Genomic DNA, 72,089 nt, shown 5'->3' on the forward strand with positions numbered 1-72,089 from the left:
TAATTTTTATATTCCTTTAAAAAAATCAGAAATTTTTCAATAACGAAAGTATGGATTTCGACTAACCCGTTTTCCCCTTGTGACCCACCAGAAATACGATATTGATTGTAAACATGTTATTTTCATTTTTGATATATTTCTTTTGAACAATTTTCTTTTGAAACATACATGAAATCATTCTTATCTAATTTATTTAATTATAATATAGCTGACAGATAGATTAACGAACCCGTACGTTATTTCTATATTTAAAACGAAAATAAATATCTTAAAAATAGCGAATGACGTTTTTAAAGTCCTATTCCGATTGGTCAGATAAATATAACTAAATGTAAAAATATCAATATGCGTCATGGTGATTCCCAGTGGTTTGTATATAAACAAATGCGGGTAGAAGGTATTTCATCACTCAACTGAAATCCATGTAAAAAGAACAAAGGGACCATACCGCTAGACCACCGAGCCAAACCCAAAATGATCAACAACCCACCACGCCACCGTAAGCACAGACGAGGGTCTTCCAAAACGATGTGGAATTCCTCGCGACATCGTTTTTTCTCTAACTCGCCTCACCATCAGGTCTCCCCTAAATGCCGGCCTCAACAAGAAGAGTGGGACATTTTACCGATCCACATCTGTGCATGGGGAAGTGAACTTCACTGCAGGAAGAAAACAGTGTACATTTAAGTCTCATTTTGAACCGTTTAATATGTATATAGGAGAAAATTTCAATGTTCATTTTCATGAAAATTTCAATTTTTGGAAATTCCTAGAAGATAATTCAACAGGCGGACTGATACATTCAGATTTCGTCCCAAATAAGAAATTCACAGAAATGATGATTTCAAATTCTGCCAAGCGTATCCGAGACGTGCCAAATGCAGGAGGAAATTCTGTTATATCAGAAGTGTTATCTTTCGAGTTCCTCAACAAGGCATGCCAGGCTGAATTACTGAAGGTAAATAATGTACTATATATAACTCCTAGAATATTAATTTGTTATAACAATACAAATATAATCAAGATATATATATATACACATTAATTAAATGTTACCTGAAATGAATGTTTCTGGTTGTATGAATAACATCCCCCTATTTCGGATTTAAAAAAAATAGGCGATGTTTTCCCCTGAAACCTTTATCCAGTGAGTGTTCACAGTTATAATTAAATTTTGTATGACACATATATAGTATAATTGATTGTATTTTGATACTTTTAATTTTTCTTATCTTGTCATCACACGTGATATTGTGATTAAAAATACAACAAATTCACACAAAGCTGAAAAATTAATGACGTAATTGAACCTCACATAAATATAATAGGAAAAAAACCGTGACATTTTAAGATAGACTCAGTATTATAATTACATGTCCGGAAGATATTTGGATTTATTAATTTTAAAATCAATTTTGTATATCTATATTTTAATTGCTGACCTTTAATGTCCTGGGCAAATGAGTTCACACAGTCTTGGTTGGGTATTATGTTGCTCAGTCTAGTTTATTAGTTAGTGTTTTTGACCGTCTATTTTCTTTTCATAATTTTTTACTTACATTGACTTATTTTTTGTACCATCGTCTTTCTTTTTTTTCTATTTTGTCGTTCCAGTATTTATTTCTATTGTATTTTTTTTTCAGACCGAGATGGAAGTTAGTTATTTTCCAGAAGGAGGTTCAATAACTGACTACGTATGTAAAATTTTCGACAAGAAAGTGGGCGTGTCCGTAACCAGGGCAATGAAGTACAGAGGGCAATACACAGAAGAAGATGCCCACCATTTACTGACTAAAAAACTAAAGGGTAAGTAAGACTGGATATTTGTAGAAAACACAAATTTTAGGACTGTTTTCTGCTCTTTGGTCGTGTGGTTGTCTCTTTGACACATTCCCTCGTTTCCATTCTCCGCCCCTCCCTTATTTATCTACATTTATGGTTAATCCAGAATCTTTACCGGTTCCACTCCAAACTTTGTCTAGTTTGGTGGCCGCGTGCCCCCCCCTTTTTTCAAAATCCTAAATCTGCATCTGCTTTCAACAATTGTTTGGCATAGAAACTTTGAAAAAAATTCTTCGCTACTCTCTGCTCGATTTTTACAATTGCAGACTGATTCCTCACTTTCCTTGATCGATGGATCTGTCCCTGCCAATATACACACAATTAGTTCAATATTTCATTATAGTTTGAAAAAGTAGAGATAAGAAGTGAAAGCATAAAAACAAGAAACCTTGGCACGCCGTTACATGCTTGTTCATCGATAGGAATTGTACACTGAGAGTTAAAATATATAATACTAGTATATATGTAGCACGGTATTTGACAGTGTACAGAATGCCTTGATTAACAAAAGAGAGCGAAAGATTCCACATTGGAATTTATAGGATTAAAAGATATGTAAATAAACCATTTCCCAACTGATGCCAATTATGGTAAGACTGTTGTGGTTTGCACCACACGTAAAATAGTATATCTGATATCTAAATGCCAATCATTCTTTAACTGTATAACAAACCATCGCTTTTACCAAATTTTTCACGGTCTTTTCAATATTGTTTATATTATTTTATTTCAGGAGTAATTCAGTCAAGTAAAAACTCTATGGAAAAATGGAGCAAACAGATTTTACACGTCTGGGTACCAAACAAACACACCGCTAACACTATTACCAAGGTCTACAACCAGCTGTCTGCTAATATCCGCTCTAACACTATCGTCATGGTAACCAGATCATCTTGCTCTTCATACATTTATACGAATGGATGAAACACACAAGAAGCTTCCAAGAAGAGCATTAGCAAAAAAAAAATATCACAAGCTAGCTCTCTTTAACGTGTCTATGAATTGAGTTAATCACTGAAACTCGGAAACGAAGAAGAACGCGGCTCGATATGTAGCATTCACTTACCGAATCATTCGACCTCCGAAAAGAAGTTTTATGCCAGATTTGAAAAAAAGACACCAATAAATATTACGGGGTGACATGAACGAATTCGCAATCCTAACGTTAATGAAAAATACCTGACATGTATCATAATGATTGTAACATTGATTTATTGAACATTAATAAAAGATCATTTTGGGAATATATTTTATATACAATAACATAGCCTCGGAGAGGCTGGATTGAGGGATCTTTTTTTCTATATTCTTTAAAATTTTATCCACTTTTCTTTATTCTTTATTTATTTTGCTCCTTATTCTCTACTCTCTTTATTTTATTTTTTTGGTCAAGTTTCTCTTTTCATTATTTTTTGGCCCATTTTTTCTGCACTATTGGTCCATTATTCTCTGTTCTATAAATTCCCACCTGACCATCATATAGCTGTAAGATAATATTTTGCAATTCTGTTAAACTTTTAGTAAGTTCTTTTTCAAGGAATTGTGGTTAATTTGATAATATAGTAATATATAGTTGATAGCAGACTGTAGCTGGAATATAATACACTATACTCAAGCTGGAAGCAACTTTACACAGTAAAACAAATAAAAACAAACAAACAAACAAAAAGATTCGATCACTTCCACATTTTAGCTCAATCTACTCTAAAACAGTTGGTTTATTTCTAAGAATACATAATGGGTAAGAGAAAGCAAGTTTAATATAATAATATATAAAGATAATAATGTGTATATATCAGCGAAAAGCTGTTTGAAAAAATTAAATGATCATTGATCAAGTATTTACTGTATCCATTTTACATGTGGATACTTTATATATACCAACCTAACCATTAGGGTAGCTGTTGATAAAACATTTGTACCAGAGAGTCACTGGAGAATGGCTTATCTAAAAGGCTGGTTCCCTGTCCTTCATCTGTTTGGCTCAGACAGATATAACAAAGGTGACTAAGATACCCGTATGGTGCAAGGAAAAGAACCACCCTAGTCTATCTAAAAGATCTTTTCTTAATTGTTTTAAACAAAACACAGCATAGAAAACTAAAGACCGAGCAACACGAACCCCACAAAAATCTAGGGGTGATTTATTTTGAGGACTCTCAGGAAGATTAGTTTTAACTAATGGGATTATCCTCTTTTATTTGTTTATTTATTTATTTATTTACAAGTTTGAGAGTTTATATAAATATACATTGTTAATTTCCATTGTGAAGTGCAGTGTAGGCGTACATATAATAATAATTTTGCAGCTGATATAATAGTTTTAGGTAAATAAAGTGAAGAAAAACTACGGTTTCTTCTTGGTGCATTCTGAATAAAATTCGGATCTATCATAACTTTCATTCGTATACACCTCTATGTCTTGCATTGTTATGGACATAATATTCAATTTCATGTATGATAATATAGTATCAACATATGCTAATCTTACTTCAAGTATACGGATTCATTTCATCTCTATGGGTAGCAGATTCTGCTGAACAAATTTTATTGGTTTTAAAAAATATCGGATGCCTATATAATTCTTTCATTGCCTTTTGTAGTTGAGAGGTTGTTTTATTCAATTAACAACTATTATTTTTGTATACAGGATATTTTAAAAATGTGTTGGCGGATTATACAAAATAAATGGAGAATGTGTCCCCATGGACACAGATGATGCCCCTGCTTGCATACAACATTATAAAGGGACATAACTCAAGAACAATAAAAGTAGCGCTACCCAAATTTGTACTTGATCTTAGTTTTGTGGTAATAAGTATTGTGTATAGGTTTCATGTTTGGTTGGGGCAAACTAAGTTACAGAACGGAAACTAAAAATTTTGCAATTTTTCGATTTATAAAGGGGCATCACTCAATAATGGTTAAAGTGACACTACCCAAATTCAACTTGATCTGTGTTTTATCAGTGGAAGGCAAAATTAAACATTGCATTGTATAAAGTATTAATTGTAGTTGATTCAACTTTAATCATGGACAAAGGAAGATAACTCCAATTTTATTAAAATGCTCCGCTAGGCGCAGCTTGATACGACCGCAGAGGTCGAACCCTGAACAGTTGGGGCAAGTATGGACACAACATTCAAGCTTGATACAGCACTGAATTTGGATTGTAATTAAATATTTGACACAGCATAGGTTTCTGACACAGAATGAATGTGGTCTAAGAACTTAAATTTTTTTAATTTACCTATTCAAACCATATCATTATTATTTGCTTTTATATATAAATCAGAAATAACCAATTTAAAATGGAAAATTTTAAAGAAAAAAATGGAAAAAAAAATCCCCCCCCCCCAAATTTTTTTAACCCCCTTATGATTCATCACCCCCAAACACAATCCCATCCTTCCCTTTGTGGTATGGTACCTTGCAGTACAATTTCAGAGAGATCCATACACTTGAACACAAGTTATTGTCTGGAAACTAGAAAAATGCTTGTTTTTTTGCCCCTTTTTGGCCTCAATTTCCTAAACGTTTTGGGCAATTACCCCCAAACTCAAACCCAGCTTTCCCTTTGTGATATGGAACCTTGTAGAACAATTTCATAAAGATCCATACACTTACACACAAGTTATTGTCCTGAAACTAGAAAAATGCTTTTTTTTTGCCCCCTTTTGGCCCCTAATTCCTAAAATTTGGAGGCAATTACCCCCAAAATCAATCCCAGCCTTTCCTTTGTGGTATGGTACATTGCAGTACAATTTCAGAGAGATCCATACACTGGAACACAAGTTATTGTCTGGAAACTAGAAAAATGCTTATTTTTGGCCCCTTATTCCTAAACGTTTTGGGCAAATACCCCCAAACTCAATTCCAGCTTTCCCTTTGTGATATGGAACCTTGTAGTACAATTTCATAAAGATCCATACACTTACACACAAGTTATCGTCATGAAACTAGAAAAATGCTTGTTTTTTGCCCCTTTTTTTGCCCCTAATTCCTAAAATTTGGAGGCAATTACCCCCATAATTAATCCCAGCATTCCCTTTGTGATATGAAACCTTGTGGTACAATTTCAGAGAGATCCATACACTAACACACAAGTTATGTCTGGAAGTTACAAAAATGCTTATTTTTGGCCCCTAATTCCTTAACTGTTGGTACCATAACCCCCAAAATCAATCCCAACCTTCCTTTTGTGGTATTGAACCTTATGGTAAAATTTCATAGAGATCCATTCACTTAAACTAAAGTTAGAGTGCGAAAACCAATGTGTCTTCGGACGACGACGCCAACGTCATACCAATATACGACAGCAAAATTTCTTTGCGGTCGTATGAAAATTACTTGAACAATGGCATCATTAATATTTTTGGAAAAAAATGAAAAATTGCTATTGTAAAGGGCATAACTCTAGAACAGTAAAAGTAACGCCGCCATAATTCAAACTTGATCTGTGTATTGTGGTGATAAGCATTGTGTATAAGTTTCATAACATTTGGTTGAGGCAAACTTAAGTCAGAGAACGGAAATGAAAAATTTTGCAATTTTTCCATTTATAAAGGGGCATAACTCTAGAAAGGTTAAAGTGACGCCACCAAAATTCAAACTTGATCTGTGTTTTGTGGTAATAAGCATTGTATATAAGTTGGTTGAGGCAAACTTAAGTTAGAGAACGGAAACCAAATTTGGGACGTACGGACGTACGTACAGACGGACAAGGGTAAAACTAAATGCCCCCTCCGCTTTGGCAGGGGCATAAAAATATGGAAATAGCATCTTCATCTTTGCAGGATGCTGATATGGCTTTATAAAGTTCCATATTGAACACACCATCATTTGGATGCTTTCTCATTGGATGCTGCCATCCCATGAAAAAAATTAGATGTTCATCCTTAATCTCAGAGATGCTGGAATCCCAGTTGTAAGTAAAAGTTGTCTCAACACATTATAAATTGAATGCTGACAGTCATTTCCTTTGGATGCTGGCATCTGTTTCTGTGAAAGCTGGTGGCCATTTTGTTTAAAGGCTGACATCTTTGCATTATATGTTTCTTTATATATTTGACCAGGTGACTTAAGTTTAATCGCTCAATTGAAAAGTCTTTTATCTTTTAAAAAAAAATTCACATATTTGGTGTTTGTTTATTATTTACAGTATATAAAAATATATAGGAAAAGCGCATAAATCTAAAACTGGTGACTTTTATTGTGATGAATTACAAAAATACAAATAAAACGAAACAGTAATATACAATATTATATTGTATTAAAGAGTGTTTGGGGTTACTGAAAGTGAGCTTAACCTCATAGCCTGCTGAAATGATATCATAGACATATACTCTACTATTCAGATTGGTGACTGCACTTTATTAAGGTGCTTCATATGAAGTCTGTAAGCCTGCGTTATAATTTTGTGTCTATGACAAACCCCCATTTTTAATTAAACTATATATTGGCATTAAATATATAAGATATCATAAGGCGATCTGTCTTCCCTAGTTGCCTGCATACAATAATACAGTACTGGTTTAATAACAATGCAAAATCTTTTAAATTTTTATTTTAATTATCAGTACTGGTCTCTTTCATCTGTACGTACTGGATATTGTCAATATCACTGGACTTGCTATATGCACATCATGTCATGATCTGTTTCCATTTCACAAGGAGATCTGTTTTCCCCAGTTGCCTACATACAATAATACATGTCATGCATGTACCACTTTGATAACAATGCAAAATCTTTTAAATTTTAATTAGGTACTGGATATTGCCAATATCACTGGACTTGCTGTATGCAACTTCCCATGTGTAGGCACATCATGTCATGATCTACTTTCATTTCAACCACAAAACTTACATTTTCTGTATTACGATCATTGTTAAGCTTTTTTCTGTATTCAATATTTATCAATCATCTAATAAAATCGGTTACATGAACTAGAGCTTTCTAACTTTCTTTTATCATTTATTACTTATCTGAAATCAGCTGGAATCGCAAATGATCATAATGATCTGGTGCTGTTTGGATGTTTTGTCGCCTAAATTCAACCTGTCCAGTAACTATAAAGTGTTACGATACATAATACACAACACATGAATAGTAACCGGAAAGGTACGGCCACTGCTTAAAAAACACTGAAACGAGAAATGAAAACAGTATAGTTTTTAATACAGTTAAATATTCTGACCAATATAAATGTTTAAAGAAATTGCTTAAAATGAGTTTCCTGTTGCTTACATCTTTCATTCACGACAATTTGTGCTCATATTTGTCTCTAAGGCAATTATACCACATCTCCTTAGTTTTACATTCACAGTAAAATATAAACTGGCCTCAAACAATCAATGATTCTATATTCTTCATATAAAATCTTGCAAATATATGAAAGATGGTCAACAATAAATTTTTGTTGTAACATCACAATACTTTTAAAGTAGATATTCATGTAGAATATAGTGTTAAAAATATATTGCTTTCCTCCCAATGTTCAAAATGACTACTCGTGGTTGCAAAAAAAAACTACTTACACCCTCCCATCCTTTTCTACCCCCAAGAAAATGCATGATTGTTTGAAGAAAACCTCCATTTAAACTTCACTTTACCAAAGATTTCCATACCAAGCCTGGTGCTTCTGCGTAGTCACAGATAAATCTATTAAAAAAAAAAATCTGAACCACTAATTAAATCGAATTATAATTTTGGAACAACACTCAGATCTATACACTATCAAATAAACAGCTGCGCCATGAGCGCATGATACGCCCATCGCTTTTTAAAAGAATAAAGTTCAATAACTTCTCAATGTCATATCAGAAATTTATGAAAAAATAAAGGGAGGTTATCTTAATAGATATGAACCAGTCACCAAAGTTTCATGAAAACTCATCAAAGCACTTTAAAGATATTGTCTGAAAACTGGAAAATCACCCCTTTTTTATGAATAAAATCCAATAACTCGGAAACGTAAAATCTAAAATTTATAAAAATCGAAATGGAGCTTATGTCAATAGATATAAATTATTCAATAAAGTTTTTTACAAATTGGTGAAAGTGTTTTTGAGTTTTTTTTCCGAAAACTGGAAAATCACCCTTTTTAATGAATAAAACCCCATAACTTGGAAAGTTAATATCTAAAATTTATAAAAAACGAAAGGGAGCTCACGTTAACAGATATAAACAATTCACCAAAGTTTCATGCAAATTGATTATAGCGTTTTTGAGTTATGGTCGGACATGTTGACGACGGATGGACAACGGTACACTATATAATATGTCACGTAAACTGGCGTATAAAAAGGGTGCAATTTCATCAATGTCATTCGTATTGGAGAAATACACCCTATTTGGAGATATGTCATGAAATTGCAATCCCGTGGGTAGATTCATGTTACATCTTAATTTATGTTCCGTTTTTTGTTTAACCCTAGTCCTAAAACACAAACATTGTGTGGCGATATTTACATTTTCTTTAATTTTTTTGTATTTTCTTTTTCATTCATTTTTCTATTTGCTATTTTCAACTTTTATAATCAAGCTGTCACAAGCTTCAAAATTAAAAAAAAAGCAAGAAATGAAAATATCAGCTTTAAAGAGGCATGAGCTACGAGATATGGTATAAAAATACTTTTCCATTTTGTTCAATCATTAATGAAAGTGAAATAGCGAAATGATAATTCGCTTTTAGCAGCCAGTTTGATTCAATTTTGTCAAAATAAGCTAAGAAACATCGCTGATTAACTATTCACTTGCAAGTGAATAATTTGACCTCATTCAATCCATTTTTATGTGACCTTCAATAAAACCCCTTAGCTAGAGATTGATTAGGCATAAACTAGGCATGTTCAGCTAATAAAAGGAAAAGAATGTCAACATTGAAACTCAAAAAGTGAAACAAAACTAAACCATTTGGTTGACCGATTCGATCAACAAAAACTCATTCTTATACAGGAATAAACGATGATTAACATAGTTTTTTAACCTACAATATGAAATCAAACAGACCAAGAAAAATCCAGTTGTACGTGTTTACTATCTATTTGTATCTGTGTTTATGTTTATATCAGGTTACATGACCGTCGGCAGTCTTGGAGGTCAGCTCGATGGTTAATTAGAGGCGTCTAGACTAAAATACACACGAAATTCTGATACATATTATCGAGTTCATATATTGCAAATTGTATATATTTAAGACTTTTTTAAATTGGGATATAAGTTTTAGTATGTTATAAATCAAATATGAGAATTTGAGTCATATTGGTGAACATGAATTTGACAGCTAATGCCCCTTTAAAAACACTAAATAACTAGATATCATTGAGATGGGAGCCATCTCTGTGGGCCCCGCTGTGAATAATGTGTGGTAAAAAATTTATATCTTTATCATTGGACATGGGGTTGTCAACTGAAACCGAAGTTTATGACCTTGACCTTTGACCTAGGAAGTTGTACATAAATTATGACACACCCTCTGGTGTTGGTTTATATACATGTCAAGTATAAACTTTGAAATCATAACGGTTCTCAAGATATAGAGCGGACATGATTTTTACCATAGGACAGGGGGTTGTCAACTAAAACCAGTTCTTGACCTTGACCTTTGACCTAGGAAGTTATACATACATTATGACACACCCTCTGGTGTTGGTTAATATACATGTCAAGTATAAACTTTGAAATCATAACAGTTCTCAAGATATAGAGCGGACACGATCTTTACCATAGGACATGGGGTTGTCAACTAAAACTAAAGTGTTTGACCTTGACCTTTGACCTAGGAAGTTGTACATACATTATGACACACAACTCTGGTGTTGGTTAGTATACATGTCAAGTATAAACTTTGAAATCATAACGGTTCTCAAGATATAGAGTGGACACGATCTTTACCATAGGACATGGGGTTGGCAACTAAAACCAAAGTTTTTGACCTTGACCTTTGACCTAGGAAGTTGTACATACATTATGACACACCCTCTGGTGTTGGTAAATATACATGTCAAGTATAAACTTTGAAATCATAACGGTTCTCTAGATATAGAGCGGACACAATTTGTTAAGGACGGACGGATGGACGGACAGACTGATCACTATAGGGCGTCCGCCATTCGGCGGGGCCCTAATGAAAAGATGACGCATATATATAGGACTAGCTTGACCCATAAAAACATGTAGCAAATTAATTTCTTCAAGTACAAAAATATATGTATTAGAGTAAATTTTATTTTAAGTGATAAATCTATATGTGCTCCTTTCTTAAACATTATTTACATAGTATTCATAGTGACATTCACCCTTTAATATTCATACATGACGATGCAGTAAGGATTTTGCTCATTGTTGAAGACCGTACGCGGTACCCTATAGTTGTTAACTTCAATGACATATGGTCTCAGGCTGGTGGAGAGTTGTCTCATTGGCAATCATACCACATCTTCTTATTATTATATATGCTGTAGCTCTGGTTCCTTAACTGATTTAGGTCCTTTTCAACATTTGTATTAGCAAAGAATTTCAAATACTTGTTCCCTTCAGACCCGTGCAATTAAGATGCGAACAACATATTCAACTTTCTGGTAAACTGGATAGACCTTATCGCTATTTCTCTGTCATTTCTGGACATCACAAAGGTTCCCGTAAAATTTTGACTTCACAATACAAAATGTCTGACGCCAAAAAGGAAAAGTGATTGTTGTATGGCGTCAATACTTCAAGTGTTCTGATATTCAATTAGTGATATGGTCTATTGTCTCCTGGTACGAGGAAAATTCTCCCTTACATTACAAACCTGAAAATCAGTAATTCATGGATTTTCTTTTGGTTTATATGGCTTTTTTTTGTGAGGCATTTTTTTCAGGGCAAATTCAGTCTTTGAAAGGCTTCTTGACTTTCTAGACCGAAAATCAATCTTAAATCAAATTTCTTATACTTAATTACATTGCCTGTATTAAAATTAAAATTAAAACTTGTAAGGCCTCTTAACAGTGATGAAATTTACTGGTGTAGGTTATATGGCTAGTGGTGAACAAATTAATTTACCTGACCGATTTTTATGCTGGCCATGGCAGTAGGGCTTGTGGTTAATCGTAATTAGAGACATAGTCTTGGTGGGGTGTCATGTGCATCAGATTTTTGTCAAATCTATTTATTTCTCTGCGGAACAGCTTAATCCCACATATTTGCAGGATAGGATACATATTTTTAAAATATATGAAAAGGGAAATGGATGTCCCAGATGCTCACCGCTACTACAAAAGGATCGAAGTGCTATATGCACATATCATTGGCCAAATTAACGACATGTCCTAATCAGTGTTTTTAAAACTTCTCAGAAAAATATTGACGGAAATGAGGAATGAATAGTGAAAAATAAATGAAAACGGAACAACTCTGATTATAAAAACGGATGTTAGATATACTGTAGATTTGGGTTGATATAAATATAAACAATGTTATATTTTTGTCCAGTTTCCCAGGTTAAATAATTAAAATAAGAAGGTATTCACCTTACAGCTTCATTTTCCAGCGATGCTGAAATATATAAATGATATAAAACAGGATAAGCGTCTTGGACCTACTTTATCTCTTTATTCGGATACTTGCGGATATCTTCTCAAAGTTCAACGGGAATATAAGAAAAGAACCCGGATAGAACCAAGAAGTTGGGTTTCTATAACCAAACAACCTGGATGTTGAACCAGTTACCATGTCCTAATTTGGTGTAGATAAAACTTCTAGAAAAATATAGAGGGAAATAAGGGATGAGTGGTAAAAAATAAATGAAACTGACAGTTTCTTTCCGACTGATTTGATGCAAATACATGAAAACTGAACAGATAAGGGGACGACCATTTGATATTCTGGGGGGGGGGGGGGGCCAGGAGGATTTGTTTTGGATCGGTTATTTATTTTTGTAAATTAAGAGGACAGATTATCTATTTTCTGCACTATTAAAGCAAGATTTTTCATTTTCATTAAAGCAAGGGACTGATTATTTATTTTCACAACTATATTTATAATATTCGAAAACATACAATTTTTAAATTATTTGTTTATTATAAATAATTCATGTATAGTCAAGTCATTATGTACCATTTAATCAGAATTAATTATTATCCTCTGCAGAAATGAATCTTCTATATTCCCCAATGCATATACCTTGTATTGCATACATACACAGTATTAACGTTTGGTTGTAACTAAGGCTCTTTTAAAAGTATTGGGAAACATGTTTCGCCGAGCGGAGCGAGGCAAATTTTTTTTTAAGGGTTTTTGAACCGCTGAAGGCCCAAGAAGCTATAGAACAAATGATGCAAAATCATGCCTTCTGGGTGTTCCCCAGACCCTTTCTTAAACTGAAAATGCAAGTTCTGTTTTAATAATTTTATGACAATATTTTGGTCTCAAAGCAAAATCACGTTATAGATTCAGTGTAAGACTTAAGTTTCTAGGAACAACATCAAAAGACAAATATGCATGATAAAGCAAAAATGCAATTCACATAGTTAAGTCTGTGGCTGCTGTGTTTTTTAAACTCATGACCAAGTTAATAATAAAATTACTAAATTACAAAATGAATGCAACACTAACAGAATACAGAAGGGCAATCAATGAACAAAAGACAAATAAATAAGAAACATTGATCCCGAAAAATCAGGGGCTACGTCTGAGGGAGAACAGAACTTGCTTCTTGCAAGGCATTCACGGTGAACACAATTTGATATGGAGACCAGCGTTTGGTTTTGAAATTTCCTACATGAGGCATTTGTCTCAATGTAGTTACGGCCATGATTTAATAAAAGTGAGGTAAATGTTCCTGAGACAATTAACCTCAAGTTAAATGAAACCAATTTTCTGACATTTCAAGTATATTTAAATAATATTTATACTTTTATTATTAAAAGATATGGGAAGTGTTTCCCGATTTTTTTTTTGGAAAAAAGATGAATTTATGAAGAATCTGGTGCCATCTCATACTTTCGATTAGACCTGCTGAGTTATTTATTTTCAATACATTGCAAGTCAGGTAATTTATTTTCAAACTACCACAGAACAAACCATTTATTTTTGTGATTATCAAGGCTGAGTTATTTATTTTCAAAATCCTCCTGGCCCCCCCCCCCCCCAGAATATCAAATGGTCGTCCCCTAATCTGTCCTGCTTTATAAACTATTGATGTCATGCAACAATCATTTTTCAATTGTGGCATCAGATTTTTTGTATTGTGACATCAAAATTTTACAGGAACCTGGGTGATGTCCAGTAATGGCAGACAAATAAAAATAAGGTGTATAGCCATTAGGAAAACATGACCTAATACCTCGTTCATATAAGATGCAAATACATGGAAGCTGAATGGTTGAATGTGTTCAATATGAAAATAATAGTTAAAATGTCAAAATCACAAAACAGCCGTTGGACTATGAGTATGACTTTTGAGCAAATTTGGAGGGAAATGGGGAGTAGAGGGGGTCAAATAGTGTTCAAGGGAAGCAAATGCTCTTTAAATTATTCGTGTTTCAAAAATTGAGGAAAAATTACAGGGAAAGTTGGGTCAATAACAGCCGTTGGACTATGAGTATGACTTTTGAGCAAATTTGGAGGGAAATGGGGAGTAGAGGGGGTCAAATAGTGTTCAAGGGAAGCAAATGCTCTTTAAATTATTTGTGTTTCAAAAATTGAGGAAAAATTACAGTTAAAGTTGGGTCATCTTTTCAGACTTTAGTTAAATAATGACTAATGTACTTACCTTCTATAAATTCTATCCAGGATATACAAAAAAATCACAACTCAGAACAGGAACAATAACACTATGTCTATTTTACTTTGACTACTGATCTGCAAACCTACAAACAGACACAAAAATATCATAAAATAGTGAAATATAAGATTGATTGCACTTTGTATGGATAATTCCCACACGTGTTACATAGGGAGCCGGTTTGTTTACAAATAATAATGTCACGTGATCGCGCACTGACGTCACAAATTTGCATCGCCCTTACAATACACTACACAATTCACACATACATAACTCATTTATCATGCAAAGTGAATGTGATTGGTTGTCAAATAATACAAAAATATCGCATGTACAGTTAATGAAGAAATTAGTTCATCAAATAGAGAGAAGATTTTCACTCATGACACAAATCGACTTGGTTAACATTTCTGTCATCGGGGATAATTGATAAATGGGATTAAACTGACCGTCAAGAGATCTAGAGAACCACCTCTGGAGAACCTTAACATTAATAAGTAATACTTACCAAAATTACTCTATATTATTAAACGCTATTTAAATGAAATGTCAGACAGATTACGATAGAATACTGATGCAGGCAGTGATGCAGGTTATTTTGGCGCGAAAAATATTCTTACTCCTATTGCTTGACGTCATAAAATTTGTATAGAATCAAATTTAACTAAAGTTCAGCGTAAACAAAAGTGAATATGCAGAAGCATGACAATATATTAATGATAAAATGTGTATATATTTCTGTAAAAGAAGTTGCCAGTATACTTCACTAAGAATTACATTTGAGCGCAAGGAGATCTCTATTTGTCAATTGGTTTATTAACCCAGGTTGAACCCGGGGTCGAAGTTCAACATGTTAACATATTAATGGAAATTTACCTAATTGCATTCGGAATTCTCATGACTTTTTATACCTTCAACGTATTTTGCATTCAGAATTCTCATGACTTTTTATACCTTCAACGTATTTTCCAAATCATTTATTTATTTAGTATATATTAACGGAAATTTACCTAATTTCATTCGGAATTCTCATGACTTTTTATACCTTCAACGTATTTTGCATTCAGAATTCTCATGAATTTTTATACCTTCAACGTATTTTCCAAATCATTTATTTATTTAGTATATTTATATATAATTAGAGGGGAAAGATACCAAAGGGACATTCAAACATTTAAGTCAAAAATAAACTTACAACGCCATGGCTAAAAAAGGGGGAAAAGACCAACAGACAAACAGACGAACAACAGTAAACAAAACACAGCATAGAAAACTAAAGACTGAGCAACACGAACCCCACAAAAATCTAGGGGTGATCTCAGGTACTCCAGAAGGGTAAGTTTTAACACACACAAAAACGCTACAAAATGTCACCTGAAAGCTTGAAGTAAATGTTCCTCAGAGGAAAAAACATCATGGCATGCGCGTTCTATGCGTTATAATTCGTATAAGAATATGCCTTGTCGTGTGGCAAGGGTGTTACACTGGATAATTTTGGTAAATATTGCAATCTCTGTCACTCCTTACATTAACAATTCAGATGAATGCGCCCTTCTGCAAAAAAAAACCCCAGGTTAATTTGTTATATTTGCCACTGGACGTTAAGCAAACAATTAGTCAATGAATCATCAAAATGATCACCAAACATAATTGCCGTACGATGTAAGTAAATATTTGACATCGACCCAGTGCTCTGGACACGTGTTTCTAGAAAACAAGTCTTTATCATCCCAAATGATATCTTCAAACAAATACAAACAACTAGATTTGTTATGTTATTTACTGCAATTTTTATCATGTTTATGGTTTTGTAGTACTAGGTGAAACTTGTCGGTGCAACCATGTCAGTATAAATCCTTTCGGATCTGTCGTGCGCCGGTACGTTTATAATCTGTTAAGGATGAAGTATCCTTAGTATAGATGGTACTAAAAAGTTGTATGATATTTACGCATTCTGCATTCTTCAGTGCGATTTTCTGTAGTAGTTGCCGAAGGATGTCACCCGTCAATCAATCATTGTATCACAAACTAAGTATGATCCCCGCTTTCCCTCGAGTTATCTGAGATCCCACCACTAATCATTTCACCGACCATCGTAATATGCTTCTGTGGTTAATGGTCTATTTTTAGTTCATTCAACTGCATCCTTGATAAACACAGAAATTCTTCATCATTTAACTTTTTTTCTAATCTCGCCCGATTACCGATTGTGCAGTATGATCAGTTGAATAAGAAGAAACAAAAAAGGTATAAATGATTATAAAATTTATAACATTATTTTTATGCTGGATACTTCGTCACCCGATTAGCTCAGTCGGCAGAGCATGATATTTTTCACATTTCAGGTCGTGGGTTCGAGTCCCACTCAGGGCATGCGATTTTGATTGTTTCCATTGACACAGTCCAGCTTTTTGAGACAATGCTTAGATACTCTGTCGAATGAAAACAATGCATTTACGTACATCAGTCTAATCATGGAAGTAAAATGAAATATAATACGTCCATGGTCCAATCAATGTGAATCGTCATGAATTTGTATGAATTAAGTATTTGCAACAAACATTCAATAAGAAAAGGTCAAATGAGAGCGAAAACAGTGTATTTATTCACATTTATTTCTGCTGAACAAAAATAAAGATATAATGATTATGTTAAACTTGTAAGATTAGAAGTAGTGTGACTGTCGTCAATAAGTAGTTTCAATTTATGAAAGTATGAAATGCATGATTCTTTAAAATCGAGGTAGCCCATCATGTAATAGAAATCTTTCCAAACAAATATATTCTTTTGTTCCTTTCGGATCTATGAAATTAGTTTTATTTTCTGTTTGTTATTCTTTTTTTTAAATTGTTGTGTCATTCGATATAATTTCCAAATTTCATTTAAAGAAGGATCTGGCTAAAGATTGGGGGGGGGGGGGGGGGGGTCCTTCATTTCTCTATTCTTTATACTTTGTCCATTATTCTCTATTTTTTAGATTTTAGCCCCTCATTATTCTCTATTCTTTAGATTTTAGCACCTCATTATTCTCTATTCTTTTTTTTTTGTACATTTTTCTCTATTCCCTATATTTTTTGCCCATTATACCCCCATCCACACCCTCTTAAACAATATGTTCAGTTTAATATTGTCAGTAAACAAAGTCACAGATATATCTTTGCATGAAGTTTCATCATACATTCCTGAATTGCTATATTTAAACTACTTCTATTTATATACTTTTTATTAAGATTAACCTTGATTAGGTATGTTTTATTTGGCATTACTTTTAATCCGAATATTTTCAAATGTTTAAACAGTTGTTTTTATACGACCGCAAAAAATCTTGCGGTCGTATATTGGTATGACGTTGGCGGCGTCGTCGTCGTCGTCGTCGTCGTCGTCCGGCGTCGTCCGGCGCCGTCCGAAGACACATTGGTTTTCGCACTCTAACTTTAGTTTAAGTGAATGGATCTCTATGAAATTTTACCATAAGGTTCAATACCACAAAAGGAAGGTTGGGATTGATTTTGTGGTATTGTGGTACCAATAGTTAAAGAATAAGGGGCCAAAAAGGGGCCAAAAATAAGCATTTTTGTAACTTCCAGACATAACTTGTGTGTTAGTGTGTGGATCTCTCTGACATTGTACCACAAGTTTCCATACAAAGGGAATGCTGGGATTGATTTGGGGGTAATTGCCTCAAAATATTAGGAATTAGGGGCCAAAAAAGGGGCAAAAAAATAAGCATTGTTCTAGTTTCATGACAATATCTTGTGTGAAAGTGTATGGATCTTTCTGAAATTGTACTACAAGGTTCCATATCACAAAGGGAAAGCTGGAATTGAGTTTGGGGGTAATTGCCCAAAACGTTTAGGAATAAGGGGCCAAAAATAAGCATTTTTCTAGTTTCCAGACAATAACTTGTGTTCAAGTGTATGGATCTCTCTGAAATTGTACCACAAGGTTCCATATCACACAGGGAATGCTGGGATTGATTTTGGGGGTAATTGCCTCAAAATTTTAGGAATTAGGGGCCAAAAAAGGGGCAAAAAACAAGCATTTTTCTAGTTTCATGACAATTACTTGTGTGTAAGTGTTTGGATATTTCTGAAATTGTACTACAAGGTTCCATATCACAAAGGGAAAGCTGGAATTGAGTTTGGGGGTAATTGCCCGTAACGTTTAGGAATTGGGGGCCAAAAAGGGGCCAAAAAACTCATTTTTCTAGTTTCCAGACAATAACTTGTGTTCAAGTGTATGGATCTCTCTGAAATTGTACTGCAAGGTACCATACCACAAAGGGAAGGCTGGGATTGAGTTTGGGGGTGATGAATCATAAGGGGGTTCAAAAAATTTGGGGAGGGGGATTTTCTTTTTTTCCCTTTTTTTTCTTTTTTTCCTTTTTTTTTTCTTTTAAAATTTTCCATTTTAAGTTGGTTATTTCTGATTTATATTTAAAAACAAATAATAATGATATGGTAGGAGATACACACCAAACAGGATGTGTAAATTATTATATAATAAGTATTGTGCAATAGCAAGAAATTTTCAATTGCACAGTATTGCACAATAGCAAGAAATCTTCAATTGCACAGAATTGCGCAATAGCAAGAAATCTTCAATTGCACAGTATTGCGCAATAGCAAGAAATATCCAACGGCACAATATTGCGCAATAGCAAGAAATTGTCAATTGTGCAGTATTGCGCAATAGCAAGAAATATTCAATTGCACAGTATTGTGCAAAAGAAGATACTTCGTATAAATTGCTTATTTCTTGACCAATTTCAATGGGGTTTTATTCTTGAATTTTTGGGGTTCTTTAATATGCTGAATCTAAGTATTCAGTTTTTGGATTTTGGGCCCCGTTTTTAAATTTGTCCACATTGAGGTCCAAAGGGTCCAAAATTAAACTAAGTTTGATTTTAACAAAAATTGAATTCTTAGGGTTCTTTGATATGCTGAATCTAAACATGTATTTAGATTTTTGATTATGGGCTCAGTTTTCAAGTTGGTCCAAATCGGGGTCCAAATTAAACTTTGTTTGATTTCAACAAAAATTGAATATATGGGGTTCTTTGATATGCTGAATCTAACCATGTATTTAGATTTTTGATTTTTGGGCCCCGTTATCAACTTTGTCCACATTGATGTCCAAAGGGTCCAAAATTAAACTAAGTTTGATTTTAACAAAAATTGAATTCTTAGGGTTCTTTGATATACTGAATCTAAACATGTATTTAGATTTTTGATTATGGGCTCAGTTTTCAAGTTGGTCCAAATCGGGGTCCAAAATTAAACTTTGTTTGATTTCATCAAAAATTTAATTCTTGGGGTTCTTTGATATGCTGAATCTAACCATGTATTTAGATTTTGGATATTGGACCATAATAGGTGAATGTCCAATTTAAAATTTTTAAGTTCTTAGACCACATTCATTCTGTGTCAGAAACCTATGCTGTGTCAAATATTTAATCACAATCCAAATTCAGAGCTGTATCAAGCTTGAATGTTGTGTCCATACTTGCCCCAACTGTTCAGGGTTCGACCTCTGCGGTCGTATCAAGCTGCGCCCTGCGGAGCATTTTATTATCAGGTGATATAATAACGAGATATATTTCAAAACGAAACAGGAATGTGATAAAGAATTTGAATATGCAGAGTTACCCAAAAAACAAACAATAGCTGTAAAACTGTATACGATTCTCTATATACGGACGACTTTTGTGCAAATTGTATTACGGAATATGGGAAGGTCTTCGTTGCTGGTGCACAAAAAATTGGAAAAATATAAAAACCAGAAAAACCAGAAAACTGAAGAAAAGTTCATATGTACCTTAGAGACAATTTTTACACAAGACTTCAATGCAGGTTTCCGACAGACAGAGTTTTGTTTCAAGATTTAAATGCCAATGGGATAATATTTTCGGAATTTTTCCCATGCAAACTTTACGGTAAAATGAAGTTTTCCTAAGAGACATATAGACTTGGTAAAACACTAAACGCTGCTGGGAGTTCTGTGATTTCAGAAGTTTTATCCTTTGAGTTCCTGGTTAAATGATTTCATGCTTATTTGGTAAAGGTAATGGACACAATAAAAGTATATTTTTTATCATACAGTTTGCTTCGGTACCAACTATTCACTTTTTGTGGGGGCATTTGGTTTTTGTCAGAATTCACAATTTCTTTCGACTTTGATAAACAAAAAGAATTTTTCATCAAGAAACAGGAACAAGAAATTATTTTTGAAATTCAATATTGAATGTATTTTCTTCCTTAAATTCAACTGAGTTCGACTTTTGTTCCTTTTCCTTCTGAAACCATTTGTTTTTGTTTAAGAAATCAGAATCAATTGATGTTTATTAAATTCTTGCCCATAACAATGAGATTAACACTTTCGTACGTCCCACTATTTACATTGAAAAGGGCATAATTTTTAAGCGTATTGCACCTTACTAATAGTTAACATAACCTGATGGTTGTTCAAAATAGTTATTGCTTTATGTACTACATGTACATGATATACCTTTATTAATAAAATAATGGCAAATATACGTCTGTTTCTGTTTTTCTTAGGATGATTTACAGATTTGTTTGCAGTTTGTACTATTGACGACTATAAACTAAAACACCGTCTTCGTATAAGATATACAATTTTGTACAGTCTTTGTTAAAGCAGATATCACTAAAGGGTCGATTTAAATCTTTATTCACTATTAAATCGATGAATGTTCCATCCGGTCTTAATCTAAACACGCCTTGGTTTTGGACAACTACGTACACATAACCTTGACTATCTACTGCTACTCCATTTGGCCTATTATTGTCTGATGGTTTATATGTGAACAGATTTTCACCGTCGATTCTCGTACAACAAACGACTTCCCTGTCACTGTAATAAATGTTGCCAGTTCTATCCATACTTGCCAACCTCTGACAATGAGAAATCATGTCATGACATGACATAACATGTCAAAAAGCATGTGAAAACGCGCGACGTAGGTGCGGACTTTTTAATATGTTCATAATCATGATAATTTCACATTATACAAATTTGTTAATATAAAAAACAATATAATATTCGACAATAAACTTTTATTGTATTCCACAGTGGTCTGTTTTGCTGCTTTTAAAGCAACACCACTAGGTACAAATTCAAAACAACTACCAGTTTGGTTACATTTACTTGATAACAAGGCACACAATATATCATTGTCAAGTTCTGATCAGAATTCAGTGTGAATTTCTTTGTAATTGAAAATGCTCTCTTACAGTCAGAATTGATATTGGCTGAACTAAAATAGCTTTATAAAGCTTTGAAAGAGTGTCATAACGTTTTTTTTTTGCGTGTCATCTATTACAATGTATCCGTCTTCCATTGCTTCCAACAAACTATATATGTTGCTATTGCCTGGTGAAAACTAGGTAGTTCATCAGAAGACAGCTAGTACTATGAGAACAGATCCAACAATTCCGTGATATTTCCATCCCCTATGGCCTGTGGAAATTTGTTGGCTAGATTTGAAACTGAAAAAAAAAATTTTTATTATTTGATTACCATTAAACACGTCACATGCTTAATCAAATAGCTACATTGTAGTTCTCCTCTCACATGTATTATTGTGATTGCAACATAGGGTGCACAATGCGTTACTCGTCCCTCGATCATTTAAACTCAAATTCCCAAATATAATTTATAATATAAATCTTGAATCTTGGACGTACACATCGTTTTCACTTAACAATCGGCTCTTTAGACGACGGTACAGGTCCTGAAAGCGACCTCGTTCTGTGGACATTCCCCTTACGTGAATTTGAAAGAAAGAAAGTCACAAAATCGTAAAAACTAATCACAACCTACTTACCTTTAGCATTGTTAAGTGCTTTTTGCTGTTCATCTATATAGAAAAATAAACTACTTCGAAATTTTCGATATTTATCTTCTAATAATGAAAAAACTTGAGAATCGCGATATCACTAACGACCAAAAAAAATCAAAACAACGAAAAAGCGTGTAATTGCGTGTAAAGTGACGAAAAGCGTGTATAATACACGCCATGTGACAAAATCCTCGCGTGTAAACCGTTGAAAAAGCGTGAATTACACGCGAATATCATGTCAGTTGGCAACTATGGTTCTATCCAATACCATGTACCTTGGTTATAATTTTTTATTATCAATTTTAAAAGATCGAATGAACCTGCCTTCGAGATCAAGAACTGATATGCTTCCTTTGGTGCCAACAAAGATGTTTTCGTTTGAAGCAGCAACACCTCCCTCTTGGGATCTCTTTATCGATACTTCATTCATAATTTTTCTATTGTTAAAGTCTACAAATTGAATGGAATCCAGTGAAGATGTAAATATTCCAATGTTTTTGCCTGGAATGCAAGCAATTTGCGACGGTCGATATATGGAAACCAATTTGGTAATTACACTTTTCATTATTGTCATAAATCACCATTTCATGATACCAATTACCACCAGAAGTCGTGATGATCAGTTCGTCTTTCTCAGTTACTGTTATTCCTCTAACAGTTTTCCTTATAGTTATAGCTTGATTCTGAATGAAAGACGGTAATTTTTGCCGATGTACAATTGGAATTTGCGACTGGCGCTTTTTCCTTTTGACAAATTTAGTTGAAGTTGGTACTTCCTTTGTTTCAATGGTTCTAATAGACGGTATGTTTTTCTTTACCAAATTTGAATTGAAGAATAAGTTGTCTTCTCTGTGATTGTACTAATTCTTTCTTCAAGTTCATGCAGAACTGTTTTGTGGGCATGAACAGCAAGAAAAACTTGTTTTTCAGATCCATGTTTCTCCACTATATCAAACGTGTCCTTTTTTTCTTTAGTCATTTTTCTAATATCTTCTAATTCATTGATCGTCACCTTTACGTTTGTTACTATTTTGTCTTTTTTTTCAGTTTCAGGTCCTCGAGAAGTAATTTCTCCAGATATTCAATGTGATTTATTGCTTCTTCTTTTACTTTCTTTATTTGATCCTTGATCACATTTGCGTCTTTTTCAATGCTTTCTAACAGGCTAAAGAAAATATTCCCCGATCCACCTATCGTAGCATTTAAACGCGATAACAACATAAAAGACATCTTAGTGCACAAGAAGCATAATTTACTATTTTATAAACAAACTAATGGATGTGGACCATGCGGTAAACATTGTGCATTATGCTCACACATAAATGAAACCAAGGTATTTTGTGACAACACAGGGAAAGAATATACCATTCAGGGACAAATAAATTGTAAAACCGTAGGCGTAGTATATATATATATGCAATTAATTGTACAAAATGCGAAAAACTGATATATGTAGGACACACGGGTGATACACTATATCAACGGATGCTATTGAACTTTTCAAAAATACGAACAAAGAAAACAGAAGATCCGGTAGCCAACCACTTCATTCAGGATAATCATTCGATAAAAAATTTAAAAGTTACCGCCATAGAAAGAGTATTTGGAACAGAAATTTACAGAAAAACTAAAGAAGCCTTTTGGAAAAAAAAATTAAAAACTTTAGAGCCTGATGGACTCAACACAATGTATGAACGATAATGAAAATATTTATATAACAAAAAAGAAAAAAACGCGACAAATGAACGTCATAATAGTTATTATTACGTAATGTATCCAAGCAATGTAATTGTTGTTTCAATGTTATGACGGTTTCAATTCATCACTTTTACTAGCGCTTCCACTGCTTTCACAGATCTTCAGGTAATGTGACTTGTATACATAAATGTTATAAAACAATTGATTGACGTTAACAATAGTATGACGTTAACAAATACAAGGAGACTACTAATGTCATTTTAAAATTGGAGTAAAGTCTTTAAAATGTTTCGTTAAAATTAAAATATTATTTATCATTTAATCCCGGGTTGAAAATGTTTATGAATAATTCTTCTTTCTTCGAAACATTTTAAAGACTTATATACCTGAAGATCTGTGAAAGCAGTGAAAGCGCTAGTAAAAGTGATGAATTGAAACCGTCATTATCTTATATAACCGCGAAACACTACCAAAAGCCATCTGTATATTATACAAATAATAAAAACACACAGGAGAAATTAATTTCATTCTAATTCTCTTTGTTCAACCGAATAAAATTACAATTCTCCTGGTGAAAATGTTCATCATTGTATGACTACATACAATAAAAAGGACAGTCGATGCCAAACAAAGGGAAAATATGTATCTTAACACTTACTATGCCGTAAAGCCTATATTTAGGCTTTCTGTACTCCTTTCAAATGCCAACAGTCTTTATTTAGGCTTAGCAACGGTTGCCTATGTCGTCTGTTTTGTAACAATACACGCTACGTCACAGATGGGTAAGGACAATACATGGAGGCTCGACACGGGGTTTCAATGCAAGAAGATTTCTGTTTATTGCAGGGGACAAACTTGCCATTGCTGTCGTCATATGTTTTTGACGTAATGCTAAAATATGACGTCATAACTGTAGACAGCATCGTAAACTGTAGACAACATCGTAAAATAATGGCCGTCTCATGGAAAATGTGACAGAAGCAAACAGGACAACTATTCATAACTATTCAAGTAATGTAGAGGAGGGGTTTAAATAATAAAAAAAAAAGATACAATGTATTCTTACTTTGATTAAATGAAGACTCGTGTGGTTTTCAAAACTATAGCCTAATAAAAAGTGAGGTCACGGAGATATTTATCAAGCTGCAGGTTTTGCAATTTTTTTTTTAAATAATCGGAATAATACAATAAAACAAATAACTACAAATTATCTTCAGTTAGATGAAAAGTCTTATAAATGAATTGCATTCCTCATTTAAAATGCATATTATTTCATCAAAGATCTAGACCGATTGTTTTCTAGTATTTTACAATCCGAGATGGCGGAAGATACCAGATATCTACTTTTAAATTTTATATCTTCAAATTTAACACCCGCCAAACACATTGATACACGTATTTTTCAATCAAAGAATTTTTAAAATGGGTCTCTAAATATTTGGCGAGTTATTTATTGACAGGATAAGAGAAATCCTGAAAGTCCGCAATCGCAGTCCATCAAACTGTTTTATCATGGTGATTCATGTTAACTGTATGATATATATATGTGTTCAATAGAATTATTCTACCACGGTTTAAATTAAATGTTGTACATGTCGTGTATTCGAAATAATTTACTTCAATTTCTGCCGGGTCAATCTTACTTTCAAAATGTTCATACTCACGGTGAATCCGATGACCAACTGTTGAAACTCTAACGAACAGATATGTTCATACTCATCTATCATCCGATGACCAACTGTTGAAACTCTAACGAACAGATATGTTCATACTCACGGTGAATCCGATGACCAACTGTTGAAACTCTAACGAAAAGAGATCACAGATTTGCATAAAATAATCGTTCTTTCTGAATGTACACAAGAGATAAAAATTAGAAGATGTGGTATGACTATCAATTACCCATAAATGCAACAACTCCCCACAAGAAACCAAATGACGTAGAAGTAAGCAACTAAAGGTCATCGTTTGGCCTTCAATAATGAGCATAACCCATACCGTGAAATGACAAATGCAAACAATTCAAACGAGAAATCTAACGGCCGGATTTATGCACAAAACAATAGACGACAAAAAAAATATTATAAACAGCAACAAACGCCAACCACTCAATTGCATGTAGGCTCCTGGATTAGGACAGGCAAATATAGAATGAAAAGGGGTTAAACATGTTTGTGGGTACCAACCCTCCTCTAACCTGTGACAGTGGTGTATTAACATCACACCATAAGAACAAATTATAAAAATCACTTGGTTTAAACCGTAGTTATTATTGAAAAATTGTAACCCTGCAGTTAATGTAGTACAATTTTACATAAAATTCAAACATGGGATTCGGTAAAGTTGAAAAAACTTTTATAATATAAAAAAGAAGATGTGGTATGATTGCCAATGAGACAACTCTTCACAAGAGACCAAATGACACAGAAATTAACAACTATAGGTCACCGTACGGCCTTCAACAATGAGCAAAGCCCATACCGCATATATTAGTCAGCTATAAAAGGCCCCGAAATGACAAATGTAAAACAATTCAAACGAGAAAAACTAACGGTCTAATTTATGTACAAAAAAATTAACGAAAAACAAATATGTTAAACAGCAACAAACGACAACCACTGAATTACAGGCTCCTGACTTGGGACAGGCACATACATACAGAATGTGACGGGGTTAAACATGTTAGCGGGATTTTATAAATCTGTCTCCCGTGTCACTTGAAAAGAGATCGATACCAAGCACAAAAACGACTATCAAAAACATAAAAGGTATAGACATGAGAGTACTCGCACGCCGGTACAGAAAGCTAATTCATTAATAGGTTGAATTGACATACTCAATAAATGTTCGATTTTCAATATTTAAGTTTAAATGATATACTTTTACTAGGTTAAATTTGAAAACATTTCAAATCATAAATATCATAAATGTATCGCTTAAAATTACTACGGAACCCCTCAAATACGTAGGACTCGCATTTCATCTGCTGCGCTTCGGATCAAAATCTTAAAAACCCCAAAATACTTGATGTTCTGTGCACACCTCCATCTGTGCCCCTCTCCGTGACGTTCCTTCATTGTGGACGTCATAGGCGGTACAGTTTTTTTTTGTATACCCAAAATATGCCGTGGCAAAGTATTGAATCAGTGTGGCAGTGAAAGGGTTAAAGGGCATACGATACAGTAGCAGGGGCAGATAATAACGTTTTCAAAATTTTTTGTGTTGTTTTCGCGACGTTGTTAATCAGAACGTTGTAATTTCGCGATGTTTCTAATAATAACGATTGCATTTCGCGACGTCGCTTTAAATGTAGTCACATTTGCGGAAAATCCACTGACGTCATAATCCGATTGCGCAAATTTGAAAAAGGTACCTGCTAAAAAAATTGACCATATCACGAAAATTGTAATATTCATTCATTAGTAATGACGTCAACAGTATTTACTTGAAATGTGAAAAAAAATCAAATCCACAGTCATAGTTTTGTATGTGTTTTATTTCATATAGGAAATGAATAAAAGATATGTAAATAAAATAATACGTCGATGAGACAGAAACCCAACTACACAAAAAGCCCAATTAATAATTCAACGTACTGTCTTGACCATAATATAGTATCTATATATACACCATTTGGCATGCTCTAAATTGTATGACAATTGTACGGATAAATTAAACAGACTATCAACAAAATGTTAAAATAACATAAGAAATATAGACAACGCCTCATACTGTTCCTGACTTTGAATAGGTACATTAAAAAGTTAAACGGCATTTTTAGAACTTACCCAGTGGAATATTTATATGTGTATGAAGAATAACTCTCAGTTAAGTAAACAGAGCCCTGTACGTATTACAGACCAAAACAAAAACGCACCCGTTCATGCGCTAAGCATATCCCCTATATACATATTGAGATAAAACAATCGAAGTATCGGCACACCGGAATTACTTATCTGACAGACAAAACAGTGTTTACAAGTTGCAACTCACTGTCGTTAAGCTATATACTGACGAAATACGAAGTCTTTCCGTAAGGTAGTTTATCAGATAAGAAACAAAAAATTGTTGGACCACCGGACAGACGGACAAAACAATGGTGTTGCACCTAATCCTAGATTGGAGGTATAATACAGACAAATAAGTCAATAACTATATATACCGTAATAAAAAATATCCTGCCTGAATACAAGCTAAGGTAACCTATCTATTGATACAGAATCATGCAATGGTATGCTCTAATATCGACTGCTGTACTTCCTGTGAAATGTTATACTACACTGCAATGGACTATATATATTGAGACAATTACGAAATAAATGTGGCTTTTTTGTGTGTCGAAGCCCGTACGGTGACCTTTAATTGTGTTTATCTTCGTCATTTGAACTATGATTGATAAAGTTGTCTCATACCAAATGTCCTTATTTTTATATGCCAGCTTTAGCTGGCACTTATGGTAGAAGCATCGAATTGGAATAAAGAACGATAACTCTCTCTACATGATCAATCTAAAAAGTTTCGTCACTCTCGTTAAATCTCGTACAATTTTTAAACAAAAAATTTCTAAGTTGGTTAAATCAAGTTATCTAACTCTAAAAAATATTTGTTTCTATTTTTTTCGTTATATTTATTAAATAAATATTGTATTCTTGCTTGGCTCTAAATATAAAGTCAATTCTTTAAATAATGAAAACGAAGTTAGCATTGGAATATCCGTCAGGACATTGTCATGACATTAGTTTAACCCTTATATTTTTAATGGCTGCCAGATTCTCGTTTAATCGCGATCTTGAAAAAACGGGACGAAACGGAAAAAAATCGATGTTAAATACGACATGAATTTTTATTTGTTTACAAAAACAAGAATTAAGAAATTTTAATAACTTGTGTAGTTTATTTAATTTTAATTGTACAACGGAAATAACCGAAGTTTGGACAACAACATCTTACGCCATGTTTCATCGTCTGCTGCATCTTTCCATTATCAGTGACACATTTCCTAAATAACCACAGGTACTTCATTTAAAAGTTACAATATCATAATTTATGATAACATTTGTAGTGTAAAAGTTCCGTCCAGCCATGGGAACATAGAAAAACCCTCTGCAAGCAATAAATTTCGGGAGAAACGTAGCCGGAGGTAGTAAAATCCGGTGCTCTGCCTCTGGTTGACCATGACCACTATTATTTATCTACTACAGAATTTCCCATATCAAGTTACAGTGATAATGAAGTTGGTTATACTGTTGAATGTGATCACGGTTATTCCTGTAGCTCACAGACAAATGCAGGTGAAATTCAAAACTTAACAAAAGTTTTAAACAAAAAAAAAATATATTCAATTTCACTATCTGTAGACTCTACTTCCTTTGACAAACTCTCAACAAAAATTCTCATTAATTATGACACATATCTACCTTAAACAGTCCCAGGAGATGGAGACTGTTTTTTTTTCACTCTCTAAGTTTAATCATAAAACAGCTGTAAAAGGAGACTTGAGTCTGAGTGATACATTTATAGGTACATATATATTGTATGCACCCATATTGTCCAAAATAGGATTTTATGGGAAGATGGAGTTATGATAACCCATGATAATACCATGACTTTTGATAGGTCAAGAGCATGTTACTTGGAATCCTTTGAAATTCAAGCTGCCGACACATACACCTTATCGCTATTTGTCCGCCATTACTGGACATCACACAAGTTCCCGTAAAATTTTGACGTCATAATAGAAAATGTCTGACGCCACAATGGAAAAGTGATTGTTGTATGACGTCAAAAGTTCGAGCGGGACAGATTATCGGGTCAAGCGGGAATAGCGATAAGGTGTATTATTTGGATGCAATATAAATACAAAATGTAATTGCCTCCCGCAGTCGCCTGTATATTTTATGCGTCAGTTTAAACCTGATCAAAACATTTTCCCTCTACTGAATACTTTTATCTGGTGCACATTTCAACCTATTAAAGCAATAAACACTTGTGGCTATAACGTCACAGTTCCCAAATTGCACTGAGTACCCAATTTGCACCTATTCATCAAAAATAACTGCGGAAATCTCACAAGTTTTCTTTGAGACTAAACAATTTGTATTGTTATGATTTGACATTATACATGTCTTTCAACATCGGTTAATATATTTAAATATACACAAATCGTTTACAATGAGAATATATCAACAGATGAAGCATTCCCGGGGAAAAAGTAAATCTACAAAAAATGTCAGTGTTGTCACCATGCGAAGTTATCTACTAGTAATTATCATCTTTTAAAAATGTAAGCAACTTCACAACTGCAAGTTAATTTTCATGACCAAAATAAAATAAAGTACAAACAAAAAAGCAATAAAATGCTTCGCCAAGCACAGCCTAATACAACCGCAGATGTAGATTAGCATATAAAAAACACCAAAAATTTTATGTCAGTTGAAATCAAACACATTTTAATTTTGGACCCTTCAAACTTTAATATGAACTAATTTAAAGGTATCAGGTGAGCTCGAACATTTCTATTCAGCAGCAGTCTCCAACTACATATCTCCTTAATTTTATATGATAGTCCCACAAAAATGTTGAAAATTATGTGTACATTTAATTTTTTTTCTAGATTCTCTCATGTCATACATGTGAAAGCGGTACCTTTTTGGTCACTATTTATGTGTTGCGTCTAAATATGAATTGTAACACTTAACAGTGACTGACCAGGTCAAACAAATACTTCTCAAGAAACATGCAGAGAGAGAAGACAACTTGGAACAGCACCAGCCATGCCAGACTATGTATGAATAAAAACTCAGATCGGAATAGCATGGACGATATCTTTGTTATATGTCCTTGTGAATAGTAAGGAAAGCTATCAATAATTCTACAGATAACGCAGTTTTATCAGGTTTATTGTACATTTTCTGTTCAAATTTTCACACAATTAGTGAAATGTTCAAAAAGGCAAAACTAACTTTTTATTACTAAAAGTTTCAAACAATGACAAGTGTTTCATTCATGAAATAACTCGTGCGTTTCTGCAAAAAAAAAAAACACATGTGAAATTTTGTAAATTAAAGGGAAAGAAGATCCTTTAGTGGTGCACTCGCGCATGTCAATTGCAAACTGACCCAATATATTTTCTTTGTCATGACCAGTTCACTGATACTGACGTCGACATTATCAAGAAGTACACATCAAAGGAAAAATGCACAAATTACCGATAAAATAATTTACACACCCTGTTTCGTGTGTATCTCCTGCCATATCAATATTTGTTGTATTTATATATAAATGAGAAATAATCAATGTAAAAATGGTAAATTTTTGGAGAAAAAAAACAAAAAATTATGGAAAAAACAACCCAAAAATGTTGTTTTTGACCACTGACTCCTAAACTGTTGGTACCATATGATAACCCCCAAAATCAATTCTTACCTTCCTTTTGTGTATTGAAGTTGAACCTTCTGGTACAATTTCATACATTGTCATAGAGATCCATTTACTTAAACTAAAGTTATTGTCCGGAAACCAAATGTGTCTTCGAACAACAACAGCGACATGGTTGCATTACTCGAAAGAAATTTTTGACATATCCCCTTATTTCCATTCTGAATTTTATTTTGCTGTCGTATAAAAAATTGAAAAGTAAGCTGATAAAACAAAATGCAAAAATGACATAAAACTGACTCTGAATTAGTACATGAAATTGATGTAGAAACCCACAAACAGAAGATGATCAGGAATACATTTATACTGCTGAGCAGTGATCTCCCCTCAAATTTTAAATGGCATCATAGAAAATAGCAAAATCTTTAGATTATCAACTTAACAATCCTATTAATGGTTCCTTATGCTTAGATCAAAATATAAAACCTGATCAAAATATTATTCTAAACAGGCTCACTGTAAATTCAAACTCTTCTTTTAACAATCAGAATGATCCTCTTGCTGGTCACATATATATGAGATGCGGGAAACTGGGAATACAATATGAACATCCAGCTAATTTAGAAAGTAAAAATAATTCAACAAACAGAAAGCGTTGTTTTCAATACTAAATAAAAAAAAAACAGCTACAACCTTTAGATATTGATGAAGAAGATATTCCAAATCCTCCACCTTTTTATGAAAATCAACAAAAAAATAATTTAATAAAGTTATGGATTGTATAACAGTATTCATAGTTTTGAAATTAAACAAATGTCTTATTGTTTTAAATTATGTAAAATTTGCAAAGAAAGAAAAATGGATTTGAAAATGGCACAAGATAATGAATTTAAGCATCGTCATTTAGATACATCACCAATAAATTTATTTTCAGCAGAAAACAATATGGACAATAAGGGTGCAACCATTTAGCTTCAAAAGGGTAAAAGGGGTATGGTTTTTTGTTCGAGTTAGATTTTTTTTCATGCAAAGGGCTTCAACGCTATCAATCAAAATTATTTGTTCAAAAATTAACACTAGAAGGTATGGGGATAATCTGGATTCAGAATATTTTTTTGTCCTCTGCTTGATTTATAGAAAATCTTTTTTCATCAATTTGGGAGTTCAATGATCGTTCCCTTAACATTTTCCATCTGAACTTATTATTTTATTTTGTAGACAAAAACTATATCTAGGACATTCGTCCTGAACATGCATGCAATATTTGCCACTGGACGTTAAGCAAACCAACAATCAATCATTATGTAGGACATAGTCTTGGTAAGCTGGCATTCAAGGTAGCGCCTTTCTCATATTATTATCCCATTTACCTTTTTTTGTAAATTAATATGAGGCAGGCGTTACCTGTGAAAGGGGACGAAGTCTGTATGAATTATTTTTTTTTAATTCAAACATATTTTAACTTCAAAATCTGTTCAAAAAAGAAACGGAAATACCCTTACGTTTCCGATTTCGGTTCTGTTGTTCGGAATTTTAGTTGTGACGTTATTTATGTTATGACGTCATATTCAATGTAAACAAAGAAACGCTATCAGGTAACGTTTTTTCATATCAAGCCATTCAAGGAATTATTAAAAATGGAATTGGTATTGCGTTCCTTCCTATATTTTACTAGACTGATAAATATATATTTAACTCAAAGACTCATACAAACGAGACCGGAAAAAGGAAGTAGATTTCTGCGCAAATGCGGGAAAATAAAAAAGTCTGAAAATAAAAAAGTTAACGATTTTGAGTTCATTAGTAGAATGAAAATTTCGGGAAATTTTCCCGATTTTTTTTTTTTTTTTTTTTTTTTTTTATTAATTTTTCTACCGTAATAGGGGACTTCGTCCCCTTATAATTGTTTCACATTTTGTCATGTTGGGGCCTTTTGAATAATTAAAACTATGCTCAAGCTGTGTTGTCTACATAAAATGTAGGACTAATTTCGGACAGAGATGCAAATTATTTTTTTGTTATTAGATTTATTTTTTTTTGTTTCCGGTCATTTCTTTTCTAAAAGTAATTTACTAAAATACTTTTTCTATCCAAGTTTCGTAACAATTCATAAAGGTTTGGCGAATAGTTTATGCTACTTTACGAGTAACTATCTTTATAAATATTGATGATAAATATCATTGATTTAAAAAAAAACCTTGGCTATACCACGAATCATGACAGCGTAGTTGTGAACGACGGGAAAGATTTCACGACGTTGTTGCGATTAAAACTTATTTCAACGTAATTTAGCGCCTTATTGGCAAACGTCCCGTTTGCCATTAAAAATCAAGGTTTATTGCTTTTATTGAAAAAACAAGCACATGGACCCCCATTTTTTTCTTTTGCAATCAATCAAGGAATGTTTCAGGGACGCTCCGCCAAAATTCTAAGAAAAAATCAACGATCAAATTTTTTCTGCACTTCTGAATAGACGCAAAACATGATATTGTCAATTTCTTTATTTCACTAAAAGTAATATAATTCAAAAAACAAAAATTAAGTTAAACCTTAAACTTGTTACAGCATTTTGATGCCGTGGTTCAAAGGAACATTTTACAAAAAACCCGGTTAAATTATGACTGTTCGTTCAAAAGTATTGTTACTTTCCTTAAAAGTCCTTATTTTTTTAACAAATATTTTGTTTCTAATCTGAGAAACTACTTTACAAAAAGACTTCGTATTTGGTCAGTAACTTAACATCAATGAGTTGCAACTCTGGTCTGCCAAATTCCTGTGTGCCGATTTTTCTCTCTCAATATGTACAAAGAGGATATGCTTAGCACATCAACGGGTGCGTTTTTGTTTTTGGTTTTTTTTGTCATTTTGTTGATAGTCTCTGCTAAATTTATCCGTACAATTCTCATTACGACTTAGAGTTAGCCAAATGGTGAAGTTACTATATAAATTACTTATGTTTTTTTTTTGTGTAGTTGGGTTTCTCTCTCATCGACGTCTTATGTTTTTCATATCTCTAATTCATTTCCTATATGAAATAACAGATATAGAAAATTAAGAATGTGAATTTGATTTTTTCCCATTCGAAGTTAATATTGTTGACTTCCTTATTAATGAATAAATATAACAATTCTCGTGATTTGGCCGATTTTCATTGCAGGTACTTTTTTCAAATTCGCGCAATCGGGATTATGACGTCAGTGGATTTCCGCAAATGTGACTACATCTAAAGCGACGTCGCAATCTCCGGCGCAGAGATCATATCCGTTCCGTTCAATACTTCGTAACACTACACTCATATTAAGAGCCAATCTGCCAAAAAACCATGCAAAACCGTCCGAATGTCACTTTTTCCAAATGAGTTCATATTTGGCATATTGGTGCACCTTAGTAATGTAAATAACCACACAAATTTTTTTGGGAAAATATTAAACCGATCTGGATATTTTTTGAGCGCCATGTTTTAACAGATGAAATTGCTCGAAAACAGCAAAAATAAGCCTTTTTTGGCATATTTCGCTGGTTTAAATAAAAAAATATGGTAACATTTATAATTTTTTGATAGTTGTTCCTAGTAATACATCACCTTAAGTGTAAGAATGCATAGAATTAACAATGCTGTCTATTAAGTGTATGTATAATCTAACTGTTTCAATATGTCTTATTTAGCTACATGTCCAAAATGGCTGATTTTGGTCATCTTTCAGAGCCAAAATACTCCAAGACCCGTTTATTATTGTAAAACAACATATCTACTTGCAAAGTATAACTATATATACCCAATCAAAAAAAATATTAAGCTCGGCAAATAATGTTGGTGTCTGGTATATGCCACAACAAAATGGGGTAACCTGCATATTCAAATTTTCTCAATTTTGCCGTCTAATTTGTAACTACTGACATATGATAGGATCTGGACTTATAAATAAGTATAACAACAAATGGAAAAGAATAATTAATGTTTCATTTAATACATTAAGAAAATAATCATACATAAATACAAATTATTCATTATAAATCTAGAGGCTCCCAGGAGCCGAAATAGATCGTATTGACAAATTGTGCACCTAAAACGATAAAAAACACATATTTCAAACGCAATCAATTTAAATTAGGAGTTAAACAATTCAGAATAAGTTCAGACTGTAAAAAAAAAGTTTCTTCTGACCACTTTTGCAATTTATTCTTATAATATATTGATATAGTTGTCGGATAGTAGCAGAAAACTGTGAAAATTTGTAAATTTACACATTTCAGGGACAATAGCTCATAGATGTTATGTCCAATTTTTCAGAAAAATTTTGGGTATTTAGATCTTGTCATGTTGATAGTTTTATCAATATATATATAAATTTAATGAATTTCTAGGACACTGTAACTCTTTCCACCATTCAATAAAATTTACATATGAATCATCTATGGAGAAAATAAACTTCCTCGACACTACGAGTTACATCAAGAACGGAACCATTATAACGGACCTTCACACCAAACAAACGGACAAACATCAATTCCTTTCTCCTAAAAGTTGCCATCCTAAACACTGCTCCCGTGGCATCCCATTCAGCCAGGCATTGCGAATCAAGAGAATATGCTCTACTGAAAATACGCAAAATGCTAGACTTGGACAACTACGTAAACATCTAGTTGTTCGAGGATACAATAACAACATCATTGATAGCGCTTTCGAAAGAGCAAACAAAAGTAGTCGCCAAGAACTTCTAGGGTACAAAGATAAGAATAAAGCAGCTAACAGAACACCCCTTGTACTCACTTACCATCCTGATTTTAAAAATGTGTCTTCCATTGTTCAGAAGCATTGGAAAATTATAGAAAATGATTCAAATCTTAAAAAAGTATTTTCCTCACCACCAGTCATGGCCTTCAGAAGACCTAAAAACATCCGTGACAAATTAGTGACATCTGTATTAGCAAAGCAGCCTACTCCATCTCCCGGTTGCTACAAACAATGTGGTCGAAGGAACTGCTTGTGTTGTAAAGCTGCCAATATAAGCAGTTCTTTCATCAGCTCCGTTACTAAACAAAATTATACCATCTACTCAAATTCCAACTGTAAAACGGAGAACTCAATTTATATATTAACATGTGACACATGTGGCATTCAGTATGTGGGAGAAACAATGGACAAATTTAATATTCGGCTCAATAACCATCGTTCATGGTACAAAACCAACAAAAACTGTCCTCTCACAAGACATCTTCGTTCAACGAAACATTCTTTTGATAATGTTACCTTCCAAATCATAGAAGTCAACACCGAGTGGGACACCACGGCGAGAAGGAGAAGAGAAAATTTTTGGATCCACCAACTCCACACTTTAGAACCTGATGGTCTTAACGAAAAAGATGAGAAAAGATACAGGAAAGATAAAGAATAATTTAGTACACAGCATCGTCCTTTTTATCCTGTAATATTGGCCAATGGACGTTGCTAACTTCAACTACCAATTTTGTAAAAATCTTGAACTTCATTCAAATTATTTATTATTTTCAAGGCAGCTAAATTCAAGTGCAACATATACATTGAGCTGCAAAAGTTTCTTATCATCTACATCCGATTTCACATGGATAGATGCACGCTTGATAAAGCTAGTTAGTCTAGCGAAATATTGCGTTTATTTTCATCATTTTGTAAATATTTTAAACATTCTTATATTTACATACTAAATAGTGTGTTAAAATTACATTGTTAAGCAATCTATAATTTTATTTGTGTAATTGAATTAATCTCTGTACTGATTAATCCACACTCCCATAGATTTGTATGTCATGTGCTGCTATTTATAGGCACTTATATATATATATATATATATATATATATATATTGAAAAGTTTTTGAATTTTGTATACATATATACATGTATGACACTTCTTCTAAAGTTATTAAGATGATGGTTTAAAAGTGAAAACTGTAAACAGATGATTTTAACAGACACTTAGTGATGGAAATTTTTTTATGACCCTTTGAGCCTAGTATGCTAACAAGGCAAGATTTGCCAGGTACCTATATCTATGTTGCTGCAATGTGGTCAATACAAACATGAAAATCATAAATGCTTCTAAAATGAAAGAACCTTAGTGAGCGCTCACATACACCACATCGTCATTGGAGAAATAAAATAAGTGTAAGAAAAAAAAATTGTATCAGAAAAAAAAATTGAATCATAATTTCCTGTCAATATGCACATCGACGTAGTATGTCCTTATTATCTACACAGTTTCATGAAATTCTGTTGTGTGGTTTGAGAGGAGTTGCGATGACAAAAGGTTGCAGTAGTATATTGGGCAAATAAGTTCAAAGGGGCGTAATTCCTGGAAAAAAATTGAATCGTAATTTCCTGTCGATATGCACATCTACGTAGTATGTCCTTATTATCTGGAAAGGTTTCATGAAATTCTGTTGTGTGGTTTGAGAGGAGTTGCGATGACAAAAGGTTGCAGTAGTATATTGGGCAAATAAGTTCAAAGGGGCGTAACTCCTGGAAAAAATATTGAATCGTAATTTCCTGTCGATATGCACATCTACGTAGTATGTCCTTATTATCTGAAAAGGTTTCATGAAATTCTGTTGTGTGGTTTGAGAGGAGTTGGGATGACAAAAGGTTGCAGTAGTATATTGGGCAAATAAGTTCAAAGGGGCGTAACTCCTGGAAAAAAAATTAAATCGTAATTTCCTGTCGATATGCACATCTACCTAGTATGTCCTTATTATCTGAAAAGGTTTCATGAAATTCTGTTGTGTGGTTTGAGAGGAGTTGCGATGACAAGAAACAGGACTGACGGACTGATGGACGGGTCAAAAATATTATACCCTCCGCAACTCGTTGCGTGGGGTATAAAAAAATCCCATAACTAGACGAAAAACAAATTACTTAGTCTATATATACCAGTGCAAAATTTATAAAGAATTTTGAATGAAATTGGATAGCTGTTAAGATTTACTGTACCTATAATGCTCTACATCACATCCTCGGAGATAACAGAATTAAAATAAGTCATATGAATCTTCAAATTTCAATAAAGTTGAATGTGTTTTTTTATACTTGAACGGCTATAGGTTTTACTATAAAACAAGTGTACATTAACTTTCTTGTAAAAGAAAAACCATAACATTAAAATCTCCATAAATAATGAACTGTTATTTTTTGAGACATCATCCCATGGAAGATTTAACTGATGTTTTAAAGTTGGAAAGTTTCTGTTGCTTGTTTGGTTGGTTGAAATTGTTTCTGTTAGAAGCATTATCAGTCTCCCAATCTGATGTTGACTGCTGTGAAAGTTCAGTTGTTGTTGACACTGACAGAAAGGTTAGCTGCGAGTCTAGATCTAAAAACCAAAAAACATACATACATAAATCAGGCTGTTAGTTTTCATATTTTTTCATTTTCTTATTTTGGGGCCTTTTATGGCTGAATATATATGCAGTATAGGTCTTGCTCATTGTTGAAGGCCATATGGCGTATGAAGACCTATAGCTTTACTTCTATGTCATTTGTTCTCATTGGCAATCATACCACATTTTTTTTTAATTTCATATATACCACTGACAGAAAATAAAACTGACAACTTTTACTGTAAGTGGATGCAGTTACAAAATTCTTCCAACTAAAGCCAAATTATTTTTGCAGAATAGTTATTTTCCACTCCTTTTAAGCATGTCCAAATAGCCCTTAACATCTTTACAACAATAAAAATTGCCTCCATTTGGTTTGGCATGTCAAATAACCTCTCAATATAATTTTACATTGAAAACAAACAATGGTGATAATTTGAGCGCTTTTAGTGATAATCTTTGAAATGATGGCCATCTTTATATCTGTTCTCTGTGTCAAAGTACAGCTAAATATCAATATTCTTTAAAATCAAACTCAACAAAATTGAAAATTTTACCCCTTATTTGCTGTGTCCATCTTTAAAAAAAAATTTCATTGTTTTGTTGGCATGTCAAAAGTGCTATAATTCCTTAATGTCAATTTTCATATAAGGCCATCTTGAAAATGTTTGCCATTTTGGAAGAAAAAACAACCTTACTTTGTTTAGCAAGTCAAACTACCACGTCTATCCCTAATTAACAATGTTCATTAAATTAACCAGTGTTGAAATTTGTGCCATCCTTGGTGGCCATCTTGAAAATGTTTGACATCAGATAATATCCACATATTGTGCTTTTCTTTTCACTAAAGTTTCATTTAAAAAGATAACACCAGTTATCTCAGAAAAGGACAAATTTTGTGGAAGATGAAGAAAAAATGCAAGTTTGGACAGAACATTCAAGCTATAACAGCTCTAAATTTGTAATGGGATTAAATATTTGACAAAGAATAGGTTTCTAACACAGAATAAATATGGTATAAAGATAAAGTTTAATAGATTCAGCATATCAGAGAACCCCAAGATCAAATTCAGATTTAAAATTTAGTTTAATTTTGGACCCTTTGGACCTCAATGTAAACCAATTTCATAATAGGGCCCAAACACTAAATACAGGTTAGATTCAGGCTGAATCAGCATCTTTAAAATTATTGTTGAAATCAAACACAGTTAAATTATGGACCCCATTTGAACCAACTTGAAAACTGGGACCAAAATCATAAATATCTAAGTACATATTTATATTCAGGATATTTGATTATTTCTATTTATCATTCAAAGAACCCTAATTCATTGTAATTAGAGTTCAAGTTTTGTTAAAATTAAACTAAGTTAAAATTTGGACCCTTTGGACATTAAAATGTGGACAAATCTGAAAACCGGACCAAAATTAAAAATCTAAATATAAAACATTTGCATTTTGTATATCAAAAGAACCTCACGAAATCAAGTTGTGTAGAAATAAGAAAAAAAATTTTGGACCATTTTGAAATCAATGTGAACCAATTTAAAATGGGGCCCAATTGCAACATCTTAAATTATTTAAATACATTGTTAGATTTAGCATATTAAGAACCCAAATAATGTATTTATTTTAATTTGTTCTTGTCCTAAACATGCATGAACTATTTGCCATTGGACATTAGCATTACCAACAACCAATCAATTAAACGAACAGGTGAAATATCTTCAAAAGTACCAATACAAATCTCCCCCTTTTATATTTGAAAAAGTAAAATCACAAAAATACTGAACTCCGAGGAAAATTCAAAAAGGAAAGTCCCCAATTAAATGGCAAAATCAAAAGTTCAAACACATCAAACGAATGGATAACAACTGTCATATTCCTGACTTGGTACAGGCATTTTCTTATGTAGAAAATGGTGGATTGAACCTGGTTTTATAGCTAGATAATAAACCTCTCACTTGTATGACAGTCGCATCAAATTCCATTATATTGACAACGATGCATGAACAAAACAAACAGACACAATAGGTAAAATTGTCAAAAATAGGGGTACAGCAGTCAACATTGTGTTATCATCTTAATCACTATAAAAACAAACAAATGTAACGAAGAAGCACAAAAAGGCATACATCAAATTTAACATCCTCATTTTGCTTATATTATACGATTTTATATATCTATGTAAAATCCACCCATAAAGGATGGAAGGTTTTAAGTACTGGCGTAAAATCATGCGTTTGAAATTCACACAGGTAGACATAAAATAATTTTGTCGTTCAAAGTATGACGGGATACATAAATACAGAGTCACGTAAAATGGATATCACAAAAAACAGACTTAACAGTAAAAGTAATACGTATTAATAAATAAAATAATTGAAATGGAATGTATGAACAGTTCATTAGTCATTGTTAGTTATTGAATGGAAACTATAGGAGACACCCAATATAGTACTACAAATTAAAATTAGCAAAGTGATTTTTCAATGGGAAAACCAAGTTAACAAAGACCTGTTTAATAAAACTGATGTACAAATGTATAACATGTAATTGTATAATTATGTTATTATATAAGTGATTACATATACTTTGTATGATTACCATGTTATACAAACAGTTAAATTAATATATAAGTTAATAATAACTTACCAATATCTTCTTCTATACATGTATTTAGTTTGACCTGGCTATTGTCACTTTTACAAAAATTCATCTTAATTGAGCATTGCTTGCATATATATAGCCCTACAAATAAAAAGTGTTAAACTATAAAATAATTCTTCAATTTTGTTTTACATGAAATAAAATATATCAGACAGGAAATGTAGGGTAGTGTAGCATCACTGTGCATGTAGTTTAAATGTATGTTTTTTCTTTTAAAAAGGGCTCTATAAGTAATCTACATACATGTACATGTAGGGTCCTAAAATTGAACCTTACAAAAGTTTGCAATGCTTTTGATTTTTTAGTCCCATGGCCTATTAGTTCATTAAAAAATATTATTCTCTGGATAAAGTTGTCTAGTGTTACATGTACAGTTTGTTGTATGTAAAACATGTATTTGTAGGAGGCTTTTCCACGAGATAAAACTTGTTTTAGTAGACAAAGAGCTGAACAACTTCCAGTAAGAACTGAAAATATAACTTAGGGGAAGAGAATAAAAACCTGACCTGCTAAACGTTGAATATGTTGAAATAGATTTTGATTATTATCATCATTCTGGTCTATAAATTGATTTTTTAAAGCAGAAAATAAATATATATTGTACCCTGGTTAATAGCTTGAAAATTAAAATTCTGTCCTAAGCTGACAAGGACATAAATATTTTGACCATTCTAACCCTCCCCCTTGCTTTTTTAATCAAATGGTCCCAAGACAGAACAATGTATATACGGATATGTATTATTTGCTTGCACTTTGCCATAGGGAATAAATAAGATGTCTTAGAAACAGGTCAGGTGTAAAAGAATACTCACATGCCCCTTCAACACCCACCCCCCCTTTTTTTAATCTAGCTAATGTATCAATTGTTGGTCCCCTAATTTCAGATTGACTATATGGAACAAATGAAAATTGAATGTAAGATTTGTACCTGTTCCTACTGGAATAACTCGTCCTGTATACAGCCTGTTTTGAAAGGGTGAAGATCCTTGGTCAGCTTTGGCTTTGCTGGAAGAGGGTTGGACGAGATGTTGACATCTTGCTTGACTATCATGTCAATGAATTCCATAAAAGTCCCTGTACTTCGAGCATATTCAAAGACAAGATGATGTAACAACCATGGGAAAATAAACCACTCCTTGTCTTATATAAAATAAGGAGTCCTGTTGGAAATTCTACACCATAGTTTTCAGTATTATTCAGACTTCCTAAATGTAGATTAATGGTAGTCTGTATCTGTATGAATATGTTTGGTTACCAATGCTGGTTTCAATACCACGGTAGAGAGAGTGTCGTTGATTTATTGATGGTGCACCAGAGCAGTTTTGACACTCTCAATCTCAATTTTGGTGCGAGCAAGGTGGTTCCACTGGCTCACTTTTTTTTTTACGAAGAATGATTTAGAATACTTTTGTTTTGCTCGTTGAAATCTAAAAACACTTTTTGCTGTTCATGGACTTATTTTTCCAATCAATATTTATCATGTTTATTCACTAAATTATTGTCATGATTGTCAAATTTCTTGGCAGTAATTATTTTTTTTGGAAATGCTATTTTGGTCTTTAGTGCATTCAGATATCTTAAATAGTTTGTAATATGTAGATGTATAAGGCTGGGATAGCCCACATGCTCATCCTAGATTATTAAAGTCACAAACTTCACTGTAAACATTTGTCTGCCAAACCATCATTGGGAGCTGACATGTTTGAGATCTTACCCAAGGGAGATAAGTCAATGGAAGAGCATAAAAGATGGACTCCCTGGTTTCAGACAATTTATTGATTTTTGGACTTGCAGTACAAATACGTCTTATTTCATTTTTCAGACAAATTGATTTTACTTGTTCGAATGATTTTATGAGCCATTTTAGTACCAGTTGTGTTTAGAATTTAATTAAAATCAAAATCAAAATGTGTCAATTTGGGACTAAAATCACCATTCTTCCAAGGCATAAATTAACATATAATAGTCATTTGCCAAGCTTAATATTTTGTTTTGATATAAAACATACCCCATAGTTAAAACCGATATAAGTTGCAAACAAATCCGGAATGGGTCTTGCAAGATAGAAGCGAATGAAAACCACATAAATTCATGTATGAAAAACCCCGCCTTTGTGTCCCTGCTCCTGGCAATGTGCCAAATCGTTTAAATTTTCATTTGTATTGATCATAACATAGTAAAATGGATGAGTTTCAGCTGACATTACTCTAAAAACTCAACTACCCCATTTAATATGCTTCTGGGTCATTCTTAAAAGGCATAAAAAAGTAGGATTTTTCCTTGGTTTCATTATGAATTTACAGAATTATGCAAATGAGGCTGTTACTAAAAATAGATACGATTCTGGGAAAAATTAAGTGGTCAAATTCTTTTATTTTATGTCAAGGATTAAGATGATGTATAAAAATTTGTCAAGTTGTGATTGTCGATTTGGACGATTTTCTGAATATTGCATGGTTTTCTGGCGGATTGGCTCTTAAATAACAGAACCAAACTTGCTATACTGACTTCAGCATCACTTTATTTCATTCTATGATCTATTTCAAGCAATAAAAAACACATAAAGCTTATGTCCAAATACTATTTTACTAATTTTAAGCTCAAATTGGACTGGTAGTAACATATAGGTTATTTAAAGAAAACTGCATATGGATATTATAAATGGCCAATATACTTATTTTATTCTCAATATCATTGTTGTATTTAATAACTTCTGTTAGGAAAACAATGTGCTTACCAATAGTCATAATTTACCAGAGTTTGTTCATTTAATAAAAATATATTAGACCAAACCTAAGACATAATTGAGAAAATTGTCCCCCCTTTTTTCTTCAAATTGGAAAAGGGACATTTTTGGTATAAACCATACTTCTGTGGTACAACATAGATTATAAAGAGCAATTTATATATTTTTCAGCTGGATAACTTGCTAAACTGGTTCAAAATTGCATGTACAGTGAGATTTTGGAATTCTTATATGAGTATATACCAATTGCCTAGATTGTAAAAGGCTATCATAAGAAAACCAATAAAACTTGAAAAATCATAGGATTATTTGACCAAGAGCTATTTTTTTACCATAAACAAGTCATTATATACATGTTTTATTGATTGCAATCCCAAATAATGCAAAAATAAGAATTTGGAGTCAAGTCTTAACTGCATGCATGTTGTGTGACCATAAAAGGCTAAAATACCTGATTATGTCAATTTAAGAGCTGAAATTTCCCATAAACAGAATTGTTCTTCAAAAAAAGATGATTAAACATGTTTACTTACATCAAATATGACTTATTTTCATTGGAATAGGTACAACTTCTAAAAATTGAATTTCTGATGATTCTCTGTAATAGGAAGTACACCACTAATTCATGGCCCCATTGCTTTCTATGTTAAATTCCTCAATTTCAAGCAGACACAGCTCTTTTGTTTCAAGTTCAAATAAAGTGACAATCATTGCATGTCAAAGCAACACTTTATGGTGTCTTGTACTGGAAAAATCAACATACCTTTAATGGCATATAAGAAAGAACTGGTTCCCGGAACTTCGGATGTACCAAAACAGGTACTTCAGATCTGAAATACAGGCAAAAAGTACCCTCTTTATAAAATTTGGTGCAGTTTTTTTAATATTCAAAATTATAAGTCAAAAAGTGTTCTACAATGATCACCAGTCATTCAGCTTTCATTTGATACCAACAATACCTAAATATTCTACATATTTTGAAAGCTACACTCATGCGTAGGAACTATTTTGTGTTAAATATGTACTACTTTCTGGTATGTGCTTTCTGGCCGGGCCGAATTAGTGGTGTTACACCTATAACAGAACCAAACTTGCTATACTGACTTCAGCATCACTTTATTTCATTCTATGATCTATTTCAAGCAATAAAAAACACATAAAGCTTATGTCCAAATACTATTTTACTAATTTTAAGCTCAAATTGGACTGGTAGTAACATATAGGTTATTTAAAGAAAACTGCATATGGATATTATAAATGGCCAATATACTTATTTTATTCTCAATATCATTGTTGTATTTAATAACTTCTGTTAGGAAAACAATGTGCTTACCAATAGTCATAATTTACCAGAGTTTGTTCATTTAATAAAAATATATTAGACCAAACCTAAGACATAATTGAGAAAATTGTCCCCCCTTTTTTCTTCAAATTGGAAAAGGGACATTTTTGGTATAAACCATACTTCTGTGGTACAACATAGATTATAAAGAGCAATTTATATATTTTTCAGCTGGATAACTTGCTAAACTGGTTCAAAATTGCATGTACAGTGAGATTTTGGAATTCTTATATGAGTATATACCAATTGCCTAGATTGTAAAAGGCTATCATAAGAAAACCAATAAAACTTGAAAAATCATAGGATTATTTGACCAAGAGCTATTTTTTTACCATAAACAAGTCATTATATACATGTTTTATTGATTGCAATCCCAAATAATGCAAAAATAAGAATTTGGAGTCAAGTCTTAACTGCATGCATGTTGTGTGACCATAAAAGGCTAAAATACCTGATTATGTCAATTTAAGAGCTGAAATTTCCCATAAACAGAATTGTTCTTCAAAAAAAGATGATTAAACATGTTTACTTACATCAAATATGACTTATTTTCATTGGAATAGGTACAACTTCTAAAAATTGAATTTCTGATGATTCTCTGTAATAGGAAGTACACCACTAATTCATGGCCCCATTGCTTTCTATGTTAAATTCCTCAATTTCAAGCAGACACAGCTCTTTTGTTTCAAGTTCAAATAAAGTGACAATCATTGCATGTCAAAGCAACACTTTATGGTGTCTTGTACTGGAAAAATCAACATACCTTTAATGGCATATAAGAAAGAACTGGTTCCCGGAACTTCGGATGTACCAAAACAGGTACTTCAGATCTGAAATACAGGCAAAAAGTACCCTCTTTATAAAATTTGGTGCAGTTTTTTTAATATTCAAAATTATAAGTCAAAAAGTGTTCTACAATGATCACCAGTCATTCAGCTTTCATTTGATACCAACAATACCTAAATATTCTACATATTTTGAAAGCTACACTCATGCGTAGGAACTATTTTGTGTTAAATATGTACTACTTTCTGGTATGTGCTTTCTGGCCGGGCCGAATTAGTGGTGTTACACCTATAACAGAACCAAACTTGCTATACTGACTTCAGCATCACTTTATTTCATTCTATGATCTATTTCAAGCAATAAAAAACACATAAAGCTTATGTCCAAATACTATTTTACTAATTTTAAGCTCAAATTGGACTGGTAGTAACATATAGGTTATTTAAAGAAAACTGCATATGGATATTATAAATGGCCAATATACTTATTTTATTCTCAATATCATTGTTGTATTTAATAACTTCTGTTAGGAAAACAATGTGCTTACCAATAGTCATAATTTACCAGAGTTTGTTCATTTAATAAAAATATATTAGACCAAACCTAAGACATAATTGAGAAAATTGTCCCCCCTTTTTTCTTCAAATTGGAAAAGGGACATTTTTGGTATAAACCATACTTCTGTGGTACAACATAGATTATAAAGAGCAATTTATATATTTTTCAGCTGGATAACTTGCTAAACTGGTTCAAAATTGCATGTACAGTGAGATTTTGGAATTCTTATATGAGTATATACCAATTGCCTAGATTGTAAAAGGCTATCATAAGAAAACCAATAAAACTTGAAAAATCATAGGATTATTTGACCAAGAGCTATTTTTTTACCATAAACAAGTCATTATATACATGTTTTATTGATTGCAATCCCAAATAATGCAAAAATAAGAATTTGGAGTCAAGTCTTAACTGCATGCATGTTGTGTGACCATAAAAGGCTAAAATACCTGATTATGTCAATTTAAGAGCTGAAATTTCCCATAAACAGGATTGTTCTTCAAAAAAAGATGATTAAACATGTTTACTTACATCAAATATGACTTATTTTCATTGGAATAGGTACAACTTCTAAAAATTGAATTTCTGATGATTCTCTGTAATAGGAAGTACACCACTAATTCATGGCCCCATTGCTTTCTATGTTAAATTCCTCAATTTCAAGCAGACACAGCTCTTTTGTTTCAAGTTCAAATAAAGTGACAATCATTGCATGTCAAAGCAACACTTTATGGTGTCTTGTACTGGAAAAATCAACATACCTTTAATGGCATATAAAGAAAGAACTGGTTCCCGGAACTTCGGATGTACCAAAACAGGTACTTCAGATCTGAAATACAGGCAAAAAGTACCCTCTTTATAAAATTTGGTGCAGTTTTTTTAATATTCAAAATTATAAGTCAAAAAGTGTTCTACAATGATCACCAGTCATTCAGCTTTCATTTGATACCAACAATACCTAAATATTCTACATGTTTTGAAAGCTACACTCATGCGTAGGAACTATTTTGTGTTAAATATGTACTACTTTCTGGTATGTGCTTTCTGGCCGGGCCGAATTAGTGGTGTTACACCTATAACAGAACCAAACTTGCTATACTGACTTCAGCATCACTTTATTTCATTCTATGATCTATTTCAAGCAATAAAAAACACATAAAGCTTATGTCCAAATACTATTTTACTAATTTTAAGCTCAAATTGGACTGGTAGTAACATATAGGTTATTTAAAGAAAACTGCATATGGATATTATAAATGGCCAATATACTTATTTTATTCTCAATATCATTGTTGTATTTAATAACTTCTGTTAGGAAAACAATGTGCTTACCAATAGTCATAATTTACCAGAGTTTGTTCATTTAATAAAAATATATTAGACCAAACCTAAGACATAATTGAGAAAATTGTCCCCCCTTTTTTCTTCAAATTGGAAAAGGGACATTTTTGGTATAAACCATACTTCTGTGGTACAACATAGATTATAAAGAGCAATTTATATATTTTTCAGCTGGATAACTTGCTAAACTGGTTCAAAATTGCATGTACAGTGAGATTTTGGAATTCTTATATGAGTATATACCAATTGCCTAGATTGTAAAAGGCTATCATAAGAAAACCAATAAAACTTGAAAAATCATAGGATTATTTGACCAAGAGCTATTTTTTTACCATAAACAAGTCATTATATACATGTTTTATTGATTGCAATCCCAAATAATGCAAAAATAAGAATCTGGAGTCAAGTCTTAACTGCATGCATGTTGTGTGACCATAAAAGGCTAAAATACCTGATTATGTCAATTTAAGAGCTGAAATTTCCCATAAACAGAATTGTTCTTCAAAAAAAGATGATTAAACATGTTTACTTACATCAAATATGACTTATTTTCATTGGAATAGGTACAACTTCTAAAAATTGAATTTCTGATGATTCTCTGTAATAGGAAGTACACCACTAATTCATGGCCCCATTGCTTTCTATGTTAAATTCCTCAATTTCAAGCAGACACAGCTCTTTTGTTTCAAGTTCAAATAAAGTGACAATCATTGCATGTCAAAGCAACACTTTATGGTGTCTTGTACTGGAAAAATCAACATACCTTTAATGGCATATAAGAAAGAACTGGTTCCCGGAACTTCGGATGTACCAAAACAGGTACTTCAGATCTGAAATACAGGCAAAAAGTACCCTCTTTATAAAATTTGGTGCAGTTTTTTTAATATTCAAAATTATAAGTCAAAAAGTGTTCTACAATGATCACCAGTCATTCAGCTTTCATTTGATACCAACAATACCTAAATATTCTACATATTTTGAAAGCTACACTCATGCGTAGGAACTATTTTGTGTTAAATATGTACTACTTTCTGGTATGTGCTTTCTGGCCGGGCCGAATTAGTGGTGTTACACCTATAACAGAACCAAACTTGCTATACTGACTTCAGCATCACTTTATTTCATTCTATGATCTATTTCAAGCAATAAAAAACACATAAAGCTTATGTCCAAATACTATTTTACTAATTTTAAGCTCAAATTGGACTGGTAGTAACATATAGGTTATTTAAAGAAAACTGCATATGGATATTATAAATGGCCAATATACTTATTTTATTCTCAATATCATTGTTGTATTTAATAACTTCTGTTAGGAAAACAATGTGCTTACCAATAGTCATAATTTACCAGAGTTTGTTCATTTAATAAAAATATATTAGACCAAACCTAAGACATAATTGAGAAAATTGTCCCCCCTTTTTTCTTCAAATTGGAAAAGGGACATTTTTGGTATAAACCATACTTCTGTGGTACAACATAGATTATAAAGAGCAATTTATATATTTTTCAGCTGGATAACTTGCTAAACTGGTTCAAAATTGCATGTACAGTGAGATTTTGGAATTCTTATATGAGTATATACCAATTGCCTAGATTGTAAAAGGCTATCATAAGAAAACCAATAAAACTTGAAAAATCATAGGATTATTTGACCAAGAGCTATTTTTTTACCATAAACAAGTCATTATATACATGTTTTATTGATTGCAATCCCAAATAATGCAAAAATAAGAATTTGGAGTCAAGTCTTAACTGCATGCATGTTGTGTGACCATAAAAGGCTAAAATACCTGATTATGTCAATTTAAGAGCTGAAATTTCCCATAAACAGAATTGTTCTTCAAAAAAAGATGATTAAACATGTTTACTTACATCAAATATGACTTATTTTCATTGGAATAGGTACAACTTCTAAAAATTGAATTTCTGATGATTCTCTGTAATAGGAAGTACACCACTAATTCATGGCCCCATTGCTTTCTATGTTAAATTCCTCAATTTCAAGCAGACACAGCTCTTTTGTTTCAAGTTCAAATAAAGTGACAATCATTGCATGTCAAAGCAACACTTTATGGTGTCTTGTACTGGAAAAATCAACATACCTTTAATGGCATATAAGAAAGAACTGGTTCCCGGAACTTCGGATGTACCAAAACAGGTACTTCAGATCTGAAATACAGGCAAAAAGTACCCTCTTTATAAAATTTGGTGCAGTTTTTTTAATATTCAAAATTATAAGTCAAAAAGTGTTCTACAATGATCACCAGTCATTCAGCTTTCATTTGATACCAACAATACCTAAATATTCTACATATTTTGAAAGCTACACTCATGCGTAGGAACTATTTTGTGTTAAATATGTACTACTTTCTGGTATGTGCTTTCTGGCCGGGCCGAATTAGTGGTGTTACACCTATAACAGAACCAAACTTGCTATACTGACTTCAGCATCACTTTATTTCATTCTATGATCTATTTCAAGCAATAAAAAACACATAAAGCTTATGTCCAAATACTATTTTACTAATTTTAAGCTCAAATTGGACTGGTAGTAACATATAGGTTATTTAAAGAAAACTGCATATGGATATTATAAATGGCCAATATACTTATTTTATTCTCAATATCATTGTTGTATTTAATAACTTCTGTTAGGAAAACAATGTGCTTACCAATAGTCATAATTTACCAGAGTTTGTTCATTTAATAAAAATATATTAGACCAAACCTAAGACATAATTGAGAAAATTGTCCCCCCTTTTTTCTTCAAATTGGAAAAGGGACATTTTTGGTATAAACCATACTTCTGTGGTACAACATAGATTATAAAGAGCAATTTATATATTTTTCAGCTGGATAACTTGCTAAACTGGTTCAAAATTGCATGTACAGTGAGATTTTGGAATTCTTATATGAGTATATACCAATTGCCTAGATTGTAAAAGGCTATCATAAGAAAACCAATAAAACTTGAAAAATCATAGGATTATTTGACCAAGAGCTATTTTTTTACCATAAACAAGTCATTATATACATGTTTTATTGATTGCAATCCCAAATAATGCAAAAATAAGAATTTGGAGTCAAGTCTTAACTGCATGCATGTTGTGTGACCATAAAAGGCTAAAATACCTGATTATGTCAATTTAAGAGCTGAAATTTCCCATAAACAGAATTGTTCTTCAAAAAAAGATGATTAAACATGTTTACTTACATCAAATATGACTTATTTTCATTGGAATAGGTACAACTTCTAAAAATTGAATTTCTGATGATTCTCTGTAATAGGAAGTACACCACTAATTCATGGCCCCATTGCTTTCTATGTTAAATTCCTCAATTTCAAGCAGACACAGCTCTTTTGTTTCAAGTTCAAATAAAGTGACAATCATTGCATGTCAAAGCAACACTTTATGGTGTCTTGTACTGGAAAAATCAACATACCTTTAATGGCATATAAGAAAGAACTGGTTCCCGGAACTTCGGATGTACCAAAACAGGTACTTCAGATCTGAAATACAGGCAAAAAGTACCCTCTTTATAAAATTTGGTGCAGTTTTTTTAATATTCAAAATTATAAGTCAAAAAGTGTTCTACAATGATCACCAGTCATTCAGCTTTCATTTGATACCAACAATACCTAAATATTCTACATATTTTGAAAGCTACACTCATGCGTAGGAACTATTTTGTGTTAAATATGTACTACTTTCTGGTATGTGCTTTCTGGCCGGGCCGAATTAGTGGTGTTACACCTATAACAGAACCAAACTTGCTATACTGACTTCAGCATCACTTTATTTCATTCTATGATCTATTTCAAGCAATAAAAAACACATAAAGCTTATGTCCAAATACTATTTTACTAATTTTAAGCTCAAATTGGACTGGTAGTAACATATAGGTTATTTAAAGAAAACTGCATATGGATATTATAAATGGCCAATATACTTATTTTATTCTCAATATCATTGTTGTATTTAATAACTTCTGTTAGGAAAACAATGTGCTTACCAATAGTCATAATTTACCAGAGTTTGTTCATTTAATAAAAATATATTAGACCAAACCTAAGACATAATTGAGAAAATTGTCCCCCCTTTTTTCTTCAAATTGGAAAAGGGACATTTTTGGTATAAACCATACTTCTGTGGTACAACATAGATTATAAAGAGCAATTTATATATTTTTCAGCTGGATAACTTGCTAAACTGGTTCAAAATTGCATGTACAGTGAGATTTTGGAATTCTTATATGAGTATATACCAATTGCCTAGATTGTAAAAGGCTATCATAAGAAAACCAATAAAAACTTGAAAAATCATAGGATTATTTGACCAAGAGCTATTTTTTTTACCATAAACAAGTCATTATATACATGTTTTATTGATTGCAATCCCAAATAATGCAAAAATAAGAATTTGGAGTCAAGTCTTAACCTGCATGCATGTTGTGTGACCATAAAAGGCTAAAATACCTGATTATGTCAATTTAAGAGCTGAAATTTCCCATAAACAGAATTGTTCTTCAAAAAAAGATGATTAAACATGTTTACTTACATCAAATATGACTTATTTTCATTGGAATAGGTACAACTTCTAAAAATTGAATTTCTGATGATTCTCTGTAATAGGAAGTACACCACTAATTCATGGCCCCATTGCTTTCTATGTTAAATTCCTCAATTTCAAGCAGACACAGCTCTTTTGTTTCAAGTTCAAATAAAGTGACAATCATTGCATGTCAAAGCAACACTTTATGGTGTCTTGTACTGGAAAAATCAACATACCTTTAATGGCATATAAGAAAGAACTGGTTCCCCGGAACTTCGGATGTACCAAAACAGGTACTTCAGATCTGAAATACAGGCAAAAAGTACCCTCTTTATAAAATTTGGTGCAGTTTTTTTAATATTCAAAATTATAAGTCAAAAAGTGTTCTACAATGATCACCAGTCATTCAGCTTTCATTTGATACCAACAATACCTAAATATTCTACATATTTTGAAAGCTACACTCATGCGTAGGAACTATTTTGTGTTAAATATGTACTACTTTCTGGTATGTGCTTTCTGGCCGGGCCCGAATTAGTGGTGTTACACCTATAACAGAACCAAACTTGCTATACTGACTTCAGCATCACTTTATTTCATTCTATGATCTATTTCAAGCAATAAAAAACACATAAAGCTTATGTCCAAATACTATTTTACTAATTTTAAGCTCAAATTGGACTGGTAGTAACATATAGGTTATTTAAAGAAAACTGCATATGGATATTATAAATGGCCAATATACTTATTTTATTCTCAATATCATTGTTGTATTTAATAACTTCTGTTAGGAAAACAATGTGCTTACCAATAGTCATAATTTACCAGAGTTTGTTCATTTAATAAAAATATATTAGACCAAACCTAAGACATAATTGAGAAAATTGTCCCCCCTTTTTTCTTCAAATTGGAAAAGGGACATTTTTGGTATAAACCATACTTCTGTGGTACAACATAGATTATAAAGAGCAATTTATATATTTTTCAGCTGGATAACTTGCTAAACTGGTTCAAAATTGCATGTACAGTGAGATTTTGGAATTCTTATATGAGTATATACCAATTGCCTAGATTGTAAAAGGCTATCATAAGAAAACCAATAAAACTTGAAAAATCATAGGATTATTTGACCAAGAGCTATTTTTTTTACCATAAACAAGTCATTATATACATGTTTTATTGATTGCAATCCCAAATAATGCAAAAATAAGAATTTGGAGTCAAGTCTTAACTGCATGCATGTTGTGTGACCATAAAAGGCTAAAATACCTGATTATGTCAATTTAAGAGCTGAAATTTCCCATAAACAGAATTGTTCTTCAAAAAAAGATGATTAAACATGTTTACTTACATCAAATATGACTTATTTTCATTGGAATAGGTACAACTTCTAAAAATTGAATTTCTGATGATTCTCTGTAATAGGAAGTACACCACTAATTCATGGCCCCATTGCTTTCTATGTTAAATTCCTCAATTTCAAGCAGACACAGCTCTTTTGTTTCAAGTTCAAATAAAGTGACAATCATTGCATGTCAAAGCAACACTTTATGGTGTCTTGTACTGGAAAAATCAACATACCTTTAATGGCATATAAGAAAGAACTGGTTCCCGGAACTTCGGATGTACCAAAACAGGTACTTCAGATCTGAAATACAGGCAAAAAGTACCCTCTTTATAAAATTTGGTGCAGTTTTTTTAATATTCAAAATTATAAGTCAAAAAGTGTTCTACAATGATCACCAGTCATTCAGCTTTCATTTGATACCAACAATACCTAAATATTCTACATATTTTGAAAGCTACACTCATGCGTAGGAACTATTTTGTGTTAAATATGTACTACTTTCTGGTATGTGCTTTCTGGCCGGGCCGAATTAGTGGTGTTACACCTATAACAGAACCAAACTTGCTATACTGACTTCAGCATCACTTTATTTCATTCTATGATCTATTTCAAGCAATAAAAAACACATAAAGCTTATGTCCAAATACTATTTTACTAATTTTAAGCTCAAATTGGACTGGTAGTAACATATAGGTTATTTAAAGAAAACTGCATATGGATATTATAAATGGCCAATATACTTATTTTATTCTCAATATCATTGTTGTATTTAATAACTTCTGTTAGGAAAACAATGTGCTTACCAATAGTCATAATTTACCAGAGTTTGTTTCATTTAATAAAAATATATTAGACCAAACCTAAGACATAATTGAGAAAATTGTCCCCCCCTTTTTTCTTCAAATTGGAAAAGGGACATTTTTGGTATAAACCATACTTCTGTGGTACAACATAGATTATAAAGAGCAATTTATATATTTTTCAGCTGGATAACTTGCTAAACTGGTTCAAAATTGCATGTACAGTGAGATTTTGGAATTCTTATATGAGTATATACCAATTGCCTAGATTGTAAAAGGCTATCATAAGAAAACCAATAAAACTTGAAAAATCATAGGATTATTTGACCAAGAGCTATTTTTTTACCATAAACAAGTCATTATATACATGTTTTATTGATTGCAATCCCAAATAATGCAAAAATAAGAATTTGGAGTCAAGTCTTAACTGCATGCATGTTGTGTGACCATAAAAGGCTAAAATACCTGATTATGTCAATTTAAGAGCTGAAATTTCCCATAAACAGAATTGTTCTTCAAAAAAAGATGATTAAACATGTTTACTTACATCAAATATGACTTATTTTCATTGGAATAGGTACAACTTCTAAAAATTGAATTTCTGATGATTCTCTGTAATAGGAAGTACACCACTAATTCATGGCCCCATTGCTTTCTATGTTAAATTCCTCAATTTCAAGCAGACACAGCTCTTTTGTTTCAAGTTCAAATAAAGTGACAATCATTGCATGTCAAAGCAACACTTTATGGTGTCTTGTACTGGAAAAATCAACATACCTTTAATGGCATATAAGAAAGAACTGGTTCCCGGAACTTCGGATGTACCAAAACAGGTACTTCAGATCTGAAATACAGGCAAAAAGTACCCTCTTTATAAAATTTGGTGCAGTTTTTTTAATATTCAAAATTATAAGTCAAAAAGTGTTCTACAATGATCACCAGTCATTCAGCTTTCATTTGATACCAACAATACCTAAATATTCTACATATTTTGAAAGCTACACTCATGCGTAGGAACTATTTTGTGTTAAATATGTACTACTTTCTGGTATGTGCTTTCTGGCCGGGCCGAATTAGTGGTGTTACACCTATAACAGAACCAAACTTGCTATACTGACTTCAGCATCACTTTATTTCATTCTATGATCTATTTCAAGCAATAAAAAACACATAAAGCTTATGTCCAAATACTATTTTACTAATTTTAAGCTCAAATTGGACTGGTAGTAACATATAGGTTATTTAAAGAAAACTGCATATGGATATTATAAATGGCCAATATACTTATTTTATTCTCAATATCATTGTTGTATTTAATAACTTCTGTTAGGAAAACAATGTGCTTACCAATAGTCATAATTTACCAGAGTTTGTTCATTTAATAAAAATATATTAGACCAAACCTAAGACATAATTGAGAAAATTGTCCCCCCTTTTTTCTTCAAATTGGAAAAGGGACATTTTTGGTATAAACCATACTTCTGTGGTACAACATAGATTATAAAGAGCAATTTATATATTTTTCAGCTGGATAACTTGCTAAACTGGTTCAAAATTGCATGTACAGTGAGATTTTGGAATTCTTATATGAGTATATACCAATTGCCTAGATTGTAAAAGGCTATCATAAGAAAACCAATAAAACTTGAAAAATCATAGGATTATTTGACCAAGAGCTATTTTTTTACCATAAACAAGTCATTATATACATGTTTTATTGATTGCAATCCCAAATAATGCAAAAATAAGAATTTGGAGTCAAGTCTTAACTGCATGCATGTTGTGTGACCATAAAAGGCTAAAATACCTGATTATGTCAATTTAAGAGCTGAAATTTCCCATAAACAGAATTGTTCTTCAAAAAAAGATGATTAAACATGTTTACTTACATCAAATATGACTTATTTTCATTGGAATAGGTACAACTTCTAAAAATTGAATTTCTGATGATTCTCTGTAATAGGAAGTACACCACTAATTCATGGCCCCATTGCTTTCTATGTTAAATTCCTCAATTTCAAGCAGACACAGCTCTTTTGTTTCAAGTTCAAATAAAGTGACAATCATTGCATGTCAAAGCAACACTTTATGGTGTCTTGTACTGGAAAAATCAACATACCTTTAATGGCATATAAGAAAGAACTGGTTCCCGGAACTTCGGATGTACCAAAACAGGTACTTCAGATCTGAAATACAGGCAAAAAGTACCCTCTTTATAAAATTTGGTGCAGTTTTTTTAATATTCAAAATTATAAGTCAAAAAGTGTTCTACAATGATCACCAGTCATTCAGCTTTCATTTGATACCAACAATACCTAAATATTCTACATATTTTGAAAGCTACACTCATGCGTAGGAACTATTTTGTGTTAAATATGTACTACTTTCTGGTATGTGCTTTCTGGCCGGGCCGAATTAGTGGTGTTACACCTATAACAGAACCAAACTTGCTATACTGACTTCAGCATCACTTTATTTCATTCTATGATCTATTTCAAGCAATAAAAAACACATAAAGCTTATGTCCAAATACTATTTTACTAATTTTAAGCTCAAATTGGACTGGTAGTAACATATAGGTTATTTAAAGAAAACTGCATATGGATATTATAAATGGCCAATATACTTATTTTATTCTCAATATCATTGTTGTATTTAATAACTTCTGTTAGGAAAACAATGTGCTTACCAATAGTCATAATTTACCAGAGTTTGTTCATTTAATAAAAATATATTAGACCAAACCTAAGACATAATTGAGAAAATTGTCCCCCCTTTTTTCTTCAAATTGGAAAAGGGACATTTTTGGTATAAACCATACTTCTGTGGTACAACATAGATTATAAAGAGCAATTTATATATTTTTCAGCTGGATAACTTGCTAAACTGGTTCAAAATTGCATGTACAGTGAGATTTTGGAATTCTTATATGAGTATATACCAATTGCCTAGATTGTAAAAGGCTATCATAAGAAAACCAATAAAACTTGAAAAATCATAGGATTATTTGACCAAGAGCTATTTTTTTACCATAAACAAGTCATTATATACATGTTTTATTGATTGCAATCCCAAATAATGCAAAAATAAGAATTTGGAGTCAAGTCTTAACTGCATGCATGTTGTGTGACCATAAAAGGCTAAAATACCTGATTATGTCAATTTAAGAGCTGAAATTTCCCATAAACAGAATTGTTCTTCAAAAAAAGATGATTAAACATGTTTACTTACATCAAATATGACTTATTTTCATTGGAATAGGTACAACTTCTAAAAATTGAATTTCTGATGATTCTCTGTAATAGGAAGTACACCACTAATTCATGGCCCCATTGCTTTCTATGTTAAATTCCTCAATTTCAAGCAGACACAGCTCTTTTGTTTCAAGTTCAAATAAAGTGACAATCATTGCATGTCAAAGCAACACTTTATGGTGTCTTGTACTGGAAAAATCAACATACCTTTAATGGCATATAAGAAAGAACTGGTTCCCGGAACTTCGGATGTACCAAAACAGGTACTTCAGATCTGAAATACAGGCAAAAAGTACCCTCTTTATAAAATTTGGTGCAGTTTTTTTAATATTCAAAATTATAAGTCAAAAAGTGTTCTACAATGATCACCAGTCATTCAGCTTTCATTTGATACCAACAATACCTAAATATTCTACATATTTTGAAAGCTACACTCATGCGTAGGAACTATTTTGTGTTAAATATGTACTACTTTCTGGTATGTGCTTTCTGGCCGGGCCGAATTAGTGGTGTTACACCTATAACAGAACCAAACTTGCTATACTGACTTCAGCATCACTTTATTTCATTCTATGATCTATTTCAAGCAATAAAAAACACATAAAGCTTATGTCCAAATACTATTTTACTAATTTTAAGCTCAAATTGGACTGGTAGTAACATATAGGTTATTTAAAGAAAACTGCATATGGATATTATAAATGGCCAATATACTTATTTTATTCTCAATATCATTGTTGTATTTAATAACTTCTGTTAGGAAAACAATGTGCTTACCAATAGTCATAATTTACCAGAGTTTGTTCATTTAATAAAAATATATTAGACCAAACCTAAGACATAATTGAGAAAATTGTCCCCCCTTTTTTCTTCAAATTGGAAAAGGGACATTTTTGGTATAAACCATACTTCTGTGGTACAACATAGATTATAAAGAGCAATTTATATATTTTTCAGCTGGATAACTTGCTAAACTGGTTCAAAATTGCATGTACAGTGAGATTTTGGAATTCTTATATGAGTATATACCAATTGCCTAGATTGTAAAAGGCTATCATAAGAAAACCAATAAAACTTGAAAAATCATAGGATTATTTGACCAAGAGCTATTTTTTTACCATAAACAAGTCATTATATACATGTTTTATTGATTGCAATCCCAAATAATGCAAAAATAAGAATTTGGAGTCAAGTCTTAACTGCATGCATGTTGTGTGACCATAAAAGGCTAAAATACCTGATTATGTCAATTTAAGAGCTGAAATTTCCCATAAACAGAATTGTTCTTCAAAAAAAGATGATTAAACATGTTTACTTACATCAAATATGACTTATTTTCATTGGAATAGGTACAACTTCTAAAAATTGAATTTCTGATGATTCTCTGTAATAGGAAGTACACCACTAATTCATGGCCCCATTGCTTTCTATGTTAAATTCCTCAATTTCAAGCAGACACAGCTCTTTTGTTTCAAGTTCAAATAAAGTGACAATCATTGCATGTCAAAGCAACACTTTATGGTGTCTTGTACTGGAAAAATCAACATACCTTTAATGGCATATAAGAAAGAACTGGTTCCCGGAACTTCGGATGTACCAAAACAGGTACTTCAGATCTGAAATACAGGCAAAAAGTACCCTCTTTACAAAATTTGGTGCAGTTTTTTTAATATTCAAAATTATAAGTCAAAAAGTGTTCTACAATGATCACCAGTCATTCAGCTTTCATTTGATACCAACAATACCTAAATATTCTACATATTTTGAAAGCTACACTCATGCGTAGGAACTATTTTGTGTTAAATATGTACTACTTTCTGGTATGTGCTTTCTGGCCGGGCCGAATTAGTGGTGTTACACCTATAACAGAACCAAACTTGCTATACTGACTTCAGCATCACTTTATTTCATTCTATGATCTATTTCAAGCAATAAAAAACACATAAAGCTTATGTCCAAATACTATTTTACTAATTTTAAGCTCAAATTGGACTGGTAGTAACATATAGGTTATTTAAAGAAAACTGCATATGGATATTATAAATGGCCAATATACTTATTTTATTCTCAATATCATTGTTGTATTTAATAACTTCTGTTAGGAAAACAATGTGCTTACCAATAGTCATAATTTACCAGAGTTTGTTCATTTAATAAAAATATATTAGACCAAACCTAAGACATAATTGAGAAAATTGTCCCCCCTTTTTTCTTCAAATTGGAAAAGGGACATTTTTGGTATAAACCATACTTCTGTGGTACAACATAGATTATAAAGAGCAATTTATATATTTTTCAGCTGGATAACTTGCTAAACTGGTTCAAAATTGCATGTACAGTGAGATTTTGGAATTCTTATATGAGTATATACCAATTGCCTAGATTGTAAAAGGCTATCATAAGAAAACCAATAAAACTTGAAAAATCATAGGATTATTTGACCAAGAGCTATTTTTTTACCATAAACAAGTCATTATATACATGTTTTATTGATTGCAATCCCAAATAATGCAAAAATAAGAATTTGGAGTCAAGTCTTAACTGCATGCATGTTGTGTGACCATAAAAGGCTAAAATACCTGATTATGTCAATTTAAGAGCTGAAATTTCCCATAAACAGAATTGTTCTTCAAAAAAAGATGATTAAACATGTTTACTTACATCAAATATGACTTATTTTCATTGGAATAGGTACAACTTCTAAAAATTGAATTTCTGATGATTCTCTGTAATAGGAAGTACACCACTAATTCATGGCCCCATTGCTTTCTATGTTAAATTCCTCAATTTCAAGCAGACACAGCTCTTTTGTTTCAAGTTCAAATAAAGTGACAATCATTGCATGTCAAAGCAACACTTTATGGTGTCTTGTACTGGAAAAATCAACATACCTTTAATGGCATATAAGAAAGAACTGGTTCCCGGAACTTCGGATGTACCAAAACAGGTACTTCAGATCTGAAATACAGGCAAAAAGTACCCTCTTTATAAAATTTGGTGCAGTTTTTTTAATATTCAAAATTATAAGTCAAAAAGTGTTCTACAATGATCACCAGTCATTCAGCTTTCATTTGATACCAACAATACCTAAATATTCTACATATTTTGAAAGCTACACTCATGCGTAGGAACTATTTTGTGTTAAATATGTACTACTTTCTGGTATGTGCTTTCTGGCCGGGCCGAATTAGTGGTGTTACACCTATAACAGAACCAAACTTGCTATACTGACTTCAGCATCACTTTATTTCATTCTATGATCTATTTCAAGCAATAAAAAACACATAAAGCTTATGTCCAAATACTATTTTACTAATTTTAAGCTCAAATTGGACTGGTAGTAACATATAGGTTATTTAAAGAAAACTGCATATGGATATTATAAATGGCCAATATACTTATTTTATTCTCAATATCATTGTTGTATTTAATAACTTCTGTTAGGAAAACAATGTGCTTACCAATAGTCATAATTTACCAGAGTTTGTTCATTTAATAAAAATATATTAGACCAAACCTAAGACATAATTGAGAAAATTGTCCCCCCTTTTTTCTTCAAATTGGAAAAGGGACATTTTTGGTATAAACCATACTTCTGTGGTACAACATAGATTATAAAGAGCAATTTATATATTTTTCAGCTGGATAACTTGCTAAACTGGTTCAAAATTGCATGTACAGTGAGATTTTGGAATTCTTATATGAGTATATACCAATTGCCTAGATTGTAAAAGGCTATCATAAGAAAACCAATAAAACTTGAAAAATCATAGGATTATTTGACCAAGAGCTATTTTTTTACCATAAACAAGTCATTATATACATGTTTTATTGATTGCAATCCCAAATAATGCAAAAATAAGAATTTGGAGTCAAGTCTTAACTGCATGCATGTTGTGTGACCATAAAAGGCTAAAATACCTGATTATGTCAATTTAAGAGCTGAAATTTCCCATAAACAGAATTGTTCTTCAAAAAAAGATGATTAAACATGTTTACTTACATCAAATATGACTTATTTTCATTGGAATAGGTACAACTTCTAAAAATTGAATTTCTGATGATTCTCTGTAATATAACAGAACCAAACTTGCTATACTGACTTCAGCATCACTTTATTTCATTCTATGATCTATTTCAAGCAATAAAAAACACATAAAGCTTATGTCCAAATACTATTTTACTAATTTTAAGCTCAAATTGGACTGGTAGTAACATATAGGTTATTTAAAGAAAACTGCATATGGATATTATAAATGGCCAATATACTTATTTTATTCTCAATATCATTGTTGTATTTAATAACTTCTGTTAGGAAAACAATGTGCTTACCAATAGTCATAATTTACCAGAGTTTGTTCATTTAATAAAAATATATTAGACCAAACCTAAGACATAATTGAGAAAATTGTCCCCCCTTTTTTCTTCAAATTGGAAAAGGGACATTTTTGGTATAAACCATACTTCTGTGGTACAACATAGATTATAAAGAGCAATTTATATATTTTTCAGCTGGATAACTTGCTAAACTGGTTCAAAATTGCATGTACAGTGAGATTTTGGAATTCTTATATGAGTATATACCAATTGCCTAGATTGTAAAAGGCTATCATAAGAAAACCAATAAAACTTGAAAAATCATAGGATTATTTGACCAAGAGCTATTTTTTTACCATAAACAAGTCATTATATACATGTTTTATTGATTGCAATCCCAAATAATGCAAAAATAAGAATTTGGAGTCAAGTCTTAACTGCATGCATGTTGTGTGACCATAAAAGGCTAAAATACCTGATTATGTCAATTTAAGAGCTGAAATTTCCCATAAACAGAATTGTTCTTCAAAAAAAGATGATTAAACATGTTTACTTACATCAAATATGACTTATTTTCATTGGAATAGGTACAACTTCTAAAAATTGAATTTCTGATGATTCTCTGTAATAGGAAGTACACCACTAATTCATGGCCCCATTGCTTTCTATGTTAAATTCCTCAATTTCAAGCAGACACAGCTCTTTTGTTTCAAGTTCAAATAAAGTGACAATCATTGCATGTCAAAGCAACACTTTATGGTGTCTTGTACTGGAAAAATCAACATACCTTTAATGGCATATAAGAAAGAACTGGTTCCCGGAACTTCGGATGTACCAAAACAGGTACTTCAGATCTGAAATACAGGCAAAAAGTACCCTCTTTATAAAATTTGGTGCAGTTTTTTTAATATTCAAAATTATAAGTCAAAAAGTGTTCTACAATGATCACCAGTCATTCAGCTTTCATTTGATACCAACAATACCTAAATATTCTACATATTTTGAAAGCTACACTCATGCGTAGGAACTATTTTGTGTTAAATATGTACTACTTTCTGGTATGTGCTTTCTGGCCGGGCCGAATTAGTGGTGTTACACCTATAACAGAACCAAACTTGCTATACTGACTTCAGCATCACTTTATTTCATTCTATGATCTATTTCAAGCAATAAAAAACACATAAAGCTTATGTCCAAATACTATTTTACTAATTTTAAGCTCAAATTGGACTGGTAGTAACATATAGGTTATTTAAAGAAAACTGCATATGGATATTATAAATGGCCAATATACTTATTTTATTCTCAATATCATTGTTGTATTTAATAACTTCTGTTAGGAAAACAATGTGCTTACCAATAGTCATAATTTACCAGAGTTTGTTCATTTAATAAAAATATATTAGACCAAACCTAAGACATAATTGAGAAAATTGTCCCCCCTTTTTTCTTCAAATTGGAAAAGGGACATTTTTGGTATAAACCATACTTCTGTGGTACAACATAGATTATAAAGAGCAATTTATATATTTTTCAGCTGGATAACTTGCTAAACTGGTTCAAAATTGCATGTACAGTGAGATTTTGGAATTCTTATATGAGTATATACCAATTGCCTAGATTGTAAAAGGCTATCATAAGAAAACCAATAAAACTTGAAAAATCATAGGATTATTTGACCAAGAGCTATTTTTTTACCATAAACAAGTCATTATATACATGTTTTATTGATTGCAATCCCAAATAATGCAAAAATAAGAATTTGGAGTCAAGTCTTAACTGCATGCATGTTGTGTGACCATAAAAGGCTAAAATACCTGATTATGTCAATTTAAGAGCTGAAATTTCCCATAAACAGAATTGTTCTTCAAAAAAAGATGATTAAACATGTTTACTTACATCAAATATGACTTATTTTCATTGGAATAGGTACAACTTCTAAAAATTGAATTTCTGATGATTCTCTGTAATAGGAAGTACACCACTAATTCATGGCCCCATTGCTTTCTATGTTAAATTCCTCAATTTCAAGCAGACACAGCTCTTTTGTTTCAAGTTCAAATAAAGTGACAATCATTGCATGTCAAAGCAACACTTTATGGTGTCTTGTACTGGAAAAATCAACATACCTTTAATGGCATATAAGAAAGAACTGGTTCCCGGAACTTCGGATGTACCAAAACAGGTACTTCAGATCTGAAATACAGGCAAAAAGTACCCTCTTTATAAAATTTGGTGCAGTTTTTTTAATATTCAAAATTATAAGTCAAAAAGTGTTCTACAATGATCACCAGTCATTCAGCTTTCATTTGATACCAACAATACCTAAATATTCTACATATTTTGAAAGCTACACTCATGCGTAGGAACTATTTTGTGTTAAATATGTACTACTTTCTGGTATGTGCTTTCTGGCCGGGCCGAATTAGTGGTGTTACACCTATAACAGAACCAAACTTGCTATACTGACTTCAGCATCACTTTATTTCATTCTATGATCTATTTCAAGCAATAAAAAACACATAAAGCTTATGTCCAAATACTATTTTACTAATTTTAAGCTCAAATTGGACTGGTAGTAACATATAGGTTATTTAAAGAAAACTGCATATGGATATTATAAATGGCCAATATACTTATTTTATTCTCAATATCATTGTTGTATTTAATAACTTCTGTTAGGAAAACAATGTGCTTACCAATAGTCATAATTTACCAGAGTTTGTTCATTTAATAAAAATATATTAGACCAAACCTAAGACATAATTGAGAAAATTGTCCCCCCTTTTTTCTTCAAATTGGAAAAGGGACATTTTTGGTATAAACCATACTTCTGTGGTACAACATAGATTATAAAGAGCAATTTATATATTTTTCAGCTGGATAACTTGCTAAACTGGTTCAAAATTGCATGTACAGTGAGATTTTGGAATTCTTATATGAGTATATACCAATTGCCTAGATTGTAAAAGGCTATCATAAGAAAACCAATAAAACTTGAAAAATCATAGGATTATTTGACCAAGAGCTATTTTTTTACCATAAACAAGTCATTATATACATGTTTTATTGATTGCAATCCCAAATAATGCAAAAATAAGAATTTGGAGTCAAGTCTTAACTGCATGCATGTTGTGTGACCATAAAAGGCTAAAATACCTGATTATGTCAATTTAAGAGCTGAAATTTCCCATAAACAGAATTGTTCTTCAAAAAAAGATGATTAAACATGTTTACTTACATCAAATATGACTTATTTTCATTGGAATAGGTACAACTTCTAAAAATTGAATTTCTGATGATTCTCTGTAATAGGAAGTACACCACTAATTCATGGCCCCATTGCTTTCTATGTTAAATTCCTCAATTTCAAGCAGACACAGCTCTTTTGTTTCAAGTTCAAATAAAGTGACAATCATTGCATGTCAAAGCAACACTTTATGGTGTCTTGTACTGGAAAAATCAACATACCTTTAATGGCATATAAGAAAGAACTGGTTCCCGGAACTTCGGATGTACCAAAACAGGTACTTCAGATCTGAAATACAGGCAAAAAGTACCCTCTTTATAAAATTTGGTGCAGTTTTTTTAATATTCAAAATTATAAGTCAAAAAGTGTTCTACAATGATCACCAGTCATTCAGCTTTCATTTGATACCAACAATACCTAAATATTCTACATATTTTGAAAGCTACACTCATGCGTAGGAACTATTTTGTGTTATTGCGAACCCAATGAAAGTTTTCCACAGTGCCATCTCTATCTTGACCAGGTATTTAAACTTTTGCAAGTTCACCTGTCCTATTGAATGAATACAATAGCTATTTTTCTCTGTGTAGTTTATTCACTGGGACCTTTAAATTTCTTCTAAGAGAAATCTATCATTCATTGATTAAATTACCTGTGTAAAAAAAAATTCTTATATATAGACAAAAATACTATTTTTATACTCATTAATTGCGTGTGCTGATGTATTTATTCAATATTAATAATATATTTTCATTCAGTTTAATATAAACATTGATTCAATCATAAAAAGTTGATTTCTAACAAAAGTTTTATCAATATTCCTATTAAAATTTGATTTTTTTTTTGTTTAGTTATAGAATACATTTAAGAAGATCTTAATTTGAAACATCATTATTTTCAAGTTCTTATTCATGTCAAACAAATTTTTTTTTAAAAGGAACAATGTTGAAAGTTTTGTCAGAAATCAAATTTTTATGATTGAATCAATGTTTATATTAAACTGAATGAAAATATATTATTAATATTGAATAACTACATCATCACACGCAGTTAATGAGTATAAAAACAGTATTTTTGTCTATATATAAGAAATTTTTTTTACTCAGGTAATTTAATCAATGAATGATAGATTTCTCTTAGAAGAAATTTAAAGGTCCCAGAGAATAAACTACACAGAGAACAATAGCTATTGTATCTATTCAATAGGACAGGTGAACTTGCAAAAGTTTAAATACCTGGTCAAGATAGAGATGGCACTGTGGAAAACTTTCATTGGGTTCGCAATAAATATGTACTACTTTCTGGTATGTGCTTTCTGGCCGGGCCGAATTAGTGGTGTTACACCTATAACAGAACCAAACTTGCTATACTGACTTCAGCATCACTTTATTTCATTCTATGATCTATTTCAAGCAATAAAAAACACATAAAGCTTATGTCCAAATACTATTTTACTAATTTTAAGCTCAAATTGGACTGGTAGTAACATATAGGTTATTTAAAGAAAACTGCATATGGATATTATAAATGGCCAATATACTTATTTTATTCTCAATATCATTGTTGTATTTAATAACTTCTGTTAGGAAAACAATGTGCTTACCAATAGTCATAATTTACCAGAGTTTGTTCATTTAATAAAAATATATTAGACCAAACCTAAGACATAATTGAGAAAATTGTCCCCCCTTTTTTCTTCAAATTGGAAAAGGGACATTTTTGGTATAAACCATACTTCTGTGGTACAACATAGATTATAAAGAGCAATTTATATATTTTTCAGCTGGATAACTTGCTAAACTGGTTCAAAATTGCATGTACAGTGAGATTTTGGAATTCTTATATGAGTATATACCAATTGCCTAGATTGTAAAAGGCTATCATAAGAAAACCAATAAAACTTGAAAAATCATAGGATTATTTGACCAAGAGCTATTTTTTTACCATAAACAAGTCATTATATACATGTTTTATTGATTGCAATCCCAAATAATGCAAAAATAAGAATTTGAAGTCAAGTCTTAACTGCATGCATGTTGTGTGACCATAAAAGGCTAAAATACCTGATTATGTCAATTTAAGAGCTGAAATTTCCCATAAACAGAATTGTTCTTCAAAAAAAGATGATTAAACATGTTTACTTACATCAAATATGACTTATTTTCATTGGAATAGGTACAACTTCTAAAAATTGAATTTCTGATGATTCTCTGTAATAGGAAGTACACCACTAATTCATGGCCCCATTGCTTTCTATGTTAAATTCCTCAATTTCAAGCAGACACAGCTCTTTTGTTTCAAGTTCAAATAAAGTGACAATCATTGCATGTCAAAGCAACACTTTATGGTGTCTTGTACTGGAAAAATCAACATACCTTTAATGGCATATAAGAAAGAACTGGTTCCCGGAACTTCGGATGTACCAAAACAGGTACTTCAGATCTGAAATACAGGCAAAAAGTACCCTCTTTATAAAATTTGGTGCAGTTTTTTTAATATTCAAAATTATAAGTCAAAAAGTGTTCTACAATGATCACCAGTCATTCAGCTTTCATTTGATACCAACAATACCTAAATATTCTACATATTTTGAAAGCTACACTCATGCGTAGGAACTATTTTGTGTTAAATATGTACTACTTTCTGGTATGTGCTTTCTGGCCGGGCCGAATTAGTGGTGTTACACCTATAACAGAACCAAACTTGCTATACTGACTTCAGCATCACTTTATTTCATTCTATGATCTATTTCAAGCAATAAAAAACACATAAAGCTTATGTCCAAATACTATTTTACTAATTTTAAGCTCAAATTGGACTGGTAGTAACATATAGGTTATTTAAAGAAAACTGCATATGGATATTATAAATGGCCAATATACTTATTTTATTCTCAATATCATTGTTGTATTTGATAACTTCTGTTAGGAAAACAATGTGCTTACCAATAGTCATAATTTACCAGAGTTTGTTCATTTAATAAAAATATATTAGACCAAACCTAAGACATAATTGAGAAAATTGTCCCCCCTTTTTTCTTCAAATTGGAAAAGGGACATTTTTGGTATAAACCATACTTCTGTGGTACAACATAGATTATAAAGAGCAATTTATATATTTTTCAGCTGGATAACTTGCTAAACTGGTTCAAAATTGCATGTACAGTGAGATTTTGGAATTCTTATATGAGTATATACCAATTGCCTAGATTGTAAAAGGCTATCATAAGAAAACCAATAAAACTTGAAAAATCATAGGATTATTTGACCAAGAGCTATTTTTTTACCATAAACAAGTCATTATATACATGTTTTATTGATTGCAATCCCAAATAATGCAAAAATAAGAATTTGGAGTCAAGTCTTAACTGCATGCATGTTGTGTGACCATAAAAGGCTAAAATACCTGATTATGTCAATTTAAGAGCTGAAATTTCCCATAAACAGAATTGTTCTTCAAAAAAAGATGATTAAACATGTTTACTTACATCAAATATGACTTATTTTCATTGGAATAGGTACAACTTCTAAAAATTGAATTTCTGATGATTCTCTGTAATAGGAAGTACACCACTAATTCATGGCCCCATTGCTTTCTATGTTAAATTCCTCAATTTCAAGCAGACACAGCTCTTTTGTTTCAAGTTCAAATAAAGTGACAATCATTGCATGTCAAAGCAACACTTTATGGTGTCTTGTACTGGAAAAATCAACATACCTTTAATGGCATATAAGAAAGAACTGGTTCCCGGAACTTCGGATGTACCAAAACAGGTACTTCAGATCTGAAATACAGGCAAAAAGTACCCTCTTTATAAAATTTGGTGCAGTTTTTTTAATATTCAAAATTATAAGTCAAAAAGTGTTCTACAATGATCACCAGTCATTCAGCTTTCATTTGATACCAACAATACCTAAATATTCTACATATTTTGAAAGCTACACTCATGCGTAGGAACTATTTTGTGTTAAATATGTACTACTTTCTGGTATGTGCTTTCTGGCCGGGCCGAATTAGTGGTGTTACACCTATAACAGAACCAAACTTGCTATACTGACTTCAGCATCACTTTATTTCATTCTATGATCTATTTCAAGCAATAAAAAACACATAAAGCTTATGTCCAAATACTATTTTACTAATTTTAAGCTCAAATTGGACTGGTAGTAACATATAGGTTATTTAAAGAAAACTGCATATGGATATTATAAATGGCCAATATACTTATTTTATTCTCAATATCATTGTTGTATTTAATAACTTCTGTTAGGAAAACAATGTGCTTACCAATAGTCATAATTTACCAGAGTTTGTTCATTTAATAAAAATATATTAGACCAAACCTAAGACATAATTGAGAAAATTGTCCCCCCTTTTTTCTTCAAATTGGAAAAGGGACATTTTTGGTATAAACCATACTTCTGTGGTACAACATAGATTATAAAGAGCAATTTATATATTTTTCAGCTGGATAACTTGCTAAACTGGTTCAAAATTGCATGTACAGTGAGATTTTGGAATTCTTATATGAGTATATACCAATTGCCTAGATTGTAAAAGGCTATCATAAGAAAACCAATAAAACTTGAAAAATCATAGGATTATTTGACCAAGAGCTATTTTTTTACCATAAACAAGTCATTATATACATGTTTTATTGATTGCAATCCCAAATAATGCAAAAATAAGAATTTGGAGTCAAGTCTTAACTGCATGCATGTTGTGTGACCATAAAAGGCTAAAATACCTGATTATGTCAATTTAAGAGCTGAAATTTCCCATAAACAGAATTGTTCTTCAAAAAAAGATGATTAAACATGTTTACTTACATCAAATATGACTTATTTTCATTGGAATAGGTACAACTTCTAAAAATTGAATTTCTGATGATTCTCTGTAATAGGAAGTACACCACTAATTCATGGCCCCATTGCTTTCTATGTTAAATTCCTCAATTTCAAGCAGACACAGCTCTTTTGTTTCAAGTTCAAATAAAGTGACAATCATTGCATGTCAAAGCAACACTTTATGGTGTCTTGTACTGGAAAAATCAACATACCTTTAATGGCATATAAGAAAGAACTGGTTCCCGGAACTTCGGATGTACCAAAACAGGTACTTCAGATCTGAAATACAGGCAAAAAGTACCCTCTTTATAAAATTTGGTGCAGTTTTTTTAATATTCAAAATTATAAGTCAAAAAGTGTTCTACAATGATCACCAGTCATTCAGCTTTCATTTGATACCAACAATACCTAAATATTCTACATATTTTGAAAGCTACACTCATGCGTAGGAACTATTTTGTGTTAAATATGTACTACTTTCTGGTATGTGCTTTCTGGCCGGGCCGAATTAGTGGTGTTACACCTATAACAGAACCAAACTTGCTATACTGACTTCAGCATCACTTTATTTCATTCTATGATCTATTTCAAGCAATAAAAAACACATAAAGCTTATGTCCAAATACTATTTTACTAATTTTAAGCTCAAATTGGACTGGTAGTAACATATAGGTTATTTAAAGAAAACTGCATATGGATATTATAAATGGCCAATATACTTATTTTATTCTCAATATCATTGTTGTATTTAATAACTTCTGTTAGGAAAACAATGTGCTTACCAATAGTCATAATTTACCAGAGTTTGTTCATTTAATAAAAATATATTAGACCAAACCTAAGACATAATTGAGAAAATTGTCCCCCCTTTTTTCTTCAAATTGGAAAAGGGACATTTTTGGTATAAACCATACTTCTGTGGTACAACATAGATTATAAAGAGCAATTTATATATTTTTCAGCTGGATAACTTGCTAAACTGGTTCAAAATTGCATGTACAGTGAGATTTTGGAATTCTTATATGAGTATATACCAATTGCCTAGATTGTAAAAGGCTATCATAAGAAAACCAATAAAACTTGAAAAATCATAGGATTATTTGACCAAGAGCTATTTTTTTACCATAAACAAGTCATTATATACATGTTTTATTGATTGCAATCCCAAATAATGCAAAAATAAGAATTTGGAGTCAAGTCTTAACTGCATGCATGTTGTGTGACCATAAAAGGCTAAAATACCTGATTATGTCAATTTAAGAGCTGAAATTTCCCATAAACAGAATTGTTCTTCAAAAAAAGATGATTAAACATGTTTACTTACATCAAATATGACTTATTTTCATTGGAATAGGTACAACTTCTAAAAATTGAATTT

General features: G+C 31.9%; 1 protein-coding gene and 1 long non-coding RNA gene across 2 annotated transcripts; one reads left to right on the forward strand and one right to left on the reverse strand.

Annotated features, from left to right (window-relative positions):
* Window positions 1–390: 390 nt before the first annotated feature.
* LOC127723775 (AAC-rich mRNA clone AAC4 protein-like) lies at window positions 391–3,086 on the forward strand. The gene is made up of 3 exons (XM_052230525.1): window positions 391–958; window positions 1,644–1,806; window positions 2,576–3,086. The coding sequence occupies exons 1-3, from the start codon at window positions 710–712 to the stop codon at window positions 2,764–2,766; spliced, it is 603 nt and encodes a 200-aa protein (XP_052086485.1). The 5' UTR covers window positions 391–709; the 3' UTR covers window positions 2,767–3,086.
* Window positions 3,087–37,367: 34,281 nt separating this feature from the next.
* On the reverse strand, window positions 37,368–44,044 carry LOC127723776 (uncharacterized). Its single transcript, XR_007992244.1, has 3 exons — window positions 42,495–44,044; window positions 41,552–41,647; window positions 37,368–38,889 (listed from the first exon to the last, which is right to left on the reverse strand). It is a non-coding gene; the product is annotated as an uncharacterized LOC127723776 (long non-coding RNA).
* Between the last annotated feature and the right edge of the window lie 28,045 nt (window positions 44,045–72,089).

The sequence above is a fragment of the Mytilus californianus genome, unplaced genomic scaffold (genome assembly GCF_021869535.1).
Source record: "Mytilus californianus isolate M0D057914Y unplaced genomic scaffold, xbMytCali1.0.p SCAF_13, whole genome shotgun sequence".
Lineage (NCBI taxonomy): Eukaryota > Metazoa > Mollusca > Bivalvia > Mytilida > Mytilidae > Mytilus > Mytilus californianus.

What these genes read in the sequence shown, in the direction of transcription:
- LOC127723775 (XM_052230525.1), top strand. Translation starts at nt 710, where the DNA reads ATGTATATAGGAGAAAATTTCAATGTTCATTTTCATGAAAATTTCAAT. An exon ending in GCCAGGCTGAATTACTGAAG is followed by an intron (nt 959 to 1,643) that starts GTAAATAATGTA and finishes TTTTTTTTTCAG; the next exon opens with ACCGAGATGGAAGTTAGTTA. An exon ending in ACTGACTAAAAAACTAAAGG is followed by an intron (nt 1,807 to 2,575) that starts GTAAGTAAGACT and finishes ATTTTATTTCAG; the next exon opens with GAGTAATTCAGTCAAGTAAA.